The 70,041-nt window shown below is 39.0% G+C and overlaps 1 protein-coding gene across 1 annotated transcript; it reads left to right on the top strand.

The window, feature by feature from the left end:
- The first annotated feature begins 33,607 nt into the window (after nucleotides 1-33,607).
- On the top strand, nucleotides 33,608-68,540 carry KIF5B (kinesin family member 5B). The gene is made up of 26 exons (XM_080339995.1): nucleotides 33,608-33,956; nucleotides 42,549-42,636; nucleotides 44,265-44,338; nucleotides 44,803-44,907; nucleotides 45,320-45,368; nucleotides 45,696-45,751; nucleotides 45,852-45,939; nucleotides 47,403-47,527; nucleotides 49,095-49,199; nucleotides 49,627-49,772; nucleotides 51,291-51,439; nucleotides 52,650-52,843; nucleotides 53,649-53,717; nucleotides 54,799-55,005; nucleotides 56,867-57,010; nucleotides 57,657-57,845; nucleotides 58,736-58,853; nucleotides 59,200-59,261; nucleotides 59,440-59,549; nucleotides 59,739-59,840; nucleotides 60,540-60,600; nucleotides 60,712-60,783; nucleotides 60,957-61,061; nucleotides 61,578-61,794; nucleotides 63,577-63,709; nucleotides 66,061-68,540. Exons 1-26 carry the CDS (start codon nucleotides 33,831-33,833, stop codon nucleotides 66,065-66,067), a joined length of 2,901 nt encoding a protein of 966 aa, XP_080196121.1. The 5' UTR covers nucleotides 33,608-33,830; the 3' UTR covers nucleotides 66,068-68,540.
- Nucleotides 68,541-70,041: the final 1,501 nt, after the last annotated feature.

Genomic DNA, 70,041 nt, shown 5'->3' with positions numbered 1-70,041 from the left:
AATTGGATTGCCACAGAGCAAAAGTTCTACATCCACAAAAAAATGAGCTGCTAATAATGCTGGCTGAAATGTGGAATTTGCATGAAAATGTAACAACTCATAAATGGACTGTCCTAAATTTGGGGAGAATTTTCTGAAGACTTACCTGTGAGCTGCCAGCAGATGCAGGTAAATAAATGGCAGAAATAACAACTGGAGAAGTGGATTCCAGAAATACAGGTTGCCCACAAGGAATGGCTTCATACCCATGGATCAGTACATACAGGAGAAACACAAAATCTCAGCAACAGACAAAGATTGCTGCCTCAGGAACAGGAGTGATGGGAGCAGGCTGGGTGAGCTCACAGCCAGAACCGCAAACGTGCTTGTCCTCTGCTTACGAGATGAGTCCGGACTGGTGAGAATGGTGCAAATTAGAAGTGTGGACTTGGCGATACTGCTGGTTGCATTTTCACTGATCACTCCCTATGGGGATGGTCAGAAGTTTAACTTTGTTTTCCATTAGAGTGTCTTGGGGAGTGAGTGTGCTCAGCTTCTGAGCATTTGAATAGGATTAACAAATCTATTGCTTGTTTTATTAGAGAAGGTAATCTAATCAACAGCACTGATGTTTTGTTTTTTCTCCAAAGGTTCCCAAGAAGTAAATAGAAATATTCCCCATGGGGAAGAGAGAATTAAAATCTTTTTATTAGGGAAGTAATCTACAAGAAACAGCATCTTCACCAGTAATAGGAGAAAGCCAGTACTGAGTGAAGGAGCGCTGACTGCGTTCATCTATGTCAGAAGAGGGAAGAAATGGAAACCTGCAGTTCTTGTTCTGTTTAGATTGCTCTATGAGCTGTGGTAGATAAAGCAAGTAGTAAGCTTCAGTGATCTGCAAGAATGAGGCTCTAGGATGAAAATGTCCAGGGCAATTAGTAAGCTATGTGTGTTAGCCCTGATCCAGCTCATGCAGTCCAATTCTGTAAAAGAAATTAAAAAATAAATAAAATCTATTCCCTCTGCCAGAAGTGCAGCAGAGGTGCAAATGCAGAGCAGCTTGACATGTTGGCCCGCGAGCGAGGTGGAGCTGGCAAGAGAGTTGTTCTGGAGGATCACCGGGATGGGAAAGGAAAGGTTTGGTTCTTGAGAAACCTGCGTATCTGATGGTGCGTTGGGTAATTGGGACTCTGTTACCGAGTGGGCAGCAGCTGTGAAGTGAGAGGAGCAATGAGGGTAACTTAGCTAACAAGCTTGTTCCTCGCCATCAGGTGGCAGTCTGAAACAACACAACGTAATTGCTGGCTGAGATTTTGAGAGCAGTGCTAGAAATTTGGATGCAACTCTTCAATGTAACTGGAGCTATTTTTTTAAAGTAGAGATTAGTGAAAGGTTATATTCTAGCATGTTTTTTTCACATTTGGGGTTAGTGAGATGTGCGTCATCTGCTTAAAACGTGCAACAGCAAAACCACCCACATCCTAAATTGTTTTTAAAACTTTTATCATGTCGTCCTGTTTTAACACATCTGCCGAAGGAATAACACCCTGAAGACACAGAAGGAAAGAGGTATGTACTTTCCCAGTGTAGAGAGCTGCTCTGTCAGCCCTAGAATTATCGCCATGGGCAGGGATGTAGGGAGCAATTTCCATTCCAGTTTATAAATAGTGTGTTAACCTGAATCGGCATTGGCCAGAACTGCCATTTAGGAAGTGACCATAATGGTCAATCTGGGAAGAAGCTAAAAATCATGAAAGTGGGGCTTTGATGCAGCTAACAGAGTGCTGCTTTACTGGTTTAAAACTAGTTTTCTAAATCTTTTCTGTTCCATAGTATAAGCACTTTCAAATGTTAGCATACGTAAGTCATCCATCCCATCCTGGTCATACACTGCTGCTCCTCTGACTTCCTGCTCATGGGAACAGGCGAGCAGTCTCCAATCTTGCTGGAGGCTGATTATACCCATTTTTTAAAAGGCATGTCCTCAAGCTAGCCTAAGTGCAAACAGTAACATGTGTCCTTATTATCTTGGCATGATAGTGCTGTTTACCTCTTTGGAGATGTGACTATGTAGGTATGTGTGGGATGTAATTGCCCTGCCGTGCTTGTGCCTGTGCTGTCAGTAGCTCAGCAGTACTGCTCATGCTGCAGAACTTGTGTGCTGTTTACTGATTTTCCGCTAATAGGATGCAATGACTTCACAGCTGTAAAAAGACATTATTTTTCTCTAGGTTCTGCTGTGATTTCCATTTTCTTAGTGTCTAGTTAAGTGTTTAAACAGCACAGCCCTTATGTATTCAGTGCTAACCAGGCTCCCCGATCACAGTACTGGACGAGAAATGTGAATAAAGTATTTCTGTACCATTCAGCCAGAGATGATGCTTAGTGCGTTAGGTGTTCATTTAAATCCTTACCTGATTTTGCTGCACCCTTGTGCTGTTATAAAAGAGCTCTGGGCTGCAGCGTGATTGGCTGGTTTTGTCCAGCAGAGTTCTCAGTGCCATCAGCAGCATCTCTTGGATTCAGTAGACGACAGGTTTGGTGAGAGCCATGTACAGCAATCCTCTCATCAACACTATCTCAGGTCTCCAGGGATTATAAACCAGAGGCACTGATACAGATAAAATCCTTTTCGCTGAAGTCTGTAGACACTCCGTCCTTTCACATGTAGTTTTCAGTGCATTGCCAGTGTAAATCAATCTGCAGCTGTCGGTAACACTTGCTTAGTCAATGTTTCTTATGATAGCTTCCATTCTTGAGAGATTTTATGAAGCAAGAACTGTAGTGAGGCAGCCAGAACAGTTAATAGGGGCAAACGTCACCCATCCACTCACGCTCTGCCACAGAGCTGCTGTTGACTCGTCTTGCTGCTGGGTGATGGTACTTACTGGGATGTCCCAATAAGGTTTTTATTCTTGAGATACTTGGGTTTTAACAAGCTTTAATTTCCTATGTAGTGTGTTTGTTGTAAAGACACTTGTAAAAAAAAAAAAAGAAGCAAACCCATATTAATGCAAAATTGTATTAAAGTATTAAAACCCCATAAATCCTTTTGGAAGTGCCAGACCCAAAACTAAAAAAGCAGATTTTACATACAGCGGCTCACAGTAAGCAAATAATTAGATTAAAAAATAGAGAGCAAAATACAGAGTTTACAGATTCTTCACAGGTCAGGTACCATTGTACAGAAAATAACGTACCAAGAATTTGATGTCCCTTCTAGCAGTTGCCTGTCACTAACTTGATGCTCAACCACTGTTCCCACAAGTACTTTCTGCTGGCAGGTACCTGCCCAGGGTACCATCACCGTCCTTGAGACAGTGGGTCACCTTCTACGTCAGAGAGATGGTGGAGGGGCAGCAGATGACAGTAAGTACAAATAATACAAAAGAAACTTCCAGTGACTCAAGTCTTTGGTAACGTTTCTATTTTCTTACTGCTTCCCAGAGAGACACAGACTAACCCTGCTCAGGGAGCTGCTCCTCTGGCCGGTTTGCCTGCCAGGCCAGTGGGCAGCCTGCCCTCAGGTTCCTGAAAAGCCCACAGCATGCTCAGTACTGAAGTTCTCCAGAATTTCCCAGTGTGCCCTTGAATAATCCATTTGTTCCCCTCAGCAGTGAAATGCCAGCGTGTGCTGGATTACTCATGGTCAGCTTTAATCGAGGTTTAGGAGAAAGCCATAGCTGCTTAGAATTGTAGGCTTGAAGAATGGAACAGAGTTATAACCAAAGCAAGCAAGAGCGCGCATTGTTAGAAGCCTGTTCACTGCTTCTCGGGGGCTGTTGGTGTCTTGGCTGAGTTGGAATCATGAGCCAGCCCACAGAAACTGTTCCCAGTACAGATTTGGCTGAAATCTTCCTGAACTTGCACCTCTCATGGCTCTATGTCTAAGCCTGCGCGCTGGTGTCCCTCAGAGCAGCCGCTCTGTCCAGGCCAGGCCTCCTGCCTCCTCCTACCCACCCTTGTGCTGAGACATCACCAAGTACGGTGAGGACATCACCAAATGGAGGACTTTGTGTTTTCCCTCCTACCTGTTGCTTTTCTGATCAAGGCATGTTATTTCCTAAAGAGATCTTGCTCTTCAGTTTCACTTGTCATCAGGAGCAGCCCATATACAGCTGTGTAGCTTGACCAGCTGAAATAAATGAGTGCAAAATGGCCGGCCTGGTGTAGGACATGTGTTGTAATGAAGATCTGTGCTGGTTTTCTCTGAGTTTACTCATGTGAGTAAAAGTTTTACTGTGCTTCTCTCACAGGTAGCCCTCAGGGCTCCGCGACAGCATCTGGCACTGGTTTAGCTCCATTCAGTGGGAACAGGGCTGCTCCCTGAGCATTCAGAGAAGGGCTGTGAGAGCATCCAAAACACTGAAACACCTGATGGTGAAAGAGCCACAGAGCTCAGCCCCTTTCATTCAATGTGCTACCTACACCTGAGCACAATCTCCAAGTACCTACAAGGAGAGCAGTGGCAGGACAACAGAAGGCCCTTCAGGCTACCAGAAAAACATATGATTTACCTGGTGTGATCATTTATGCTTAGAATTACCGGAAGTCCGGTGGTCTGTGCATGGATTAAGTTAAAGAAGATTCAGGGACAGTCCAGCAGCGCACACAGCGCAGCAGATTCCTAGTGCCCAACAACAGGACCAGGGGACATGAGCACAAACCAAAACATGGGAGGTTCCCTCTGAACACCAGGAAACACGTTTTCACTGTGAGGGTGACCAAGCACTGGCACAGGTTGCCCAGGGACATTGTGGAGTCTCCATCCTTGGAGATCTGTGTGGTCTTAGGCAACCTGCTCTAAAGGTTGGACTGTATGGCCTCCAGAGATCCCTTCCAATGTTGGTTATTCTGTAATCTTTGTTGGCTTCAGGATCTGCTGACGGAACTCAGAGCAGGCCATCATTTCCTACTCAGTTTCTTTAATGTCTTATTTTTGTGAAATCAGCAGCAGTACTGATTCCCAGCACTGTAACTCGTGTAACAGAGACGAGGATTTCATTCTGAATAGATTCCAGCCCAGCTGCTGATTACCTTCCAAAAATCACAATTCCAGTCACATGCTGCTATTAGTTAAGGCTTGAACGCATCTCGGCAATTGTTGGTGAATCCAGGGCACTTTGGGGACAAGTTAATATTATCTAACTACAATTACCCCACATACACCTTGTGCTGAGCTTTAGCAATCAAAACAGTGGTTTCATTTTCTGTAAACATTCCTTATATAGCTAATGTAGTATGGAATTATTTTATGCCACAAAAATTCTATGTAAGCTATTATAGAAAAGCAGAAGGAAATTGTACCAGGGTGTTGCCTATGTTGACATCATATGTAGATTTTGCTTGCCACATATGAACAATTTCTGTGAAAATTAATTTATACATCTGAAAAATAAACTGCATTACACTGAGTAAATATTAAGGTTAAAAATTACTTACTTTGAAAACAACACTATCAAAACTAGCTTTTTTAGCATATATTATTCAGAAATTTGAAGTCTTAAGATCTTTTATGGGTTCCTGTTGTGTTTGTAAGGTTGATCTTGGCTACAAACGCTCTCCTAACAAACCTGGTTAAAAGTTAAATACGTTTTGAGGCCAGCACAGAATATAAATATACATTTGCTGATATCAATCCGAATTTTGTCTTATTTCAGAAAGTTCTTTACAGCTTAAGGATTCCCCATGTTTAAAATGACATTTTGCTTAACGCTGGGAGAGAGAGGTGGTCCCAGTCCAAGGGCAGCGGGAGCAGAGTCCTGCAGAGGGACAGGAGCAGCTCTTTGCCAAAGGAACAAACCCATGTTCCTGGGGAAAGGATTTTACTGCATTTGAATTCACTAAACTGGAGCCAGGAGGAGCTTTCAGAAGCAAGAGCCCATCTGTGGAAGGCCCAGAGATTCATAGCCTTGGCCTGGGGACTCTCGGCATGTCATGGAGACAAGATGTATCTTCTAAGGAGGGACAAACCTTGCTAGATTATAGCTCCCTGGTAACTCCAGAGCTCACCCTTCAAATCAAATCCAATCAAATAAATCTCATTAAATAGCATCATGTTGGAATATCTCTGCTTACAGAGACCAAGGAACTGTGGTTACCTTTGAAGACCGTGCACACAGACTGGCTCCCAGGGGTTCTTCTGAATGTGTCCTGGCAGCCCATGTCCTTCCCTCTGAGCCATGGAGGCTGCTACGTCCAGTTATGCTGTTTATAAACAAACAAAACAGGCAACGCAATTGTCACCCTGCCTCCACTTTTTAATATTGTGACTTATCTATGCAGAACATACAGGTTGCATAAAATAAAGAACTGGACGGACTGAAGTAAATGAGAGCTGTGAATGGGAGCCAGGGTCTTCTGAGCTTCAGTTGAAGGCATCGTACCATTTCCCTTTACAGTGCTGGGTTAGTTCCTCACCTCTGCTACGTTTCCTCTTTCAGTGAAATGAATGCAGTGGTATTGCTCACGTGAGAAAAAAGACTGATGTTAAAACCTGGAAACTGGTGCTGAAGCTTAGAAAGTGCTCCAGGTTTCACACACTAAGGATCTTATTATTCCCCTGTGTGGGTACACTGCAATTAAGTCAGTTTTGATTTGCAAGAGTTAATTATACTATAAAAGTAGCATAGCAGTGAGATAGAAAATACTTCAACCGCAGCCACACTCCCAGGAACAGCAAACCCTTGGCTGGCCTGGGCAGCTGTCATCCCTCTGTCTCAGTGCACAATCACTGCAAAAGCAACAGAGACAGCTCATTGTTTTGAACTGTGAGATGAAAGCATTCCTTATTTACAGTTACACCCAGTGACTGTTGTGCACAGGAACAGTGTGACTATAAAAATACAGTTAGGACAAGTCTTACAAGTTTTCCCTACCTGACTGTAGCAGGATACATATTGCCCTTGTTGGATTAGCTGAACTGGAGTGATGCAGAGCAGGCCATTCAGAGTAGAGCTGTCACTTCTAGGGGCAGTGTCAGGCTCTTAGGACCTCTGGTGAGACTCTCTGGATTCTTGTAGGACCTGGAGTCTCAGAGGAGAATTCCCCTCTCTGTCAGGGCACTTTCCACCAAAACACAATCAACATGTGCTTTTACACCATATAGTTTTGACAGACCATATCTTATAGGATGAAAATAAAGTTAGTAATCGTCATGCTTTGAGCCACAGGGCTTGGTTTGCTTGACTGAACAGCCCCTCTTGTCCCCTGTGACACTCTCAGGTATTCCCAAGACAATCCACACCAGGCTGACAGGTGTGACACAATCTGTAGGACACCTGTGCTGTTCCAGAGTGGCAGCTGGGGGCCAGGCTGGTAAAACATTTCTCCTGACACTGTACTTACTTACACATTTGCATCTCTTCTGCAGTGCCTGTCTGAACATCCACAACTCCCACCTCCCCTCACCGAGCCCCGCGGGTGCTGCCGGGGCAGTGGGCGCTCAGGTGTCACTCCAGCCTGTGTGGCCCCGAGAAGCACAGGTTCCGAGTGTGCCGACAGTGCAAGGTGAGGGCCAACAGTGGCCTGACAGTCTGTGATATCTGCAGCTCACACGGATGTTCATCTACAGCCTGAGTATACCTATGGATGATACACCCCACAAGTAACAGCTATGGGGAAGGGACATTTCTTTGCTCCACTCACCAGAGTCTGTCTCTGCAGTAACAAGCTCTTAGTCCAGATTCAAACCCCTCAGTTTTGAAGCCCTGAGGCAACACTGCAGCAGACAGCTCTAAGTTCAGAGCAAAATCACTTCTTTTGTATCAACATGTACCTACAGGCAGCAAAAGGACAGTTCCAGATAAGATGAAAGTAGAAGCAACTTGGTAGGCAGGACAGTATTTAATCGTGAAAACTAGAGCAGACAACATAATCTCACAGTTTTTCAAACAATTTGAGACACGCATTAAAGGAAATGGCTGCAGTGAATCCCCCCACTTCTGGACAGCACTTGCATTGGCATTTGGATTTTTCTAGTCCCTTCTCCAAAGCCAACATATAGTTCTGCAATATTTTTAAGTAGCATCAAGGACACAATGTTCCAGTTCCACATCCCTGATGTATCAATTAACTTGAGTGACTTGGAGAGCTTACCTTGAAGTTGTGCACGTAATACTGACATTAAAAAAGAAAACACTGCCAACATGTGTTGAAGTGCCAAAATGAAAGTGCTCTGCTGGGGCTCACCCCAGCCACCCCATTGTTCCCATCCTATCTCACAGAATAATCAGAAAGTGTCTGGGCGACTCTCCACCCTTTCCTTATTTTCTCTGCAGGAAAGTATGAGATCAGCAGCTTTCTCCTTTTGTTCATTTTTGTCCTTTCCATGGCTACTATTTATTTGATTTATTAGAATTTATTTTCTTAAATAGAAAAAAAAAAAGACATATAATGCAAGGATAGCTACAGCATAGGGAAGCTCTCTCTGGAGACACCTTATAGCCAGATCTACTCTACAGAATCATTTAGAGCACTTAAATTTTAAGTTTCTGCTCTGAATCGTATTATAGAAATTTCCTTCTGACTGTAGAGGCAGCACAGGGAGATTAACCTTGCTGAGCTGAAGAAAGCCTTTGTGAATACTACTGTAGTGATTAGCAGCTTTATAATTGCTAATTTGGTATTCCAGTATTTAGTGATGTCTCTGGAAGTAGGAGGTGTTAGTGGTATAGAAATGTTTACATATAGCTCACAGCTAGCTAGTAAACATTCAAAGAGACAAGTCTGTTAGTGCCAGCAAATAAATTCCCTGCTTGTAACATATAAGAAATCAAAAGCAATAATTCTGCGTCTGCAAGATTTAAGAGATATTTTAACAAAATACAAAGCACAGTCAGGATAACTACATCTTTAGCTGCTCACTGTAACTAGTGGGACCATAGCTCAACTCTTTTAGAGAGTTTGGTCACCATTCCAAGTCAACTCTTGTAATCTTTAAAGGTTTTGGCAACATCAGATGACAAACCACATACACCTTATATTTATTTCCTCATGTAAAATCAGGAATTCTATCTTTACCTATCAAAACCCCAAGTACTAGCCATAAAAACCCCATCCTTGGTGCAAATTCCTTTTGGTAAAACTTCTTATGCTTTATTCACAGAATTCTGATGCCTCCATTACCAATCCCTTGCTTTCCCAGCTGTATAGCAAACAGGCTAATGACATAAACTGAACAGCATACGAGCTTCTGGCCACAAGCTGATTCACACTGTTCACGGCAACAGAAAAGTGCCTGAAGTGCGGCGTGGGAAACTGCTGCTCAGGTAGCACAGTGTGTAATTTAACTACTGACAGAATAACAAAATGAATATCTTGAGGTCAAACTAATCCCCAGCTGTAAATAACAGGCATTGACTTTACCGGCACTTCTTTGGTACATCTAACGGCAGAATGACATAAAGGGTGATATTTCCATTAGGATTCATTTTTTCAGCCGCAGAGGTACCTGTCATTGCTACCCTGTATTGCCTTGTTTCATGGATTCTCATTATTTTTTATCTTATTTCCAGCCATTTTCTAGAGAGTAATTTTTATTATTCTCTCAAAACTGCTAAGGAGTACAGCCCACATATGCGGAGCAGTCAGAAAAGATGAGCAGAAATGACAGATTTCCAACTGTTAAACTGCCCTGTGTCCATCATTTCATCTGTACCTGGTTCTACCCTAACAGCTGGCTTCCATCCTCCCCAGTTTATACTCCATCCTGTCTTTCTCCCTGATAAAGCAGCCACCCTCTCCGCGGGGATTTATGCAGAAAGGGGAGCAAGTCAAGCTTCCCACCCCTGTTGCACCGAGGATTCCTGTGACAAGCAGGGAAGTTGTGTCTCCGCAGCAGCACCTGGGACTCTCTTTGTGGGTTTAGTGGATTTCAGCTGCACGCCATGAGGAATTACCCTAATCTGCAGGTACATGTAGCAGAGGTAATTCACCTTTTAATCCATATTTAGCAAAAGCCTTTCAACACACCTCTGTGGTGCGGCTGAATACCTTTAGCATTTTAGTACTGTAGTGGGTAAAGAACAGAAGTACACTGGAGTGCAGAGCCCAAGCGTTCTGCCTGGTACCCATTTCTGTCTGTATGTTACTGCCCTGAACTGTCAGTGGGTAACAGAGAGGAACTGTAAGCAAAATGGTCAACAATAAGGAATAAAATAGTTGCCTCTAGATAAAAGTTAATTTAGCCTACCACAATTGTTCAAAACAACCTCATCATAGAAAATAAGCCTTACTAGAGAAAATAATAAGAGATGTACTTTACTTTTGTGAAAATACTCCCCATCATATACCTGAAGGAGGCAAGGGAACATGCTAAAGAACAGGAGCAGCTGGGATACAAAAAGAACAACAAAAAAAACCAAAACCAAAGCATCAACATCTATTGCTATATGACTTCTACTGAATTCACTGTGTGCTCTGCACGAGTTTCTGATGAATCTTCAAGTTTCTTTAGACATTTACATGATCTATTCTGAAACGAGTAGATTAGGAGCTCTGTAACCCTTCTGGGCCATCTTTCTTCCTTTGATTATTTTCCCACATAAACGTTCATCGAATACAATGTGGCTGTAAGATTTAGGGAACATCCCTCAGAGGCAGAGTACTCCATCAGGTTAGATATTCATAAAATAGTAACTGTGTCAAATTAGGGCTACATTTTCAAAATCTAGATCCAGTTTATATGTGATTTGTATGTGATTATCCAGCAAAGCAAATCAGGCCTTTATTTGTTTAAGCATCTAATTTGCATGTGTAATCAAATGTGTAAATATTCATGGCCTCAAATGCATTTTCTTTCTCATTCTGATGATATATGGGAGACTAAATTGTTCCTAGTTGAAAATTTCTCTCTTCATTTGGGCCATTTAAACACATCTAAGGCAGTTGTACCAGATGTGATACTGCAGCTTGATATTAACCTGTTGTATTTTAACCTTACCCAGCAATTTCATGATACAGGTTCTCTGTTCAGCTCCCTGCCACTTCAGCCATTCAGACCAACATTTCTCCTGGTAACGATCCATCATGGACATCTTTTAGTTGTTCGGGAGCATAAAAGAGCACAGTTGGTCTCAAGCCAGGTCCTGACAGACATGGATCATCATTATCACGAAACCAACCACCACAACTGCAATTAATTTGGACCCCTGTAAGCGGACATATGAGGTTGGTTAAGTGATACAATCTCAGTCCTGAAAAAACTCATAAAACTCAATGCTCTGCATTGAAGATGAGGTTTTTAACAGAGCCAATATAAGATATAACAGCTCCCTTTCAATGGGAATCTGCATTTTCATTTCCCACCTCACATTTAGTGGTGCTAAAGTGATCTCACACCTTTGCATCAAGCAGGTATAGGAAAAAAATGTGTTTTACAGAAGGCACCAAAAAGATGGGTTCAATGATACAATGAATGCAGTTATGTAATTACCTCTTTGCTGATGGTCTCAAAAAAACTTCCCGCAGAATAAATCAAGTGACGACAAACATCTATCGGGGATAAAATGTCTTATTTCATTCCTTCTAAATCAGAGCAAGAAGAGAATTAGATGGAATTCTCCACATAGAAGTAGTTGTGGTCTCAGCAGAGACCCACAGAAAGAAGCAAGCAACAAAACTAAGCAGGAAGGGAAATAACATGCATAAAAACTCTACCTGATATTGAAGTACCAGAAAACAAAATAATCTAATTTGGATTAGGACCCACTTTGCGTATGACATTCCATGCTTATTTGTAATGAGAAAGAGAGAAATCTTTCTAACGCCTGGGCACCTGACGCTGCTGCTGCTGCGGATGCCTTGAAGCCCATCCTGGAGGAACATGGGTGCCTGTGTCACACACATTGTCCACAGGGTCGTGTCTCAGCAGCAACAACACTGCAGTTGGAGGTGCTGAATGTTTTCAGATCCTGCCTTTTCTAACAAGACTTCTACGTGTAACCTGGAAGTTTCAGGCAGACATTCCATAATCTCTACTTCCTATAATACATCCAGCCCTGCCAGATCAGATGAACAACAGACCTTCCATGATTAGGTTATTGCTATAAAAACTACACTAAAATTGTACTCCTTAGTGAATGGAAACCTGACAAGGCTTCGTGCCTTATTAGAAATAGACCGTTTCAATATAAATATGACACAATATATGGCCTCTTTCTCAATTGCTACAAAGCTTTGTGGGTACTAGGAAAATTTACCTTTCAGTTAGGCTTGGTCTAATAGACATATTTGACTTGGATTAGGTGCAGAAGAGAACCCATCTGGTAACTTTCCATCTTGTCAGGAACATTAAGCCCATTCCTTGAAATAAACTGTTTGTTCAGTTTCCTATGTCTGCCAGGGCTAAACACCCTGATACAGTAGGATGGAAAAAGACAGATTCACCAGCAACCACAGAGACCAGGCCCAAAATAATTTGGCAGAGATTAGGCCTTGAGTTGGCACAGAGCCTGAGAGTGAATCACATCCATGCCATTGGACTTAGTGGCCTTTCTCATATGGTCCTTACTATATTTTCCTACAGTGATTTCGTATTTAGCTCTGTTTATTTACATTTTCCTCATATAATTTCAACATACCAATACAATAACTTAGAAGATTTCTAGTGGTGACATGTTTGGCACTCAGAAGCCTCATCTCTCTTAGTTTGGCTCTGATGCTTCTCTTTGCTGGTCATTTTGGATTTATTTTGCTGCTCTTTGTCCTTCCCACTCCATTTCTTGGTAGAAATTTCTATCAATTCACTGTGAACGTGGCTGCTTGGCCAGCTCCCAGGCTTAAGAAAACTTCAGTGAAAGTACAGGAAAGGGAATTCTACTCAGCAAAGTACAAAGACTGTAAGAAAATAATATTTAGAACAGAACTATGACTTTCTGCCAGAAGATTGACTTTACACTGGTGAGCAAGGGAGCTCCACCATTTGATAGCAGCTCTCGCTCCACGGAAAGAAAAGGACTGCTCATCATCAGGGATGTTGAGCAGCCTTTATGGGTTGTCAGACACAAGGGACATCAGGACACTTCAAATGGAGGAGCTATTGCACGGGGTAGCAGCACTGGACTCGGTAACTTAGTATTTGTTCAGAAAGCACAGCTGTCTTTCTTACTAGTAACAGTCAGCACTAAACTAGGTTGTTTTCAGCATTGGTGAAGTATCTTGTTAGGTTTGTTGTTTTGTTTTGGTTTTTTTTTTCAGCATGAAGGCTTTTATTCAGGATACAGCAAATGGGATCATTGCGACCTCAGCTCAGCTCCATCTGCTGACAGAGACATTATTTTTGGCCTTAATGTCCCTATTGCTTTAAATAATTTAGACTGAAAACCTTCAGGATTAATTTCACAAAGAGATGCCTGCAATGGAAATGATAATGTTTCCTGTTGCATTCTGCTCTGGGACAGTGTCGAGAAGAAAGAAGAAACTCTGAGCTCAGCTCTCCCTCCCTCCAACAGGTCGGGAAAGGCTGCGCTGAGGTACTCAGCTCCAGTCCGCAGTGCAGAACAGGTTTCTGACCCCACTGGAAATCCAGCTTTGGTGCATGGGTCTCAGGAGGGAGGTTCGTCCTGTCACAGCGGCTGCTCTGCTGCTCTGATGTGAGACACTAAGTGGTTTCAAGCTGCTGAGGGCACATGTTCAGGGGAGAGAAAAGCAGAGAAAGGAGACAGGACAGCATAGAGATGCAAAGTATACAAGAACTGGACCAGAGGTCTTTAAATCTGCTTCCTTTTGCATTAACTGATTTTGCTTGCAATAACCCACTTGCATTTGAAGAGTAGATCTTACCATACACTTCTACTGGTTTAGTCCTTAGGCTGAACTCAAGCAACCAAAAAAATCATGACAGGCTGAAAACAAACAAAAACCTCACAGACTGTGCCCTTTGGCTCTGGGCCAGCCAAGTGTGCACTCAGCAAGGAAATCCCTGAAAGTGACAATTCCCACATAACTGCCAGACTCCAAGAATCATGACTTGGAGAAATACAAAATAATGTTGCAAGCTTGCAACAAGCTGGGGGCAGTTGATAACATTCACATTGTGGGAAGCCAGGAGCCTGTTGGTCCTGGACTTTTCTGCTTATTCATGCTATGGACAACCACCATTACAGCCAATGTCAAGCCCGTCACCATCCATTCAAAATATAACATGACTGCTGTTATAAATCAGTAACAGTGGGTTTCTGTGTCAGTTTACAGATAGGTCTCTTGAAAGACAGCTGCTTTTAGCTTTTGGAGAACAGCCAGCACTCACGGAAAGCACCGTACAAGCAGTTTCTTGTGAAATAGCTTAGGAGGTTGTCCATCCTTGTTCTCAGTGCACACTGCCCTCATCACCTGAACGCACAACCTCATTGGCAGTATCACTAAGTTTCAACAAAAAAGATCGAAAGCTGATGGACATCAAATTTACATCCCACTCTTGGAAATTATTTCTGCCTAGCAAAGCTGGAAATAAGAGTTGTGAAGTACATTGATGAAGAGGGCTGCACAGCTGCTACCTATGTTAAACATTACAGTGAAGGAAACTTCAGCCTATAAAAGCCATTCCTGCCCTAAGCAGCTTTTGCAATGGGAAACTCTCACTGTAGTTGCTGGAGAGGAAAAAACACCCTTGGTTAAGGCACAGGATATATGATTATTGGAAGTAATCCTAGACTCACAGAAATTACTTGCAAAATTCCATTGATTTCAATAGGATGGGATCTTGGCCACTTTTGATGGAGAGGAGATGAACTTCACAGGATGGCAGATCATTTAGTTTTTCTTATGGTTTAGTGCAAGAATTAGAAGAAAGGCATCCTTCCTAACATGCATGTAGTGAATCACAGTCACTGTTCTACATTCCCAGCCTCTTCATAGCCTAGAAATTAGGCAGAAATCTCAGCTGCTTTCTGATCTCACATGTTGCCTTTGATGCCCAAGTTGTTTTACATGACTGAAGAATTCAAACTCATTAACAATTATAAATGAATTAAGACAGATACAATTCAACATAAATCAATTGGGGTATATGTGAGTCTACAAACACTTTACTGTTAAGTTTCAAAAATCCCAACTGGCTGTCTACTGTAACATGTCTGGAAAGCTCGGGTTTTGCTCTCCCCAGTGACAGCTGACAGAGCTGGATCCCAATCTGGGCCTGGTCACTCTTCCCAAGCAGATGTCCTCACCTACCCCTTGCCTTTCCGAAGCCAGCAGGACTCCATGCGTGCATCAGCAACTGTCTGCTTGGCCTCAACTGCAAAACTGAGCCCAAAGAAAGAAAGAAGGAAAGAAAACACTTCATTGCTTGATAAATCAAATTGCCTCATCAAATATAGTGAGGAAAGGCCCTGCAGAAATGTGTTTCTAACACACAGGATGTTACAACAAACAAATCAGTGATAGAGGCAGAATGACTTGAGCAAGTTAAGTGTCCAAATAATGCATCAGGCTTTGAGTTGGCAAGAACACCACAGAACCAGATGCAGGCTGTGAATCAGCAGCTCTGGAACGCCAGCACAGAAAGAATGGTGGTAATGATCCAAGGGGACACAGAGGCATGCTGACACTGTTCCAAGACCCTTTTAGCAATAGCACATGTTTCTAATATATATATTCCTGTGATGGTAATGCCTCAAACACTTATTAGCTTAGCTCCTCAAAGCATTAATTGAGGTCAAAAAGAGTTCCTGATGAACAAATGAAACGTTCTGATAACGAGACTCTAAGACAAAGCTAAAAATTAAAAAAAAAAAAAAGAGCCTTAGAAAGACCTATTTGCTGGAGGGTGGAGACAAAATGCTGAATTTATGCTGCTTAGTTTCCAAAATCTGACTTCTGCTCCGGCTGGCACTGCAGTGGGCTGAGGAGCGAGCTGAGGGGAGCGATCCTGTGCTCCTGCAGCCGGTGCCAGGCGCAGGATTCCTTTCAGTGGGTGGGGACACGAGCCGCTGTGGGCAGGGGCAGCATCTGTCCCCAGCTAACTTTGGCTGTTGCTGAATAGCCTTAGGGCAGCAGCAGGCCCAGCGGGACGGCCCGGCATGTGCCCCAGCCACACCTGGCCCACTGAGCTCTCTCCCTGGCTGGGGGTGCAGGATTATTGCAGTGCCCGGACTCCATTAATAAAGATCTTTTGGACTCTGAAAAGACACTTGTACAGATCAGTGAGAGTCCTTATACCCTTTTCTTTTGGGCAGCGTTAATCATTTGTTCACATCAATGAGAGGTGAGGGATATCAAAACACTGTTTGGCCTCACTGGTCCTTTTAAATTCATAGTCCCCATGCGCTCCTAGAGAAAAGTTTGATTGGGTTCACTGGAGAAGGCAAATGAAGTTTCTGTTTTTGGAAAGTGGAGAAGCACATGATGCTGTTGGAAGAATTATCTTTCTTTTCATGAACCAAGCCACACTTCAGGAAATTTTCGGCACTTAGAATATATCTGCTGAACTTCAAATGTCACTTACTGGTTTTAGGACTTATTTTCCTTTCCTTTCCTTTTTTATATTGAACAGGAAAAACAAAACAAAACAAAAAATGAACACCAAACAAACAAAAACAACACCACCTCCCTCCCTTCCCCCCATTTATTTATAAAATTCTAACAACAACCTTTCCTCTAACTTCCAACCCAGAAAAAACTTCAAAATAATTTCTCTTGGTTACCCCTATCAGCTGACTGACTGGGAGTATACCCTGCTCAGCTCAGCACACAAAGAGACCATTGTCAATATTCAGAAAACACCTCAACACTTCATACAGAAATCACATGAGAGGAGACTCACAATGACCAGATGGGTCATTTGGCAAGAGAAGGGCTGATAGCGATGAGAAGCCTACTCTGTGTGTTTATAATTACCACACAGGCTGCTCAGGATATTTTTACTTCTTTTTTTATTCTTGGGGCTCTGCTACCAGCAAAGTCAAATATCTATACAGCTTTCATAGTCTACCTGTACATGCATTTTCCTTGAAAACCATTTCAGCATTATGATGGAGGAATAATCCTATCACCAAAGAAGCAGTAATTGTTTTCTTCTCACATTAAAAATTAGTGCTGGCTTTGACTAGTTCCACAAATTACTTTGGTCTAGTTTAGAATAGCAATACTGAGTCCTTTTCAGAGAGCAAGACAGCAACTCTGCTGCTTTTCTCTGTGCTAGCAAAATCCCTGGATGTAATTTGGATGAAGACGAGACAGGAAAATAAATAAAAATAAAATAAAATAAAATAAAATAAAATAAAATAAAATAAAATAAAATAAAATAAAATAAAATAAAATAAAATAAAAAGTATATGTATATATATGTATATATATAATGTCTAGTATTTCATTCTGGTTTTCATCTGAAAAATCCCGTACAAGTTGCTGATGTACTTTACCATGGTCTGCAGTCAGGAGAACATTGTTTCAGGGGACAATTGCAAAAGCCCCATTCCCTAGCCTGGCGCGCTGTACGCTGCTCTGGGGAACACAGTTAAATTCCATTCTTTGCAGCCCCACTATGCCCAAACTAAGACTTAGGGGAAATTTCATAATAGTCTGTGTGTGTCCCCTGCACCCCCTGCAGTTACAGCTGCCACTGCATGACTGAAGGGAGCAGCAGCACGAGTTTTCTTCCACCACTAAGGAATCTCAGTCCTACCTTGAAAAGACCAGTGGTGGGATGACACAGTCACGTCACTCTTTGGTTTGTTCATCACTCGCTGCTGTCCAGATTGCTTGTGTGTGTCACAAAAATGTTAGTTCGGGCACTAAGGACACATCTGTGCTGGGAACTGGCTTATTGCTCTTTGCAGAACACCAGGCAGATGCCTGGCAGTGATGTGCTGCTGCTGAGAGCTGAACTGAGCTGCTGGAAGCACAAGGTTATGGTTCTCATTGCAAAGCATCTGGGCAGTTTAGAATTTCAGAAGGTTTTTTTGGTACTGTTTGAGCATGAAAGGAAACTGCTCAAACCTCTGACTATTTTTTGTTCCAGTTACTGAACGAGGAGCCTAATCTTGGCTTTAAAATGTAAAAACAAAAACTGGTTCCCATTCAACACCTCTCCTCTGATAAAAAAATTGAAATACTTCACATGCATATTTCATGTGTAGTTGACCTGTTATACCCTCCAAATACATATAGACAGGGTGGGATCTTTCAGTTCATTGCTTGTTTAGGTAATACAGATGTTTTACTCTCCAAATTAAAAGCCAGAAAAGAAAATATAAAACAAAATGTAAAAAACCACCAATGAACTCTATGCCTAATGGCTTTTATTTCCAGATCAATAAAAGCAGAACTGTTTGCAACTGTTTCTGTAAAGCTTACAGGGCTGGATATTATCTCACTGAGCAGAAAATCACCAAGAAATGGAAAAACAAAGAAAAAACTCAATTTGTGGAAGACCTCAATAAATGGATTAAAATAAGATGGTCTGTGTCTTGTACTAGAGATCAGCATTATGGTTCTGTGTTTGATTTTTTTGCCATCAGCACCACTGGGACTTTGTCCTTGCACTTGTAACCCAGGCAGAGAAATGACATGCAAGGGAGAAAAGTGCTGGAGAGGCTCATTAATGCCAATACAAATATCAGTTCTGGCCTTGTGTGGGCACCAGGAATGCTTTTTTTTACAGAGATTCGGTGAATACCCAAGCAGCCTCAACACTGAAGGACCCTATACTGCTTTGCAAACTTCATACAGGCATACAAGGTAAGATTAAAATGCATCTGCAAAATAGCTCAGACTGATCTGCAGCTAGAATTCCCCTATTAATTAACATTTTGATATTGAAAGGGGTTTTTAACATGCAACCCAAGCTGAATGCTAGCTGTAAAAAGCCAATTCTTGTTGTCTGTTGGTGCAAAATATAGTGGGTGCAGAGCAAACAGAATGGTTATGAGTTTGGCTGAGTCTACATATTCTTTCCACAATTTTACCTGGTTACATTCCCAGCCTGAACTGCAAGATGATAGATGACAATGATAACTTCACACTCAGAAAACAGTTTGTACTTTTCAAAATGAATGAAAAAGTTTCCTGCACAGACTTGTAGTAGTTTATGCAGAATTGTTCATGGTAGATTGTCAGACAGCAGGCGATCAGCATATTGTGAAAACAAAATAATACAGTCAGTTGTACAGACCTGATGTTTGTGATTTAAAATTATGTAGCTTGGTAGGGCAAATGCTTCAAATTTCATCAATGATATTTTTTTTTCCTCTGACAAAATAATTAGCATCCTGTTGAAAAGGATATCTTATTGTGGCAACCTCAGAAACGTCAAAACATTTATGACAGACATTCATTGCTTTCATTCGCACAGTTGAAAGGCAAATCATCTGTTATCTGATTGATTATCTCTGTGACAGCCCTGAAGCTGTCACTCTATACTCTATTAACAGTATTTGAAAATATAAGCAAGTGCAATCCAGTCAGAGAGTTTGAATTTTGGGAGTATGTCATCATATGCATTTAATGTTAAGAGATGATACTTTTCAGTCATCAGTTTGACTCATCTAAAAGAACAATATGGCAAAGCAGAAAAAAAAAGAAAAGAAAAATTCAATCAAAATAATTCTTTCATATTTTGATTTCAGGAAATAAAACTTCCATAGTCTTACTCATCAACTTTCTCTAATTCTTTAGGAAATCATAAGCATTGCTGTAGGGTTAAAAATGGACAAAAAAACATAGAGATTGTTTGAATGAGGATTATTGCATATAGATGAATCAATCTGTGAGCACTTGCTTCAGGAGTCTGGTATTAGAATACCAAACGGTTTCCTGTGTTCAAATCCTACGTCTTGAACGATGTGGAATTCATTGTTTTCACTTATAGCTCAATTGCAACAGTGAAGACCTTCTGTTTCTTGGAAAAATGAACTTGAAAAGATTGCAGAAATTTTCAAAACATTGATACTGCTCTTCTATTTAAATGAAATTATGATTGGATATGCTGAGTTTCATGTTTCTATTCTAAACTATTGAAATACATTAAATTATAACAAGGACCATTTCATAAGGTTTCATAAGCTGGAACTTATGAAAATGAACTTTGCATTTAGAAACAAAAAGAAAACAGCAAAAATATCCCCTAACATATGTCAGTTTATTTTTCATGTGATTGTCTTTATTGCTTCTTCCAAAAAAAGATGATCCCTCTGATACCCACATAAAAAATACATAATTTTTATTTTTAAATCCTATGCTTCGCTCTGCCAGTGGAATGTCTGATTTCCATCATTGCAAAGTGTCAATTAAATGTATGTAATACATCAGAAGATCAAATTTTTTAACCCTGTGTGGGTAGATAACTTCACTACACAATTCGGTACTTAGGGTTTGCTTTCATTCAATTTGACATGCATTCATCGATAATGATGTTTGTGTTCCCACCTGGTGGGAGAAGCGCATGGCAGTCCATCACCAGCAGGCTGTTTGGTCAATCTGTAAAGGATTCTATTTGCAATGTGGTTGTTCCTTACTTTTCTTTCAAACATACCACAGGCATTTGCGAAATTTGTGCTATTGGCATAAAGGTTAAATGTTGCTTTAAAACATTTTAAAAGCCAGTTTCAGTTTGGGATGTTTTTAACAGAGAAAGTGCAATCACAGGGCAGACAGAGCAATTGAGAATTCATGGTGCAGGGGGAAGTGGGGAGGGATGTATGTACGTGTCACAAGTGCGGTTATCACAGGATCACAGAACAGCTCAGCCTGGACGCAAGCTCTGGAGATCATCCTGTCCTACCCTTGCTGGTGTCCAATGCCTTGCACTATGTGCCCTAACATGGTTTGGTAGCTGCACCTTCTATACGTTCATAACTCCTGTCAGTCTAATCGACCCTTCCAGAGGGTTAATGACAGCTCTTAGGGAGAGTTCTTCAGCACAAAGTTGGAATCAATAACATTTTGATGGATTCTATTTGATCTTTTTCAAAGTACATACAGAGAAACAATCTGATTCTATGTCATCTGAACACTTTACTTCAAATGAGTGCCAAATACAGCCTCTACTTTGGAAAAACTGTTCTAACTAATGTTCTAAGTATTTGCAGCACATCTGAGACTATCATGTAATTAAAAAAAGATGTTCTGAGACTGATGCATTGATGCTATAGGCAGTTTTCTGGAAATCCCCTTAAGGTGGATCCAAATTTACATTTAAGAGCTCCATGAGTAAATTTAAGCATCTGAATAAAATTGCCCTACTTAGGAGTCCAACTCAGTACCCATCCTACCTAAGTTTTAGGCACCTAGGACTTGGCTGGCCAAAGCAAAGTTATTTTACTCGGGCTCTTTTAGAGTCCAAAGAAGGTACACAGTCCTCTCCAAATGACAACTTAACTGACCTGTCTTATAATGACATGAATCACTTTTGGGGGTATTTAAATTTGTCCATAGACTATAAGAGGAGACTAGGAAGACTACACTAGATGCTAGACTAGATTCTAGATGCTTATGATAGGTTAGGTGAGATCTGCTCTAGGTTTTAACTGTTCTGTTTTTTAACATTGTAAGAAGCCTCCTGCCTCGGGCAAGGTCAGAAAAAAAGAACACAACACCTCTCTGTCAGACCAAAGTCAGCTTTCCCCAGTCAAACCGCTGAAGAGACTCTCCTGGACAGCAGCCAGACTACAGAACACAAATACCAAGGTTCCTCTACACTATGGTATATGATGTTCCTTTAGACAATCTGTTTACTCTTGATACTCTTGAATTTCTCAAAAAAAAAGTTATTAGAAGAACAGTGTTCCCACAGATAAAAGATGACTATTTTGGCTGGTTTTATTTTGTGGGAGCAAAGTTATCTGGAAAAAAACAATACTCAGTTAACCAGCTGACATCAATTTTAAAGTCTTATTTATATGATTTTGTTTATTTTAATGTTTAACCTTGAGGAGAGATCAGAGCCATGAACACTAGTAATCTCATGGGAAGCCTGTCTGAATCAAACCAAAGCTTTGCCCCTTTTCCAGTGTTCTCATTAAGTTACATAAATATATTTGCTGGCAATGCAGTATATTCTGTTGGCCATGTATAGAAAGGAACAAAATTCAGCTTATTACCTAAAACATCATTACCATGTCTAACAGGAATAAAAAACCAAAGCAAAATTACCTTTGTCACTTGTGTGTGGAGCTAAAGTTCTTACAAAGAAATGGATTTGCTAAGTAAAAATCTGTCACGTTCATATATTTTTTTCCTCAGAACAGAAATGCTACTTAAAGTGAAACAGTTTATACATCAGAACACACTGGTGTGAGGACTCTGCTGTACTTTAATTAAGACATACGAGATTTTCTGAAAGGGTTTCCTCTACAGTCTTGTATCTCTCATAAAGCCTTCAGTGATCTTAATAAACATTTATACTGCACTGGGTTTTTTAGTTAATTCTAAAGTGATGCAACCAGCATGCCGGTACTTGTCTTGTTTAAAGACCAAGTCGTGATGTTGAGCTGTGCAATACAGGAAAGAAAGGCAATGCCTGCCTCCCAGGGAAAGAGCTGTGACACTTCCCACATCTACATGCAAACAGGAAACAGAAATATACTTCATACTTGGAGCAAAACCAAGCTCTTGTTACACATTCAACATCCAGAAGATGCTCAGTTGAGATTTTGTTAAAGGAATCTTTTATTTGGCCAAGAAACAAGAGTCCTAAGCAATTCAGAGATACAAATGGCCAGACTTCCAAGCTTATGAGCACTGCTTCTCATTCTCTGGATTCAGAGCTTAGCACAGTCTAGAACAGAGCAGCAGAGGACTGAAAAGACTACTTGTTACTGAATGATGCCCTAGGCAATCCAAGAACCACTGCAACAGATATTTAGTCTTAAAAGAGCCATACAATTACTCCATGAAGAAGCCCACACCTCAGGGTGCACATGGTTCCTCACAGTCTGTGGACCTGAGACACAGAGAAAAAGGACAAAAGCTACAGAAACCAGGAGTGATCATTTCCCAGCACCATGACAGTAGTAAGAACTGGAAGTAAATTGACCAAAAGATTCCCAGATGTTCCAAGAACTGCTGACACCAGAAACAAGAGCAGCGCATCTCACCGAGCACTAAACCCACCATCCCCTACCCAACTCCCAACTAAGCAACCCAAGTCCTGTAATGGGAGACCAAAACATTGCAAACACACAAAATCTCCTCCCAAACAGGCATTTGGGTACCAGCCCGAATAATAAATTGGATACAAAAGAACTGTTATCTCAACCTTTAATTCTAACTTCAAAGTTGTTCTTGTTTTGTGATCCCCATCCATAAACTTGTCAATCTTCATCTTAAAACACTTTGAGTTTTTTAGAACAATGTACCATTGTTGTCTATCTTTTCCCAGGGAAATCTAGTCGTGGGGAATCTAACAGGAATTTAATGCATTTTTTCTATTAAAACAACACAAACTTGTGTGTTAACCCTTGCATTATTCTGTTAAATGTTATGTCTAAAATAACAGCAGCAGTGCTGCTTCGTGTAGACCAGATTGTACCTTTCAGCAACGGAAGGAGGACCAATGTGTCTGTAATCAGGGTAATCTGTAATCCTTACACAGAAAGGACTGCTGCTCCAAATAGTCAATTAGTGCATAAAAGAGTGATACAATTAACGTAGCAAATTGTAGATTAAATGCAAAATACATATATGCCTGATTTTTTCAAAGCATACAGGTCTGGTACTCACCTATGCGACTGTGAACCATAAGATGCTGATAATGTTAGAGAGGGAAGATTTTCAGAAACTTTGACTGAATTAAAGAAATATGATTTCTTCTCTTGTTTTTAAATGAGTTTGGGGAATAATATGTGTTCTGGATAGTCAATTATCAGTATTTAATTTTATTAATAGTGAGAGATATATGTATAATTTTAATATCATATACAAAGTATTGATCTTGTATTTGCAAAGTAAAAAAATACAAATTATGTATTCAATTATGATTATTCAATAATGATAAATGTGCATAACAATAGAAGTGTAAATTTTCTGCACTAAAATTACTTCAACACATTGTTAGTTATGTTGGTATCTCTGAAAATAGGGAAATTAAACTATTGAAAATGAAAAACACCAATACTATTGACTTGGAAGTAAAAAGAAAGATTATGCTGAGAAGGCTTAGAATTAACAGGTAAACAAAGATGTAATTTTATAACAGAAACATAGAAGGGCCTGTTGTTCCTTGAAAAAGGACCCTGATACCCATACAGATGTCTGTTACAAGGCTGCTAACTCTGACCAGTGCTAAGAACAGTGTAAACTGAGCCTACAGCATACAGGGACTGTTGATGTCTCAGACTAGAAGTTTGACATCAGCTCAACTAATTTCAAATACATCTTAACTTTAGAAAATATTCTGAAGACCTTTAAAGTCTACCTATAAAACTATTTTACAAGATATCTAAAAGTATTTCACTGATTATGATGAAAGTATTTCCTGTCAAAGTTTCATTTAAGTTATTTCCAGATGTTTTAAATTTGCCTGTATAAAGACACTCCTCCATCCCTTTGGGAGCTAATATCAACAAAAGATATCAGTAGTGGAAGGAAAAAAAAAACATGATAGTCCTCATGCAAATGAAGTTCTCACTGTAAGAATTCCATTTCTGAACAGGCTACAAAACCAGTGCTCATCTGTGCTCCACTCCATATTTTGAGTACGCATATATATCTATACCTAAAGTGAACAACAGCTGACATGGATAGCCCTAGTGATCTCAGTGTGGCCACACGAGGTTCATGCAGATGAACCTGCTGAGCCACCACCAAGTAGAGGTCTGGTGGACAACATAAGAGGAACTAAAGGCCACGCAAGGCTTCAAATCTACAGTGACGGTAGATTTGATCTACAGGCTGATCTGCCAAGTCTCAATGGCCAGTGAATCATGTGCTTCAGCTGCCTTCCTCTCAGCCCCCAGGCCTCTTCTCCTCTCCTAAACCTCACCCACTCTCCAAGCCAAACCTTTAACCCTACGTTATTGAACCATATTCAGCGGAACAAAGAGATCTATCACCCATGTGTGCTCCCCGTTCAATGCTTGGCCAGACCAAGGGGCATATAGAAAATTCTAAGTTTGCTCACAATATGCTATGTAAGCTCAAGCTACTGCAAGGGGCACTGTTTTCCATTTTAAAAGGCATAAAGCTTATAGAAAACTTTATTATGTTTTCTTCCCTTTTAGTTGGTGGCAAGTCTAATGCTTTTGAGGATTCCAACAATAGAGACTATACCAACTGAGCAATCAATTTCCTTATTTTTCCATTTAAGTACAAACCTTGTCTTCACAGCTGTAACCAAGGAAGGAAGCATTCTTTGCCAGGAATGATGATACTATGGTTTCTGAAAGAGGTACATACGGACAAATCAGAAAACAGTTATTTACAAGGTGTGTGAATCACAATGGCACTTTCAGTTCCACTATTCCATTTTTTCTCTTTATTTCTGGCAATGCTCTATAATGTTCTCCAAATAATAGGAAAACAACAAGGTCATTGAGTGAAGGAGAACTTAGAAGTACCACCGTCAAAAGGATTAATAGCTTCGAGGATGAATCTATGCCTCTCAGTATCAGAAATAAAAGGGTTTTCAGAAATTATTCTCACCGTTCTTTTGTCTTTGCCCATATTATTCAACAATTTAGTAGACATCAGGACAGAAGTGATTCTTCCAGACGATTTGATATCTGGAGTGATGCCATAGAAAGCATTGTGACAACTCCGAGAGAAAATCTGTGTCCTGCCATCACTACCAGAAAAGAGGACAGGAAAGCTATGAGCAGAGGCAAGGACAGATAAACAAACAGTGGTAAAGTCACGCAAACCACAGAACACAAAACTGATGATCTTTCATGCTGTGAAGTTACTTAAGGAAGAGAGAATTCAATATAATTAAAGCAAGGGACAAGAAAGATTATATTAGTAGCTATACTCTTTTTTGAACTATTTGAGATGACTGCTGGACATCAGGAAAGCAACAAATAAGTCAGGGAAAACCATTACAGGGCTGAATAGACAGGGTAGGGCTATATAAAAGCTGAAAACTGACAGCCTACATGAATGAAATTTGGATGTGATGGAACTTTACTTATGATGACAAAAGCTCTGTAGATGTTGCCAGAAAGTGATTAGTACTTGTCTCATCCCTTACCTGATTTTCTTTCCTTTACTCAGCCACTCCTTAGTGTGCTAGATCAGCACTTCAGCACCAAAGCTGCTGAATAACTACTAACAACCGCTGCTTTCCCACATAGGAGCTCCATGTTGTAAGATCTCACAAGCATCCAAAAAAAACCCAAAACAAGACAGACTTCTACTTAACATCTTGAAAAGCTGATGAAACCTCTCTACTGTATCCTGTGGACAGCACAGTAAATGAGCTTGATGAAAATATGACTCCGAAGAGAGGGAGAAAACTCTATGAATTGCACTGTGACAATTACATGTGCACACATGCACACACACCCCGCACCCTTCCCTTAGGGCAGCTCTCCAACTCATGAAGACTCTTTAAATTTTCTGCGTGCAAGGTACACATCCATTTATGGGAAGATTAGAAGTCAGGATGGTGACTTTGTGTGAGATCAGCAGGAACATAGTACAAAACGCTGATTTTGAAGCACAGTTGTCCCACTCTCTCACCCTGTGAATGGTTTGTTTACCACTGCCAGAGAAATTTCTTCAGCATACAACTTGAAAAAAGGCTTTCAGTCCAGCATTTTCAAACTGGACTCTGAAAGTCAGCTCTGTTCTGCATATCTCATGTGCTGTCACCAACAATAAATGTCAGAATCAAGATAATTCTGTTGTTAAAAGAACTGGGAAAAGGTTTGGATTCCTCTTCTTCAACATTATTTCTGCAGAGCTTATAGAGCACAGATTCATAAAATATATTTTTGCCAATAGATTTCAGACATTATTTTTTTGGAGTATAAAAGCATGTTTCAAATTTGCTGAGTAAAAGCTGTGCATGGTCACATTTGAAACAGAATGACACTTAAATAGCAAATATGGATTTTACAATCACTTTGTGACTTTGTGTAGTGACTGTGAAAAACACTGTTCCCTTTAACAGTCATAGACACTGATTTTTTTGATGCATGAACTGAACAAAAAGATCTAGCCAGGTATAATTTTTTGGAACAATATCACTGGGAGGGTAACCCCATACATCTTAAACTAATTCTGTCTTTGATGTTCATTGGCTGATTGAAGCATCACAAGCTTGATCTGTTGGCCATCAGAATTAACAAATAAGAAGGAAGGCAAGATGCTAGCTCTGCTCAAGCAAGCTTTTTAGGTCCTTCCCTGAGAAATCAAGTAGACCTTCCCAAGTGCTAAAATCTTTCAAGCTTTAAATTTTGAAGAAACATATGAAAAGATGGGGATCAAACTGCTACATTTAGGGTTTTTTTTATTCTTTTGATACCTGTAAGTTAAAATTCAGAAAAACACATGAATTTAGACTTTTTTTTTTTTTTTTTGCAAGTACCTGATAAAATACTTCATCACTGTGGAGAGAAAAGTGTCAAGGAATACTCTATAAGCCCCATAAATTTTCTTTTTGAATCACTGAACATGGGACCTTGCTGAATCACCTGCACAATCTCAAGACAGACAGAAGCTCCCCCTCAAAAAAACAAAAAGACCCAGGGATTTGCTCCTTCACACTGAAGATGGGACATTGCATACGATTTCTGACAGCCTTACAGCCAGCAGTGTGAGACCACTGGAGATGCTGTAATGTGCTTTGAAGTACACAAGCTATATGACACTAATGTATTTTTATAGATGAAACGTATCATATAGATATATGATCATAATACATAGTTTGACATTCCTTTGTCATTCAACCTGCTTTCCATTCCTTCCTTTCTCCGAGTCTGGGGCCTGAAGGAAGACAAATTAGTTATGACCTAACCTGGATTATATTAGACTGATGGGTTTTGGCACATAAAGGCACTTAGATTAATAAAGCAAGGCAATCTATACACCATATCAATACGGAGTTGTGACTGACACTTCAAAGGAGGCACAATCTTTGGATCTATTGTTGCTTGTTGAATTCATAATGTAACTTGTGTCCCCTAAATTTTTGCATTTAGAAGTGAACAAACAAGAAGGCCTGTATTTTCAAATGCAAATCTTTTATCCACACTTTTGCCACTTCCAGGCAAAGTTGCTGGGATATGCTCCTTCAGAAGAGCAATCCTGCAGTGAAGAGAAAAACAAAATTGAAGCCAAACAGGAAGAAAACAACCCAAACAAAACAAAAACCTCTAAAATAGGGACAAAGAAAAATGTTGCATTCTGAATACACTGGTGTGACAGAGTTAGGGCTGACTTCCATTTTGCACCTCAGGTAAGGATCTTGTCTCTGCTTCCTACGAAATGTTGGTTTCACCACCAGCTAAGTATGTGGCAGAATGATTATCTCAGTGGGATTTCTTGTTATTTTTGGATGCAAACTGAGATGCAAAGTAATAATGTTCAGAACCATCAGTGGTTTGAAATCAGGCTGTTGTAGGACCATCGTTCCCGTCAATACCATATCTTTATGGGTGGATCAGCCAAGAACAATTTTGTGTCCTTTTTAAACATTTGGATGCCAATTTTTGCAAAGCTTGTGCAGGGCATAATTTGTCTTTTAAAAAGCCTGGAGATTTCTCTATATTACACCATACCTACATCAATTTTGTTCTGCAGAACCCAAGCCAACTCTTTCCTGGAGTACCTCAGTTACCACACAGACACTCCCACAATTGTACTTGATGTTAATTGCCCCTGGCCCTTCCACTCACAAAGCACACGGTAGCTATAGCGTGGTTTCCCTCTGCATAGGTACTGTCTGAGCTTCACCTGCTTTGCTGAAGCATTCCACATTTGCAAACAGGAGAAACTGGGGGATCGTAGATCCTATTCTTGATGTTGAAGCTGCTCCTGCAGCAAACAAGCTTGTCTGCCTGTTACTCATGTCCCCAAACTTGGCTCTTCCACTTTGCCTTTTCTATCCCAACTACTTTGCCCCATTCCTTCTGTGAATAAAACATCTTCCTTCCTCTTGACTTCAAGAAAATTATGTTTCTTGCCTTCAGCTCCAGCTCCCAAGTCCAACATGAGGAATGCAAAAGGAAAGCCTGCTAAACCCCTGTTGCCTAGACATGGAGCATGTTTGTGCGTTCAGCAATTCGTACATACACATTAGTCACAGACAGTAGCTGTGATGGGATGGAGGTCTCATCTCTAGTAAAAGCTTCAGCAGGACTCCAAAGAACATGTTCATATGAGGTGTTTTCCACCAAAGTCAGTCTTGAGTAGTTTTAGATAATCAAAAGCAGAGCCTGCCATGGGTTTCCCTAACAAATTTTGATCCTTATGTTCTCTGCTATAACTCCCACATGAAATGGTTACAAGAGTTTTCCTTTAGCAACAATGGCAAACAATGCATGTCTGATCTCACTCTTTGAAACATGTAAACCATTTTTGCCACAGCTATAAAAAAATTGCTTCAGACAGGCACCCAGCAAGCTAAAACACAATCCAGTGGTGAGGTTAGTAAGGGTTATAAACAATGAAAAGCAACTGAGAATAGGGGTTTATGATGTGATGTTTCAGACAACAGATGCCAGCTGTTTTTAATGGCTAAAAATATAAACAAGGTTCAAAAGTGTGTTCCTTCTTCAAAGAGAATTCAGAGTCAATGCTTTAGGTAGCGAGCTGACAAGATGTTTGCATGAATTTGCACAAATTAACCAAAATAAACATCTAAGATGTGATACTATTCCCAGAGCTTGCTTTTGCTTTTAATTAGTCTAACACTATTAGAAATAATTAAATATGATTTTCATGATTGGGAAAAAATAGGGGTTTATGCATTTCCAGTTAAAAAGTAAAAATAAATCTGATTTTTAGAATTATTCATCTTTTTGTCAAGAAGAAGTTAATGTGTATCAGCAGATGCATCTCCAAAGTATATTTCATCCTCCCAGTTCACAAAAAAGCCTAAACTTAATTGGAACAGGGGATACAGTCTACATGATATTGTTTGCTGGAGTGAAAAGAAGCTTCATAATTTTGTAACTGAATGAGAGCTGCAGATAATCTAGTTGAACTCCAACAGTATCTTAGGCTGCTAAACTCCATCTGCCAACCTGCTGAGTTGACCAGACACAGTCTGTTGGTGAATAGACTTTAAAATGTATTTGAATAAGCTATCTGAACCATAAAATTTTGTTACTTTTAATTATGCTTTTCCAGTGTCAGGTAATGACGTTAGACTTCATAAATCATCTTAATAGCCTTTATTTACAGAGTGTGTTACAAGAAACAAAAAATTTTGTTTGAGGTACACCATATCTGGTAGATTAATAATTCTTTTGTCCTAAAAATTGACTTGCAAATTTGGAATAAATTTGACTTGGAATGCACCTTAAATTCTCAGAAGTCATGTGCTGTATTTTCCTAGCACATTGCAAATTAAAATGAGAAGAGCACTTGTGTTTGCATTAGGAACACTGAATGTCAACAAGTACTGTCAACTGATGAATCTCAGAATTTTTAACTGGCAGGAGAAAGCAGCTTTAATTTGCTTCTCCACAAACACCTGGTTTAAAGACTTATTTGAATATGTAGTATGCTTTTAAGACCAAATCAAGATCACTTTTACTCTGCTGGAACAATTTTGGTGGTTAATTACATCATTATCCAGATATAGCTTCACTCTAAGGCCCAGGTTTGCCAGTTCCCTTTGCTTAACATGTTTCTATTGCTGAGAAAGACGGGAGAACTACAGGAGCTGTAAAAAAAAAGTATTAATTAATTTGACTTATGTGGTCATGCTAGGCTTAAAAAACAGATTCACTTTTTATGACAACTTATTACAATAGATTACTTTTTAAAAGAGTATTTTATCCTAACTGACCAAAAAAGCATGCTACAGACATTCTATAACAATACAGAAGACAGTAAAATACCTCCAGTTGTTGAAGAAGGAATATTTTGTAACTGTGACTAAAAGGGAAACTCACCACGATATTTGGTCTCTGTTCTATTGTTCAAGAAGGTGACACTGCATCTTTAAACCCCAGTCCTCCAGACTGCTGTTTAGGCACATGTCAGCACCAGTGGAGATAACACACTGCCCTCTGAGCACTGCACCGCTGTGTCACACCTCAAGTAGGTCATGTGAAGGGTTGGTTGCTGAGTATTCTGAACAGCAGATCAGAGAAGGGAAACTTCATGGCAGAAAACCTGAAACAGATATGGGAGCACACATGTTCAGTTCAGCAGGGCTCATTTAGCAAGGGCTCCTACAGCCAGCATGAGGCATCGTCAGTCACCTCTCTTGTTTGCACAGAACCATCAGCTTAGAAGTGGGCAGTTTCTTCTCCATAGTTCACACATGCTGACATTTTTTGTTTCAACATCAGTAAAATGAGTAATTACCTATTCATCTGTCTATGTTGTCTTTGTGGACTGTATGCTGTAATTGAAAAGGTAAGCAAGCCCAAGCATCTATTTTTTTGAGAACCATGTCAATACGAGGTTTCTTCCTTTACTGCAATGTTCTTTCATTGGGTACTGTATGTCAGCAAGTGTAACTAATGATACACCTCCTTCGCTTGTGGACAGTGAGAACTCATAGTTTCTTAAATAGATGGGATAAAGGACATAGCAGCAGCCAAAACATTTACTTCTGGGAGTAATAATCAAGTTGTTCATTTTGCAGCTAGCATTTCTTTTTCCTCATATATGAAAGCAAACTAACTGAAAAAAATAGTAAATAATTTACACACCTTTCATAAAAGAGATAACCTCCTAAAAATCTGTGAGAATCCAAATCCAGCAGGTGCATAAGAACATCACTTGCCATACACATGTGAATAAGCCCAGAAATAGTTGAGTTAGATGCATTAAAATATCTTGCTGATTGCAATATAAATTCATAATTTCTGAAATGGCAAACAACAAAAATAGGCTTTCTGATACTTCAAGGGTAATAACGATGCTTAAAACATTTTATTGAAAACAAAACAGAACTGTAGACAGATGTCTATACATATCATACACTAGATGTTGTGGAGCAGCACCGCACCTTCTAAAGACTGAGTATATATCTCGGCTTTCCCAGACAACTATTTCCACAAGTACTGATAGGTAGGGAAGTGCAATTGTTTCTGCCCTGGATACAACAGCACAGTCCTGCAGAATTTTTAACCACAGTGGAAAAATGAACTTGTTACAACATGAACTCAATTCAGAAGACTTAGCTTACCTCATGAGATAAACTAGGCACAAAAATAGTTTTGTATTACTGTGTGAAAAGAAGCTATAGGTGAAACTAGATTATTAGGTAAATCTTCTGTCGTGTAGTTTTGAAGTAGCATTCACCTTGCACACCTATCCTAAGTGAAAACACACCATTGAAATTCCTAAACCAAGAAGGGTCTTGAAAATGGAGGATGCCTGATTTCAGATGGTTCGTTAAAATTCACAGTATTTTCTCTTGTTTAATGAAAATGAGAGTACTTTAAGGGAAGGATATTGCTGTTCTAAGTCATTCTGGCCTATCAAAATTTACCAATTTAAGAGAAAGGCTCTTTTTTTTTCATTAACCTCAAGGATATTTGAAACATTTCCAGTACAAATAATGATTTCTGTCAGGAAGCAGACTTAACTTAGCAAGCTGTGCGTTTGTACCTTGTCCCAGTTGCAAAGTTCATATCTGGATGTTAAGAGGTATAGTTGTAAACTCATAAGACACTTGAGAATCTCTGGTCAGGGCGGTTTACCTGACGTTTTTGTACAAATGCAACTACTCCTACATTTATACAGTCCTAAAATTACATTCGGCCCTTTGAAGGCAACTGTGAGGCTGATGTGGCCACCTGTGAAAATGAGTTTGAAAACCCCTGGTCTAGACAGTCCATAAGTTTTGATTGACTATAATTAGGGCCACCCATAATAGATAAACTTGCAAAAAACTAAGCTAAATATAGATATATATGCCGGGGATTTTTGCCTCAACCGTCTGCTTTAAGCCTTCACTTCTCACCCTGTCTTCAGGTGCACTTAGAGAACTCAGCTCTAACCAGACCTGCCCCGGGTGGCGCCCCCCTCACAGCCCCCAGGCCGGCAGCTCAGCCCGCTGCGGAGAACGCTGCCGGTGCTGCTGCCGCCCCGCGCAAAGCGGGGCTCGAGCGCTCCCCACAAAGCCGGCTTGGCAGGGGTTCCCCCCCGCAGCACCTCGGCCGAGGTTAACCCCGGCCGTGTTGCCGCAAACCCGCTCCCTGAGGAGGTGGAGCGCCTCCAACACGCTCCCCACCACACCTTCCTCCCACCTCTGAGGTGGAGCCCCGCCCTCTCGCAAGCCCCGCCCCGTCTGGCCCCACCCCTCCCACAGCCCCGCCCCCTCGACCAACGGCAGCCCTATGGGCGCCCAGGCCGCGGGCGGCAGCTGTCCCGCCAGCCCAGCAACGGCTTCGCGCCTGCGCCGTAAAGCGACGGTGGAGCCGGGCCGGGCCGCCCGCGCACCTCCGCGCCTGCGCAGCAGGTCCCGGCTGAGGGGGCGGGGCTGGGCGCTGCAGAGGGTGACGTCACCCTCCCTGCCCTGCCGCTGGCACCGCCTCTGCCCGGCGCGGGGGGGCCGGGACTTGCCGGCTGCAGGCGCCGCCATGGCTGCCATATTGGGGAGGAAGTGAGAGCGGGAGGTGGCGGCGGCGGCCAGGAAGGAGCCTTTCCCTGTTCCCTTCTGCTCGGGCGGGCGCAGGCTTCTCGGCAGCGGCGGTAACGGCGGCTTGGGAGACCGCTGGAGCGGGCGGCGTCGAGGCAGCAGCGGGTGGCGGCGGAGCTGAGCGCCCCGGAGGCGGCGGTGGCCTAAGATGGCGGACCCGGCGGAGTGTAACATCAAAGTGATGTGTCGCTTCAGGCCCCTCAACGAGTCCGAAGTGGCCCGTGGCGACAAGTACGTCGCCAAGTTTCAGGGCGAAGACACCGTCGTCATCGCGGTGAGGGGCCGCCCCGGACGGGAAGGGCGAGGGGAGCGCCGGGGGGAGGGGGTGTCGGCGGGGTCAGGTACCGCGGGGTGAGGCGGGACGGCAGGGCCGGGCGGGCAGGGGCGCCTCGGGAAGGGGGGCGGCCTTTTTTTGGCGGGGGGAGGAGAACGGGAGGAGGGGAGGCAGAGCTGTGGAGGGGCCGGCTGGTCTGGGTGCGGGCACGGCCGGGCAAAGAGCAGGAGCCGGTGGGGCCAGAGGTCCCCGAGCAGTGGGCGCTGGGCTGGCGGGACACGTCGGTGGCGGCAGCTCAGGGAACCTGTGACAAAGGGCCGCGGGGCGCGCTCCGGTGTGTCCGCGGGAAATGCGCGGGTTACCGAGCGGAGAGCGGCGGGCGAGCCCTGCAGTGTGTCCCGGCTGGGATGGGCCTGCCCTGGGTACTGTGAGGGGTTTGACCGCTAAATACGTGCTTGGGAGCTACCTGCGAATTGTATACAGAGAGTTTTCTGGGAGGAAGAAAATGCAGAACTGCAGGCTCCAGTTCATTGGTGCTTGTGATCTGTAAATCAGGCTGTGCCTGGTAACTTTTTTTTTTTTAAATCGAAATAAACATTCAGTTTGGCTTATTACATGTTTGTAAATGTATTTTAACTGAAGTCACCTTCCATAATATGAAACATGTTATAAAGCAACCTAGATGTTACAGGGGAAAAGAATAAAGTACAGTAGTTTATTGTCTGGTTGATATTGTACAAACACACTTTATTCCCAATGTTTGGGGTTTTTTTGCTAACTTTTAGTATGTGTTGTCGCATAAATACTTTTCTCTCTAGATGCAGTGCTCATTCTGCATTGCTAAAAGTAACTTGGATGCCACTTATTATCTGTCTTCAAGTTTTGGTTTTTATATTGTTTCTTCAGGCTACAGATAATACCATTTTCACACAGAATCTGAAGGTGAGGGAGGTCAGTTAATAAAATACTTTTTTTTTTTAGTATGATTTACTAAATACCAGTGCTCTAGTCTGTTAGTACTCAACTGAACTTGTCAATAAAATATGGAATTTCATTAGTCTGGATCTACAAGAATGATAGCGTGCTTGTGAAATGAGGTAATTTGGGGTTATTTCAGCTGTTGAGTTTGTATCTTGGAGTACATCTGTTCTTCCTGTGGTTGTACAGGTAAACTCCTCAGATTAAGGAACCAAGCCTGGAAAATGGAAAATTTGACTAGAACAAATGATCTCACTTCCATCAGTGAATACTCATTCATTGTGACACTGTAAATTCTGTTTAAAATCCACAATTAAGTTTGGGAACTTTGATGTTTTCTGACTTCTCAAAAATAATTTTTCCACATACTCTTTCAGTAGTTCTGGTCTAAAGAGATCAAAAAACTTACGTTGTTTAAATGCTCTTTAAGCATGCTTTAAAAATATCTAAAATGTATATTGGTCCGGGATGGTGCTGTATCTGAGTAGAACAGTCTGATGGCATGTTCCTGAGGGAACATGTGCAGCTTTCTGCCCAGGGTTATTATTCAATGTTACAGCTGTACTTTAGTGTTTTCCGCACTGGTAAAAATCACAAGAAAAAAATCCTTCAGTGGTCCTAGGTCCAGGACTTGCTGTGCCTGACTTTGAGAAAAATGCACCCCAAAATTATTAGACTGGGTAACAGTGACAATATTTGAGTTCTTTTTCATAAAATCTTAATCCTGTGATTTTGTTTTTATAATGGTGGATGTATGACAGAATTGGTATTCTCCAGGTTATGACTTGATTCTCTAAAACTTCTGAAACAGTTACTTTAACTTACAGTTTATTTATTTACATATTTAACAAGCTGAGTTTTTACAAAGTTATGAACCTTCCAAGTTGAGGCTGCAGCCAGCCACCTCTTGTTTGTGTTGCTGAAAGCCCAAGGGAGGACAGGTAGCAACAGTCTTTCTCATGAAGCAGTTTCTAAAAACATTCCGCAGTAAGCTGTTTGGTTACCTTCAGCTGTTTTATTCCTGTCTTTGTTGCTACATTTTGTATTGGCTGCCTGTTGAACAGTAATAGAGCCACTTTTTATAGCTCCTTTCCCAGCTGTGTGAAGGACTTAAATCTGTGTGCACCTGGGTCTGTGCTGGAACAACTTCTTTAATAATGCCTGGGAGTTCCCTGTGCTGAGACATGGGAGGTGAAGACTGGGAGCAGAGCTTATAACAGACCACAGCTTTGACTCTGCTGCGGATAAGGGTGGGGAGGGAAATCAGTGACTATCACCAAACGCTCCTCCTTCCCTGACTCCCCTGTCATCTCTGAGCTATCTATCCTCCCTTCTCTTCGTAGCTCATGTGTAATTATTGGCACGGTTGCCTTTCTGGACAAGCCGGTCGTTTGGATTTGTGTTAGGTAAAATAGTTGTTTTAATTGTAGCTAATGCGTAACAGCAGTTTGAGGGGACGTACGGTATTGGTCTGTTTTAAAGAGCAAACTGTGGAAAAAGTATTGCCCTTCCGCAGGACAAAACTTTTTTGACTAGTGGAGAGCTTTTAAGTTATGAATTAAAGTTATGAATTAAAGTCTTCTTTCCACTTTAATATTAAATATTTTGTTTTAATGGCTCTTCCTGTTAATTAAATGTAAGGGTTTTGTTAAAACAAATAATAAGGTGACTCATTATAAGTATATGACTTTGTTAAATATCAGAAATGTACCTATGTACAAAAATTTGTAGCAATTTGCTCATCAATTTCAGGCTTTTGAGTAAGATGAAACAAGGAGGAATAGCAGGCTTATGTGATTATGTCCTTTATGTTTTCAAATGCAAAACTGCTTGCAACTGAGTAGCTTTATAGTTCTGCATAACATATCTATACTTCTTACTTAAATGCATTTCTATGCCTAGTACTGCTCATCTCACAACTGTCCGAAAGATAAGATAGGTTACTGAATACAGTGACATTTGGTGATTTCAGACTGAAGCCTAAACTGAAAACAGTTCTGTCAAATGACTTAAGTGGCAAGGTGTTATGAGCATTCACACAAATGGACAATATGCCTCTGTTGTCCAGATGTTTCTAGTAATAATCACATTGTATGCCTTATTTCTATGACTTTTAAGAAACAATTGTGGCTACCTGCCTGTATTTTCTTATTTGTTTAGAGTACTATTTTTTAAATGTGTAAACTGTAACTCCTGTGATCCTGAGAAAAGCTTGAGACACTTTTCTTTTTCATTATCTTTTAAACTAATATTGGATAGTAAATGAGAACAAGGCTGGGTGTAAGTTATGTTAGAATCAGATTAATGAAGATCACTTGCTATTACTGCACCTTTTGGCAGCAGGTTATTCAAAAGGAAAACTTAATCCATGTGTGCTGCTGAATGAAAGGCTGTGCCAGACGGTATAAAAGCAAGAAACATGGTGCATTCTTAAAACAACCTTTTTTAAAAATTATTTTGCAAGTGTGAAGGAAAGTACCATTTAATTAGAAACACACAAATAAAAGTGCTTAATGTCTACAGTGCAACTTAAACATGAATCAGAAACTGCAATTTGTAGCTGAAACATTAGTATTCTTTCAGTGTTACTCTTTGAATTTTTTTTTTTCATTCCATGAAATGTTGAATAATATAGAAGTTTTTCAGATGATACTGGTATGATGATTTAACAGAAAGCAAATATCTAGCTTATAGTAATATGTGAAGGGAAAGCTGTCCTCCATGGCTGCTGTACCCCTTCCTTAGAAACACCTCACTCATATTTGGTGGTGGTTCCTCCATCCCTGGGAAACTGATAGAATGACTTATCCTTGGTGCCATCTCAAGGCATATCAGGGATAAGAGGGTCATTAGGGGCAGTCAGCATGGCTTCACCAAGGGGAAGTCGTGCTTGACCAACCTCGTTGACTTTTATGAGGACATAACAGAATGGATGGATGATGGCAGAGGGGTGGATGTGGTCTACCTTGACTTCAGTAAGGCATTTGACACAGTCTCCCACAGCGTCCTTACAGCTAAACTGAGGGAGTGTGGTCTGGATGACCGGGTAGTGAGGTGGACTGTGAACTGGCTGAAGGGAAGAAGCCAGAGAGTTGTGGTCAATGGGGCAGAGTCTAGTTGGAGGCCTGTATCTAGTGGAGTGCCTCAAGGGTCCGTACTGGGGCCTGTATTATTCAATATATTCATCAATGATTTGGATGAGGGAATAGAGTGTACTATCAGCAGGTTTGCTGACGACACCAAGCTGGGAGGAGTGGCTGACTTCCCACATGGCTGTGCTGCCATCCAGAGACCTGGACAGGCTGGAAAGTTGGGCAGGGAAAAATTTAATGAAATATAACAAGGGAAAGTGTAGAGTATTGCATCTGGGTAGGAACAGCCCCAGGTTCCAGTATAAGTTGGGGAATGACCTATTAGAGAGCAGCATAGGGGAAAGGGACCTGGGGGTCCTGGTGGACAGCAGGATGACAGTGAGCCAGCACTGTGCCCTTGTGGCCAGGAAGGCCAATGGTATCTGGGGTGTATTAGAAGGGGGGGTGGTTAGTAGGTCCAGAGAGATCCTCCTTCCCCTCTACTCTGCCCTGGTGAGACCACACCTGGAATATTGTGTCCAGTTCTGGGCTCCTCAGTTCCAGAAGGACAGGGAACTGCTGGAGAGAGTCCAGCACAGGGCAACAAAGATGATTAAGGGAGTGGAGCATCTCCCTTATGAGGAAAGGCTGAGGGAGCTGGGTCTCTTTAGCTTGGAGAAGAAGAGACTGAATGGTAACCTCATTAATGTTTACAAATATATGAAGGGTGAGTGTCATGAGGATGGAGCCAGGCTCTTCTTGGTGACAACCAATGATAGGACAAGGGGTAATGGGTTCAAACTGGAACACAATTCCACTTGAATTTGAGAAGAAACTTCTTCTCAATAAGGGTAACAGAACACTGGAACAGGCTGCCCAGGGAGGTTGTGGAGTCTCCTACTCTGGAGACATTCAAAACCCGCCTGGACACGTTCCTGTGTAACGTCATCTGGGTGTTCCTGCTTCAGCAGGGGGATTGGACTAGATGATCTTTCGAGGTCCCTTCCAATCCCTGACATTCTGTGATTCTGTGATACTATGATTTAGTTTAACTACCACTAAATTGTCTTGGCAGATGTACTCTCTTGAGGGCTGAGGGCGCTGGCAGCGTTTTTGCTGTGGGACCACAGCCCTTCAGTACAAACACCTACGGGAGCTGAGGTTTCCTGTACTTGATCACTGGTGGAACAAACACTCGACAAGGAGTGAATGCACATGTTGAATTCTCTGTTTGGAGAGAGGAAGTTCTCTGCTTGTTTGGTTGATATTTCGTGTTGCTTGTAGGTGGTATGTATCAATTTTTTCTTAGGATTTGAGTAGCATTTGCTGAAATTTTCTAGAGTATGTCAACGCAGCATTGTGTCACCGATACTGTTGCTTCCACTTGCAAACAGCATGTGGTAACGATGCTTGGACCTTTTGTGTTTTCAGTTCCATCATAATATCTGCTTGTTTACTACTTGAGGAAGAAAAGGCATCTGGTATAGAAAAAATATCTGACACTTTAATCTTTCTTGATTAATCTCTTAAAGGTAATGAGGAGGCTTTCTAGGGCAGGGTAATCTGTAATACTGTTTTAGCTTTGTTTACAGCAGAAAGTAGACTGTAAAGAGATGTGATAAGATGTAACATTGCAGATGTCAAAGATGGGAAACCATACTGAGTGGGAGTAACTTGTATTCTTAAAAGATAATTATCATGCAACCTACTTGGCTAAACCTACTTGGTTAGATATTGATTCAGTGGTCATGGAGCAGGGACATGCCTCTAAAGTGGGTTTTCATAGGTGTGATAAATGCATTGCAACCCGGGAGGGGAGTGAAGTTATGTGATTGGATTTTTGAGTGCTTTGAAGTTGCATTGTGGTTTCATCTAGGAAATTTTAATACTGGAGACATGTAAATAAATATTCCACTTTCCACCTGCAAGGGAGAGTGAAGTGACAGGTGATGTCAACAGGATGCCCCTTGTGAGGATTCTTTTGTTCAGAATTATTAAATTTTGTATGCTGGTAGCAGTTGTTAACTTGAGGGGAGTTGGAATTTGTCATGTGCCTAGCAGCTTTCACTGTATAAACAAACAAGGTCAATTAAAGGCATTACTGCCCAAGTGAAGTCCTTGTAACTTGGTTTTCTGTTCTTACTAATCCATGGCATTCATCATACATGCTATTTTGTAGACTAACATTTTGTAAAACAAAAGAAACTAATTTGTCTGTGTTCTTTTATGAAGGCATTTGAATGGCAATTAGAGAGTAGAGTCTAAAAGTATTCTTTGTCTACGGATTACTCTCAAATTAGTAAACATGACTTTCCTTTTACACAGATAATGAAGAAGAGTTCAATTCAGTCAGCTTTTGCTTGGCAGAAGTTTTTTTTACACCCAAACCAAAGCAACAACAAATAGAAAACAAACAAACACAAACAAACAAAACACACACACATACACAAAACCACCAAAAAAACCCCTAAAAATGTTTTTTAAAAATTTAGAAAAGGAAAGCTTTTTCAGAACTTGGTCCATATACTTATGAATTGCAGAATGGTTGCAGACTAGTGCAAGTTGTTAAAGTTTGATTTCTTTGAAGTAGATACATCTTTTATTTGGCATGAAAAATATTCTGTAGTAATATATAAATACACAATGTATACATTCAAACGCATATACTATGCAAAATAGCATTTGCATTTTAAGGTACTTTTCTCACATTGGTCATGCTCTATTGGAAATAGCAAAGATCAGATCTGTTGGGATCTGTGAGAACTAGTGAGTATCGTTAACAGTTGCTGCACAGACTGTCAGAAGACTGTAGCTAAGAACTTTCCCAAATGCTTCTAAAATCAATATATTTTCTGGAGCGATAATTTGGAGGAGAGTTGAAATCTTACAACCAGAAACGCACTAATTGCTAATGCAGCACGTATTGTTTGCAGTGATGTTGGACACTGCCACTTCTCTCACTGTATTTTTCCAATGTGTAGTAGTAAATTTGATCCTCCAAAATTGTGTTATTTCAGTGCATGCACATATGCAGAACTTGAGCTTGAAACAGATCTGGTTCATGTTTTGTGATGTAGGTGACTTGCAGTGTATAGTGTAGCTAATTGATATTTGTGAAGTTGGAGGCTTTTTGAAACTACAGCTGCTAGTGGGAAAGAAAGCATATAGCTAGTGTTATCTTTGCTACAGCAACTTACCTTTTTATGTAACATGTTCTCAGTCTTCATTTTCTTACCTCAGGGTTACTTGAACTTGTTAGTTGTTTTATGGTGTATGTAATGGCTTCCATTCTACCTGTAGAATATATGAAATTGAGCTGCATTTGAAGCTAAAATGACTAATTGAGGAAGTGTGTGGTTTTCCCAGCTGTGAAACAAGTGTTCTGGCAAACTGTAGCACCTTAGGGATAGTTTCTGTCTACTGAGTCTTGTGGTTTCTTCAGTGTATTTACACAGTGAATGCTGTATTATTTTTTTTTCTTTTTTTGAGAGGGAGCTCATCCACCTGAATAAGCCCTCTCAGCAGATAGATGTGTGTTGAATCTAGAAAGCTTTGTTTGATGTCATGCTAGATGGGAGGTCAGGCTGGGAAAAGGGAATGTGGTGGGTGGGTGAAAAGTGGAAGCTACACTTGTTTTTTTTGCCAGGGACACATCCTTCCAGAAGGATGATAGTGAATTAAATGTAGACAAAAAGGAGCACTTAACAGTGGCAGTGAGTTTAGCAATGGGAACTGACCCTGATCCCGTGTAAACCTTGCCTGTCTGCTTGGCTACCTGCCGAATCAAGCTCTGAAAATGAAAAAATAATTAGAACTTTGTAAAATGAGCATAATAGTTCATAGCCTAATGGAGTGTCAGCTTCTTAGAAATGTGTCATGAAAATCTCTTTAAAACAAAGCAAAATCCAACATTGCTTTCAAAAAGATACATTGGAGCGGCTTCTTATAGTGTCTTCCAAAATGAGTCTTCAGTGAACAGTTCCCGTCCTCCCAAGCAGCCTTTTTTTTCTGCTTATGGAGCTTTATTTTAAGGATATCATATATGGGGAAATAGTTCATGTGCTGACTGTAAGTGGTCTGAATGTTTCTTTTTGGTTTGAGGTTTTTAACAAATATTACCAAGGTGTATATTCTGTGTGATGTGGTATAAGCTGTTTTTAATGATTTGGGTTTACCAAAGCAAACCTGCTACCAGAGTACAAGAGAATAAGGGATTTTCAGATGTACAGACTAGGCATTGGTTTACTTTGTAAGTTGAGTAAATTGATGTTATGTGACAGAATAGTTTTGGAGAACTATTTAGGTTGCACTTCAAAACCAAATAATATGTAATTCAAGGCCTTACTTGTAGGCCAGCAAGTGAAGATTTAAGCAACACTATATAAGCCAATTTCCTTGAGACAGTCTTCAAGTGCTAAAAAAAACCAAACAAACTAGCAGAAGATTGGGCTGAGACAGTATTGGCTATTTCTAAACTATATGACCAAACACCTTCCACTATCTGTTTTTTTAATGGCTCTTCTGTGTCTTTTTTTTTTTCCAGTCCAAGCCATATATATTTGACCGTGTATTCCAGTCAAATACATCACAGGAACAAGTATACAATGATTGTGCTAAAAAGATTGTCAAAGGTAAGGCAACTTTAATGATAAGGAAAGGTCTCGTATTTGTGTGGATTTCAGTGTTGAAAACTGATGCTACTATTGCTTCCTTTTACCTTTTGCATCTTTAATAAGAGCCAACATGAAACGTAGCAGTATGAAATCAAGCTGTAGTTGAGCTGATAAATTATGTCAATGCTTAACCTGCTGTTTCACTCACTTGCAACATTTGATAACACATGTTTTGAGGTTTTTTGCAGTTCTCTGCAAAAATTGTTTAAAACAATTTATCAGTATTTAATCAAAGTAACTCCTATGGCCAGATTCGGGGTTGTTTTGTTTTGTTTTTCTCCCTCAAATTTATTGTTGAAAACATTCTACATTAGTTTCTTTGGAGGAAACTTGTGAAATCATGTGTATGCTACAGATATTTTCGAAGCTTCTTAATACACAATTTAAGGAGAGTTTTGGGTTTTTTTTAATGTCATTTCTAGCTTTGTAATTAAGAGTTTAAATGTGATTTATCACTGTGCACATCAGGGTGTACAGTTTCTCCAAACTTGAACTGTCAGAATTGGCCTAGTAACTTCAGGAAATCAAGTTTTATCACAAGGAAGGTTATGCCACAGTAAGTTGTTGTAAGCAATTGTTAATTTCCTGAGAATGAAGTTGATTAATTTCTTCAGGAGATCAGTGATAAGTTCTAATCGAAATAACTTTCAAAACAACTTTAAAAAAACCTTGTGAGAAACCCCTGAAATAACAACTATTATTGACAAGAGAAGATTAGGTAAATGTAGGATTTTTATGATCATTAGGAAAGTGAATTGCTGTGGAAAATCCATGCTGCTTCAAGTATTTAACCCTTTAATGAACTAAATAGTAATCAGGATAGATCAGAAGTTTGTTCCTTAAAAACTGGAGTTAATTAAGAATTATAGTGATGCCCCTTTCCTCAATCAATAAATCTGATTGGTGTTTCTCTGTGTGGCATTTCTAGGCTGTGCTATATCCTGTGGCAAGTGAGCTCTAGTGGTGGTACAAATGGATTATGGGTATGATGAGGTGGCACAGACTTTGCCATTTGGAGTATCTCATGCTTGCTTTTGAAAATAAGTTTGCTTGCAGGATATGATTCTGCAGTAACTGACTTGGGAACAAACCAGCCCATAACCCTTCAATCTAAAACTTTGGGTTGATTCATTCATAATTTTAAACATAAGCTTACGACCAAGAAGTAAGATGGTTGAAATGGCATAGCCCGTTGTCTTCACAATTGGACAATTAAACTTTCCTAAAGGAAGACTATATTATGACATTCTTCTGTATGTTTTTTTTCTTCTGAATTATAATAAGACTGTCTGTTCAGCCTGGCAGTTGTATCAGTTTCCTTTTTGTTCCTGACTCTGAAGTCCCAATTTTTCTGGTTGAAGGATCAGATGCTTCTACTATGGTAAACATCTAAAACGCGGTCATTGATGATGTAACGCATAAAAGGGGTGTGGAATAACACCTACTTTCCCCTCAGCTCTAGCACACAAGCATTGAGTGATTTAACTTGCTGAATACTTCAGGAACTGCCTGCTTGCATTCTATTTCATTTGACTTTCCTTTAGAAGGAGGAATTGAGCCCTAATGAAAATACTCTTTCCCTTTAGATGTACTTGAGGGATACAATGGTACAATATTTGCTTATGGGCAAACATCATCCGGAAAGACACACACTATGGAAGTAAGAAATCTTAAAATAATTTTCCTTTTAATGTCACTGTTACCTCTTTTCATTATAGTAATCTTTTATTTCTAGAAATAACATGCCTGCTTGTTTTCATATTGCAATTTTAATTTTCTTTCTGTTGCAACAATTTGATACCCAAAATGTTTTTTTACGACTTAGAATGGCAATTATTGTATTTTTTCAGCCCTCAGTAAGAGGATGAGAAACATAAGAGTAATGTTAATAATACATTTTCACTTGTCCTTTGAGAGATTTCTGAGGCTGTTCTTTTCACTCCTTGCAAATTCTGAACGTAAATAGATGGTCAAGATTTTCCTTTATAGATAAAGTAAGTGCATCATACCCGTCAGCATTTTAAAAGCAATTTGTCTGTTAACTGTTTGGTTTGCCTCAGGATACTGTTTGTGATGTTCAATTCAGTACAAATGTTTCAACTTACTATATCTTTTTCTAACAAGGGGAAGCTTCACGACCCGGATGGAATGGGTATTATTCCAAGAATAGTGCAAGATATTTTTAATTATATTTACTCAATGGATGAGAATCTTGAGTTTCATATTAAGGTAAACCTTTCTTCATTGTTATTTGTTTTATCTATATGAAAACTGGAAGTAGTCTATGGTTAAATGGATGTTCTATATCTGTTTCAAATACCTGTAACTTGGAAAATAGAAATGTGAGTTATTTCTGAAGTAACTCACTCTTCTTAAAGAAGAATTACGTTAACACTTTAATCTTGTTTCCATTAAACATTGATGGTAGCTATCCTGATAACCTGTGGCAGCACTGATAGTGCTTGAAGCTTTTGATCAGAATAGTTTCTTCTTAAAGGTGTATTTTAGTTCAGCCTTAAGGACTTGAGCTAGATGTGGTGCTATGTGGGAGGTCATAATAATCGTGCTGGATCTTTCTGATCAAAGGGCAAAGTATTTTTGGTTTATAATGCTGGTTTTTTGTTCCCCTTTTCACTTTTAGGTGTCATATTTTGAAATATACTTGGATAAAATAAGGGACCTTTTGGATGGTAAGGCTTTTATTTATATTGAACATAGAAAATAAATTGTTCTGGAGAGAGATATTTAAAAAAAAAGCTTATCATGGTGTAGGTATGCAGTATGCTAATAACCTATACATAAGGGTACATCAAAATGAGAAAGCATGGAGCTAATCTATGTGACTAAAGCTTCAGTAGTGGTTGTTTCATGTATATTAAATTTTTATAAAGTGTTGCTGAGAAATAACATCTATGACTCTGTATGTTGGACAAAGCTCATTCATTTTGCAAAGAATCATATGTACCTTAGCATTAGAAATCATATATACCTTAGCTTTAGAACTTTTTCTCTTCCAGTTTCAAAGACCAATCTTTCTGTTCATGAGGACAAAAATAGAGTTCCCTATGTAAAGGTGAGCATCAATCTGATTTGTTTTTGTCTTAGTGTGTAGTCTACATCATCTACTTCTTTTTGGTGTGGTGGTTTTTTACCTTTTTCATTTATTTTTAAAGGGTTGCACAGAACGTTTTGTATGTAGTCCAGAAGAAGTTATGGATACTATAGATGAAGGAAAATCAAACCGACATGTAGCAGTTACAAGTAAGTATTATTTTTTTGTTTCCTTTTAGTGCTTTATCAGTTTGTTTCTGGTATGCCATAAAAAGTAGATAAGACAAAAGTAGTGAGCTAAATCATTCAGGTTTTTGAAAGGATCTAGCATAAACAGTTTCAGCGTGTCTTTCAGAAATAAGTATTTCAGTTCTTGTTAGATGCTGTCACTTACACTTGGATTTAAAGGAGAAAGTAAGAGATCAGTGAGGAACTCGGAATCATGGGAGAAAAAGGTGTAGTTCTGCACTAGAAATAGTCCAAAATCCCAGTTTGTGGAATTTGTTTCGATTAACCTGTGAATCTGTAAGTGAGGCACTGTGGCTTGTCTCCAGTTTGGCCATTGTGTTGCATATTCTAAGAAAAGCTGGTCAGAATATTTATTCAGACATGCTACAGATTGAAGCAGAATTCCAGTGTCCCAAGCTTCTTGGCCTGTGGCATGCAGCTGGTTTGCAAGGAGCCATGGCATAGGTTCCCAAATTCCCACAAGAAGCAGGATTAGGAAGTCACAGAGGGGTTTAAAAAATATAAGAAGTCAAGGAAAGCTGAGGTGCATGCAAAATAATACTTCAGTTTTTTAGCAACTGAAGTGACTGTCTGAAATCTTTGAGAGCCCGTTTGAAGAGTGAGTTTCACAATCTTCCTGTGTCTAGTTCTTTATTCAGAAAAAGGAAGAATAGATAATCATTGAGGAAACAAAATATTTTTCTTCTTGTTTTTCTTTAAGGATCAAACATGAAAATATGATGTCCCTTTTAGGGAAGAACTCAGTCCTGCACTTCCACTTTGTTGCTCCTAGGTGATAAGGTTCTAAAGTGGGGTCCAGACGAAGTAGTGGAGAAATAACAGAAATTTTAATAGAAGGATACTATTCTATGTTGAGCTGCTTCTGTGGCATCAATGAGCTGGTCCTTTTAGGCCTGTGAGGAATTTATGGTTAAAAGGAAGAAGCAGGCAGACATTCTCATTCAGATTGAAGTCAGCTTTAATTTCGTTAAGGCATTAAAATAATTCTTCAATAAGTCTTGCTTACTCTGCGTTTTTCACAGCAGAAGAGGCAGCAGGTATTTAAATCAGAAAGGGGTGAGAGGTTATGGCCGTCTAGTTTGAATTTGCACAAAAGGATAAAATATGATACATTGTAAATCTACAAAAAAAAGAAGAGTTCTGATACCAGAATGCAAATGTGCTTTATGTTTTAATAGAGTAAACTAAATGTGTGACAGCTAGTTGACAGGCTAGCAAATCTTATCAGTGGGCTTATGTGGTATTAATAGAAGCCCAAGGGAGACTGTATCTTTGTTACTCAATTAGACAATACTATTAGTTTTATTGTCGTTGAGAGACTACTCTGTACAGTTTCATTAGCTTTAGATTTGTTGCTTTACTGTGGGAAGATACTGTTTTGGTTGTACAAATATTTTTGACAATTTATATATTTTGCATTATAGACATGAATGAACACAGCTCCCGAAGTCATAGTATTTTTCTTATTAATGTAAAACAAGAGAATACTCAAACAGAACAGAAACTAAGTGGAAAACTTTACCTTGTGGACTTGGCGGGTAGTGAAAAGGTAATTCTATGTTTATTTTTCTGCTCTGAAAATCTCTGGTTATTCTTTACAGTATTTTATGTTAATGTAATACTGATTGTTCAGTTGTCATCTCTGAAGCGTTTTAATTTTGACTTTGAAAAGTGGTTTCTGAATCCTAGTCTGGGTTGGCTATTCGATGCTACCTCTTTGAGCTGATCTGCATTTCTGCAGTGAGGGTTTGTAAACATGGAATGGGGTGGGGAAATAGGCTGGAGTTCAGTCTCGGTATCTGCGAGAGCACAAAAAGTGTGCAGGTATGTTGGCTAGCCAGGTGCTGAAATAAATAGTTTTATGGATGTGGAATATCCGAATTTTCTTATCCAGTGGTACCAAGTTTCTGTATCTGAAATTCTGATCATCATTATTTAAAATGACAGCTTGCTTTCCTGTGTCAGTGGCTTAAAGCAGAGAAGGAAATATCTACCATTTTGAGTGTATCACTTCTTACAGACTGTGATTAGCCTTTTAAGAACTGAATTTTTGATGTTCTTTTCCTCTTTGCTTCTAGGTTTATCCCAATCTTTGTCTCCAGCTTTTTTCAGTCATTTCTGCTTGCTGTTGTCTTTCCTCATGTCATTGTTCTATGGCCTTATTGTTGTCTCTGATACTGTGTTTATTCTGAAATGTGTTTCTTAGTAATGGTCTTTTTTTCTTTTTTGAATGCTTCCAGTTTCGTTCTCATTAAAGTGAGAACAAAGTTAAAAGGGCTGGGCTTCAGGTCTCCTTTCCCTGTAGCTTCGTTCCTTTCACAGTTGATTTCGAATTTTGCTTTTGTGCTTCTCCCAGTCCTTTTGAAATACATGAGGTTTTCTGATCCCTTGTCTTGGGTTAGTTTAAACACAAGCAAAAAGAATTGCTTAGTTATGGTTGTGATCACAGCTTGGTGAAAAAAAGCAGTAAAGGAAGGGTTACAGAACTGTAAGTCAAATTCAACTCTTGAGGCAAAAGAGCTGATGTAAATAGAATGGTGTCAGGGTAGATTTCCTTCACATTTCTGCTGATATCTACTTAAGTTCCTAGAGCACTTGAATAGGTCATATTCAGCCTCTAAAATTTGTTCTCCCAAATTTTGCTAAAATAGACTCTGTTTATATTTCCCAGGGGGCTGGTGGTGTCTGGTGTGGTTGGTTTGTCTGTTTGTTAAGGATGACCTCTGGACAAACTATTTGTAACACTTATTTCCTTCTACTTTATGGAATTAAAACTTTTTGACAAATGTCAAACAACTTTTGAAGTTGTTTATTTGATACATGTATAGCTAAAAACTTCTGTCTTCTATGAAAAGGTGTACTTTGCAAGGAAGATACTCACTTCAGTTTAAAAAACTCAGAAATATCTTCAAACGCTGAGTTCTGAATGAAAGGTTGATGGTGAATCAGGGAAAGATGGAGGAGGAGTTTGCTTATTCTAATCCACCTTGCTTATGAGTAGTTCACAAAGTCAAGGAGACTGACTTTAGAAGTGAAAAAATTACTCAAGTCTTATATTAAACATGGAAGGTGTTTTTTTGAAGATACATTTAGTAATTTACCGAAATATTGTATAGGTTAGTAAAACTGGAGCAGAAGGTGCTGTGCTGGATGAGGCCAAGAACATCAACAAGTCTTTGTCTGCTCTTGGAAACGTCATCTCAGCTTTGGCTGAAAGCAGTGTAAGTGTTCTCTTTTGTGTTTTTATACTTCAAGGTTAAAGATTTGCATCTCTGAAGATATTACACAGAAATTCTTTCCTGATCTCAGGGATATGCATTAAGTCTCTTAAGCTAATCCAATTGCACTTTACAAATAACTGTTATTCTTGTACTGTGTTGATGCTGATGATTAATAAAGTTCCATTTAATGTTGAGGCGCCTAAGCATCATGGTGAAAGTTTTCTTGTACTCTAGAAGTTACCAAACATGGAAGGAGAATTTTATGCCAACCTGTGTGTGTTCAGTCTTATGATTTATGAATTAAAGTAGAATTTAATGTCTTTCTAATTAAATTATACCTAGCAAAAGTATAGCTCTTGTTTCAATGAATTAAATAGTGTGTCTGAAAAAAACATGACTGACTGATTTTTAACCATTTTCTTGGTAGACTTATGTTCCATATCGTGATAGCAAAATGACCAGAATCCTTCAAGATTCACTAGGGGGTAATTGCAGAACCACTATAGTTATTTGCTGTTCTCCATCTTCATACAATGAATCTGAAACTAAATCTACTCTTCTGTTTGGCCAAAGGTGAGCAAATGGCTTGATATTTTGTTCTTACTATGTTCATAAATAAACCCAGAATGAGAAATAAGTTACTATGTAAACATTCCTGAACCAAATCAATTAGAATGTTTACTTTCTTTCTGGCATTCTTCAGTGCATGCATAGCTAAGTATTGAGATCTTTCTTATATAAAAATCTTTAAACTCGGCCAGATCCTGAAGACTGTATTTTCAGGAGGACAGCATATAGTTTGGTTCAAAATGCAGTTTAATGTATAGCCTCGGACAGGAATTAATACTCTTTTTTTAAAAAAAAAATTGTTTTGTTTTGTTTTTTTTTTTAAAATTTTTTCCTGAAGTGGAAGGAGAGAGGGAGGAGTTCTCCCCCCTTAAGTTTAATCCTTTATTTACCAGGGAGCCCGTCCCCTGCAACCCTTTGTTTGATAGCCTGCTGAATTATGTCTTCTGATCTGTTTCCTTATCTAGCATTCCAGTAACATTTGAATTACTACTTCTAAATTCCTCTGTCATTTGTAATTGTATTTTTTAAGTACCCATTTCAAATTTGGTATTTTGTTAGATATCTCTTCTGTTATTAATGCTTCATCATAATACTCCAGTTCCTGACCACTGGATTTAATCACTTAGTTTATTGGAGCACATGAGAGAAGCTGTCAGCATTTTAGTTAGTTCATCTAGTCTTCTGTGTTAGGGTACCTCTTCCACTTTAGTTCGACAAGATAGTTCACCACTGTTCTTTTCAGAGAAGTGTTTTGTTATAGAAAGCAGACTAGATGACTGCAAAAATTCTTAAAAATATGGTGGAATATCTTTGCAGAAAGATGCTTAAAGGAGTTGTAATATGGGAGGTGGAATTTCTAACTACCATTAAGCTTTTTTCCTGTTTTGGTCTTGGGAAAGCAGGTATTTGGTAGTAGGAGACTATACAGAAAAATTACTGAAGTGAGACATGGCACTAAAGTGAAAACTGTATGTTAGCTTCATGAAGATATATTGTTAGTGCTGTAGTTTCATCTCCAAAGTCTTTGGATGAGATTTGCTTCACTGAACTTAGGTAACCACATCTGAACTTTATAGCTTGTACACCTTGTTGGTTAATGGAGATCTAGTAACTGGATTTTTAGGTTGAAATGAGCTGTTTCTTGAATACGCTAGATTGTTTACACCTTAAAGGTGTTATGTTCTCCACTGGAGAAATGTTTGCTACATGTGGTAAAGGATGCCCTTTGTTCAAAGCTGTGCAATACTGTCCTGACAAGAATTCTTTCAGGTGAAAGTCTGCAGCTGAATTTTTCCAGCTCAACCAGCTTGAGATTTTTCAGCCTTCCCAAAGTGTATTGTATTGCCCCATCCATTCACAGTTGTACCAATGCAATGAAAAGAATAGTCAACTGTCAGGGAGTGGAAATAATCTTTTGGAAGAGGTGGGAATGTTTGCGCTTTCACCAGTGATATGCAGAAATTTTATTTAATTCCTTTCTTTAAAAATGAAGTTTCAGAGCTTTTTGCTCTTTCTCTGTAGAGCAAAGACCATTAAGAACACAGTCTGTGTCAACGTGGAGCTCACTGCAGAACAATGGAAGAAAAAGTATGAGAAGGAAAAGGAGAAAAACAAGACTCTGCGTAACACTATACAGTGGCTAGAAAATGAACTCAACAGATGGCGGAACGGTGAGAAGCAATTGTATTTTTGTTCTATAAACTTTAGGAGAGACAATAGGCACTGCCTTGGTCTTCAGGATACCAGGAATAATTAAGAGCACTATGCAAGACAGTAATAAAAATATTAAAGCTAAGATATTAAGTTGATGGTGGAACTTCATGTCTTCCACTGTATTGCAGCTGGAACAACTTCTAAATACCATAATGGCAAAAATGTCTGAAAGTATATTGGTGTTAGGTTCTTTAACACTTGCTTTACTAGCAAAGCTAGAGTTACATCTAAAAATCTTGTTTTGGGGGAGAAAAAATGATATTGTAAATGCGGAAACTGAGGCTAATAGTTTGAATTAGAAAACTAAACAAAATGATATCACAAGATCTTATCCTTGTTTAAAACTCAAACACATTAATAGACTAAAAACCCCACCCAAAATGCCGAATCTATGACAGTGCAGAATGTGTGCACATTCTTTCTTCGTAAGTAATTAACTTCTTATCAATTGAAGTGTCTGACAAAACACAAGTTAAATATGAAGCCTTAAATTGAGGAGAACAGAGGTCATACTTACAGATCTGTGCTGGAGTTTGGCAGCTATAGAAGATGATTTTGTAATCTTGTAGACAACTGCACCATATCCTGATGTAAATCTGAGAAAAATGGGTTCACTTAAATAAGCTCAGTAGAATGTAGAAAGAGCCCATACCTTCAAAGGTCTGAACGAAATGTTTTGTAGTAAGGTGCTAAGGAATTTAGTTTACTGGAGAAGTGTCTTGATTAGCATGTGGCATTTTTTTCTGTGTGAAGTTAGGAAAGTCTTCTCATCAGAAAAGGCTTAATGAACATAAGAGGATAAAAGTGTAACTGAAAAAAAATTTTAAACTGGAAGCAAAGCAGTGTAAATTTAATATGGCTACCTAGGAAAACAAACTACCAAGGGAAAAAGAAAGGACAAGTTTGGTGCTTTTCTAGAAGATACAGTTCGATGTGATGTTTGGAGCTTATAGCAGTAACTGAGTGAAATATAATGTTCTGTGGTGAGCAGGAAATAGTTTGGGTGATCTAGTGGTAATTTTTTTTCATCATGTAACCATGTGAACTTAATTGCTTATTAACTGTGGAGCAGTACTATTAGTAAGGAGTACGTAACACTTCTCAAGGCTAAATTTGTGGAAGATACTTCATGGCTGACTGTACTAAAACTATATTCTTTTCTTTAAGGGGAGACTGTACCAGTTGATGAACAGTTTGATAAGGAGAAGGCCAACTTAGAAGCTTTTGCAGTGGACAAGGATATTACTGTTATTAATGATACACCAGCTACCACAATTGGAGTAACTGGCAACTTCACTGATGCTGAGAGAAGAAAATGTGAGGAAGAAATTGCCAAACTGTACAAACAACTGGATGACAAGGTATGCCATTCTTACATTATAGCTCAAGATAGATTTGCTACATATTGTGCAATATTTAATTTGCCAGTCTTCATTTGTTAGTACAGCTTGGTTAAGTATTTACTGGGAGTCCCTACTCTAGTTCTGAAGCTCTGATTAAGAGAAATCAAAATTGCCGTATCTGGTGCTGAGATATTTGTAATTGCTCTTCTCCTTTGCTGAAACTACTAAAAATGTCCTGAAAACTAAAGTATCAGTACATAGGAAAAAAAAAAAAAAAAGGATAAAAATTAAAGTTAAGAAGCTAAAGTTAATGAGAATCTTGAATGCTGTTTCTGCTTTCTGGGTGTAGAACATTCCCAGCTGGTTGTTTGGAATATTACTGCACCCGAAAAAGGAAAATAATGAGAAAGCAGGAGAATGAGTAGTTTGAGGGCGGCAGTTTTTTCCTGCCATGTTATGCATATTTTATTTGAATGTAATTTTAAATTTAAGCAGTAGTACTAAATTTGGAGAGGAAAAAATCTTGTAATTATATCTTAATTGTTTCTTAGAAGTTAGAACAACTAGGAGAGGACTTGCAAAAGCACAGGTATAAGAGTTTTGTCTTCGAAACATGGTATTTTACATGTACATGCCAGGTTAAGCAGCTAATGGATCAGTCAGTGAAATCGAAAGGATTATTTTTTTTTTACTTTTATTGCTTTCAGTTGTGTAATTGTCTCAGAATGTCAACAAGTTAGATGTCTAACATCTGTTCTCTCTTAGTTTATCTTTTCTGAGTGGTATTTGTCAGTTTATTAACAGTGTCTTACTTCAACTGCAGGATGAAGAAATTAATCAGCAGAGCCAACTAGTAGAAAAACTGAAAACACAGATGTTGGATCAGGAAGAGGTGAGTTTCACTCTTGCATCTTTATTCTCTTTGTCTTTCCTTTAAATAAATTGGAGATGTTCTGAATAGGTTGCAAGTTTATGACCAGGTAGTAGAATGACGACTTACTGCTGTACAGTAGCTGTTTTATTCCTTATCTAAATGTTGTGCATATTCATTCCCACCACCTACACTGTGCTAATGGTTAAACTTAAGCCAGTTTACTGGAACCTTAAGTATCCATGAAGAGAAACAGAATTGAGATATTTTATGCAAAACATCAGCAGTTGCATTCCCGATGCAAAGTTAGCAGTTTGTCAAAACTGAAGATACCTCCATTTACTGTAAGAAATCTGTTTTAAGGTTTACTTTTGGTCAGTTGCTGTGCAGAGAGAGAAGGGGGAGGAGGGAAATGTAATGGCCCATAAAGGAAAAGGCAACTGTTTCTTCAGACCATACCTGCTAAAATATTCAAATTATTTGTATGCATGTTACCAATTATGTAACTTAATTACATGGTGAAAGTACCTATTAGTAATTTCTAATTTCATTTAGCCAAGATACTAGAAAACATAGTTCTATATAGAACAAAGATTAAAAAAAATAATCTTTGTGTATGTGGCGAGAAGGAAATGGGTTGAGGACTCAGGAAGCTGGAGCTACTGTTTAGTTTTGTTTAAATAAACAAATCTTCCTTTTTAACAACCATTCACATTGTCTAGTAATTCTTCAGCAGCTAACAGAGCTAAAATGCTGGAACTTTAGTCCCTAGCTTGTTGACAGTTTCAGACTCATTACTAGTATCCAATAACTTTGTTTTGAACTTGAAATATTTAATTTGTGTGTCCAGTTGTAGTCCTAATGTGTCTCAATTAGTAATCATTTCCACTTTGAAAATACTTTTAAAAGCTAAAGAACTATGGATATAGGTAAATTTAATTGTTTGTTGTACTCTTACTGTACCTGTAATGCTAGACACCAAAAATGTAGATATGAGCTATTGTAGTGGCCAAAAGCACTGATAAGATTCAGCTTTTACATGGAATTTTCTTGATGATTATTTGTTTTTGCAATTTAAAATAAATCTCTGTCAACGTTGCAGCTCTTAGCATCGACCAGGCGGGACCAAGACAACCTGCAAGCAGAGCTGAATCGCCTTCAGGCTGAAAACGATGCCTCTAAAGAGGAAGTGAAAGAGGTGTTACAAGCCCTTGAAGAACTCGCTGTCAACTATGATCAGAAGTCTCAGGAAGTAGAAGATAAAGCAAAAGAATATGAACTACTTAGTGATGAACTCAATCAAAAATCGGTATGAAATTTGGATAAGAAATTACTGACAGTTTTTAAGTAACTTTTCTTGCCTTACCTGTATTGAAGTCATTTAAAGGGAGCCTAAGTCTAAAACTTTAGTTTTTGCAAAGAATGATTTTCTAAAACCAGTAAGCTTCAGAAAAATGAGGAGTGGATACTGACCTTGATAGCCCTCATCTTTCTAGTACATATGGCATTTTACTACCTGAAGAATATTCAGAACAATGTCAGAAGTTAACACTTCCATTACATGCTGATGATCTGATTCAGTTTTGTTTGCCTCTCTGGTGCAGTTGGGTTAATCCTCACTTAAGAGTCTGCTCATTCCAGTCTTGAGGTTGCAGCGAGAACATGGCAGCTTTTCATGAAAGGAATGTGTATTTGCTTGCTGTATTTATGGCATGTAAAATAACTTACCTTGATGCCTTCAAAAATAAGCAATTTATTTTACTTTCTGCAAGGAGTAATCCGGAATGCTGAGCACATACTCCTATAGATCAGCCTGGTTAAAGTACAGATGCAGCATCAGTCGCACAGGATTAATACAATATACCTCCTTACACACCTGCATAGTTTCTGAATTGACTAACAGTTTTGGAAGCCAATCATTTGGCAGACTTCAATGAGTTTTCAACAGTTAATATTCTACCTATTATCATAAATTTTTAAGTAATGGAAAGAATCAGTGTGGCATTCGCTGGCATTGTGGACACATTCTTGAATGTGAAAATTGCATGGGTCTGGGTCTTCTACTGAACGTGGCTTTTAATTTTTAGTTAGAAAGATTTGACTAGACAGAACACTGGCATTAAAACTGATGTTCATAAGATCATGAAACTTCTTTTTAAATTTCTAAGTATGCTGATTTGAATAATCTTTATTGGTAACTTACATCACTTGCAGGTCAACCAAAAGTCATATCAGCTCTGGTCTTCCTATTAAGAGCAACATTTAAAATTTGGTAGAATAGACTAGCTGTGTATGTATATGATTCTGAAGTGTGTGGCTTGTTTTTTTCTGTGTTGGGTTTTTTAATTATTATTTGTTTGCATTGTTCATTTTGATTAGTTTATAGACAGTCAAGTGATTCTAGATAATATAGATAATGTCCATTGAGTATCATGAATAACTCAGTCCACAAGAAAGCAACAACTGTTCTGAGATGCAGTAAAATGAAAACATTCAAGGTTCTAGCTAGCCCGTGCACTAACCACCCTTTGGTATCACTGGCTGAAACTTTTCTGCTGTAAACCTTAGGTCTTTTTTTTCAACTGGACAACGAAGAACAGACAACTTTTGAGTATGCCAGCTGCTGAGCTGCAGCTGTTCTAACCACTGCAGCTCAAACTTGCTGAAAAACTGCTCTAGAGTAAGTGTAGTGCTTATGAACTCTCGGAATTGGGTGCCGTTTTTTGATTTGCAGGTAGGAAAGAGTTAACAGCTCTGCAGGCAAAGCTCAAATTACTTTCCTGTACCAAAATATGGTGAAAAGTGTTAGGCCTGCTGTCCATGTACCTTCTTTCTATAAAAGCAGTTCTCTGTAATATTTAACTGTATATAATTCTGAATACTGTTTAACAGCGTTGAATTTTGTTGCAGAGTTGTAAGATTTTATTTTGTAAGCTGAGGGCCTCTGTCCGCAGTACTTTACATTTCTTTCAGAAGAAATACTGTCACTCTGAGACGTCTTAATTTTTACTGTATGGTATGTTCACCTAGGTTGATACTAATCTGATTTTAGCCATAAAAATGGGATGTTTCAGTAGGCAACCATATTTTACTGTATTTAAATAGTTTGAAACTAGTTCTAAAAACGAGAGTATGTTTTGTTTATCAAAGTGTAACTTCTTTTACTGTAGGTCACTCTAGCCAGTATAGATGCCGAACTTCAGAAACTTAAAGAAATGACCAACCACCAGAAGAAACGAGCAACAGAAATGATGGCCTCCTTACTAAAAGATCTTGCAGAGATAGGAATTGCAGTAGGAAATAATGATGTCAAGGTAAGGATTAGTCACTGCAAGTTTTATTGCCTTATAGTACACACATACATTGTGGCCAGATGGGGTCAGTTTTCTTAGTATAATAAAAATAATCACCATAGAAAGCCTCATATATATTAATAATTTGAGCATAAGCTTATCCATTGCTTATACTGTGACTTAATTAGGTCCTGAACAAAATTTGATTATGCAAAGAAAAGAAAGAGCAGGTATGACTTTAATTTTTTTTTTTTTTTCTGAAGTAGTGTTTTTCATTCGTACCGTTAAACTGCTCTATGGTCAGAATCAACAGCATTGTCTTGGAAATCTAATGCTGACCTACAGTGGCAATCAGGATTTTGATATAAGTGTTATTATGTTGTATTGAAAATGGAATGAAGAACTGAAATAAAAGATAACTCTAGAAGATCAATGTAGGACAAGAATGCAGGCAGTGTTAGAAATATGTAGTAAACTATTTCCTGCTTCAGGTGACTCATTACAAACTTCTAAATAATCAGAAAACTTAACGTTTCATTTTGATCTTTAAATGTTCTGATGATTAGTAAAGGCAGGGGATATGTCCTGGGCACTAAGTTGCTCCAGCACTTCTTTAATTCTGTTTTGTTATCTGAGCTTTCTAAACCTGTCAATCCATGCTTTTCAGCAGCCTGAGGGAACCGGCATGATAGATGAAGAATTCACAGTTGCGAGACTGTACATTAGTAAAATGAAATCAGAAGTAAAAACAATGGTAAAACGTTGCAAACAGTTAGAAGGCACGCAAGCTGAAAGCAATAAGAAAATGGAAGAAAATGAAAAGGAGTTGGCTGCCTGCCAGCTCCGAATCTCACAGGTAAATGTTTCTTTACCGTGTAATTCCTAAATGTTCTTTTGAATTTATTAACCTGCTAGAGGGTGGGGAAGTTGTAATTTCTTTTTGTCACCTAACAAAGTACATTGTGATCAAGCAGTCACAAAGCTCAACTGTATCGTCAATACTCTGTTTGGTTTAGATGCTTCAGAGTAATTGTGTGACAGGATGTCAGAGTTTCTGCAATATATCTGTAGCCTGGTAACATTTTTGTAGCACTTGTATTAAATACTAGTGTCCATACATTCTCCATTACAGGATCATTGACAAATACAAGTGTTGCAGAAGCAGTGGCTCATGAGCACTCTGCCTACTTAGTGCAGCAAGTTGGAAGTGGGAGAGGAAGTAATAGCACAGTAAAATTGTAGTAGGTTTGCATAGCAGATTGAATTGACTTCTAATGTGAGAATTAAATTTACTTCTAATGTGAGAAAGGCCATTTTAATGTGATTGTTAGAAAAGATCAGTAATATGACTTTTACGACTTCTGAAAATTGTGATCTACACATGCAATTTTATTTTTCTATATTTTGATATACATACAGATGGTCATCTTTTTTTAAATCAGGAGATGCATATTTCAGTGCAGTCTTCTAAATAAAGTGGGCCTCTCTTGCCTCTGACAGTGTTTAACATTCAAAATGTCTCTTCTCCCAGCCAAAATGTATTTCATTCCAATCCAGGATAATGACATTTTCTTACAGAATACACTACAGATCTACTTGAATAGTCATATTTGTCTTAAGAGTTTAGCTGGCATCATTTTTGTTTTGAGATCAAATTACTTGTTTAAAAATAAGTATGAACTGTTTATGCAAATGCAATTCTGTCATACCCGGTTCCAAAGTAAATTAATCTTTCCATTCTACAAGCATGAAGCCAAGATCAAGTCATTGACTGAGTATCTTCAGAATGTGGAACAGAAAAAGAGACAACTGGAAGAGTCTGTGGATTCCCTTAATGAAGAATTAGTTCAACTCCGAGCACAGGGTAGGAATTGCCTCCCTACACCGCAGGCAGCACCACCACCGTTTTAAGTATATAGTGATAAACAGAGTTGTTCTGTTCCATTTACGTTGAAAGCCAGAGCTGTAGAATAGCTTTTTGCTACTGAATATGTAGAATTAATCAATGGGAAAGCATGTTTGCTGTTTGAAAGAACTGCTATGGATAGGATTAAATTAGAGATGCTACTGATTTAATGGATCTCTGTGGAGAGAGGGGACTACTTCCAAATTTTAAGGTGTTGGGAAGGGAAGGTGGCATTAACTACATCCTCCCTGTGATGGCCTAGTTACCTGGCTGAAATGTGTTTTCTCTCTTCCATCCCTACTAGAAAAAGTCCATGAGATGGAGAAAGAGCACTTAAATAAAGTTCAAACTGCAAATGAAGTCAAGGTAAGTTAATTTCATCATTTAAAACAAAACAAACAAAACCACCACAAACAAAAAAGCAAACACCCCCCCCACACACACCACCCACAAACAACCAACCAAAAAACCACCACCAACAAACCTACAAGGTGAAGTATGTCAAGTTCTAAAATCATATAATACATACTGTTTTATCCTACAGCAAGCTGTGGAACAGCAAATTCAGAGCCATCGTGAGACGCATCAGAAACAAATCAGTAGCCTAAGAGATGAAGTTGATGCAAAAGAGAAACTTATCACTGAACTTCAAGAGTAAGTAATGGTTATTTTAGTAGTGCCAAATGTCTCCAGACTCTGTGAATACAGAAGCACAGTATAGTGGGAAGTATGTGACAAGGATTTCCTTCAGCAGTCTCTTTCAAACTTGTGTTGCTTTACTGAATGTCATGTCTGGAGGATTTAGTTTAAATAATGGATATAATATTTACTTTCTGTATTCAGCCAAAACCAGAAGATGATGCTTGAACAGGAACGTCTTAGAGTTGAGCATGAGAAGTTGAAAGCGACTGATCAGGAAAAAAGTAGAAAGCTACATGAACTTACGTAAGTGATTACGGTGCATAAAACAAATGTGTGTGGGAACACTTAGATTTTTAAATTGTAGTGACCTAATATGATGAAGTGGCTCTCACTGTATGATGCATCTACTAGAGAGGCTCCAGAGCCTTTTTGAACTTAACTTTAAAACCTTTGCACTGCCTTAATATTTTAAATTGGAAGTAAAGTTAAGAAAGATATGAAGGCCACAACTTTTTCTTTGTTAATATGCTGTGTGTTTGAGTAAGTAACTTCTCAATGTACATCTAAGTATTGCATGCTTTAAGACTGGAATGGGCTTGTAACAGTTCCCTTACGCTTTTTTTAATTCTTGTGTTCCGATGCTGGCTTTGGCAAAGGTGTTAGTGGTGAGGTGGGAGAACAAAACAAAGAAAAATCCTTTATCTCTCATGTGATGCTTACAATCCCAGCTGGTCAGAGCAAAGATCATTTGTAGGATAAGATTGCCAAGTCTTCACCCTTGACCTAATTTTAAGTCTGTCTTTACCTATTCTAGAAACTTAGAATTTATTTATCTGAATACACTTGTTTGTATTCCTTCAATATGGTTACATCTTTAATGGAGGTCTTCAACTGAAAGACATGTTTCATTTTTACCATATAGTGTTTATCACTGTAGTCTCCTAAAACATTAACATTTCCAGTTTTGCTCAGATGTTTCAGGATAATTTTATTCTCTTTTAGGGTTATGCAGGACAGACGGGAACAAGCAAGACAAGATTTAAAGGGTTTGGAAGAGACTGTGGTAAGATAGTCAGAATATATTCTAAAGCAAATATCAGTACTTGTGTGGGGTTTTTTTTCCCTTCAGAGCTATTTTAAATATTTTGAAATTGTTTCTTGTCCTTAACTGTAGGCAAAAGAACTTCAGACTCTACACAATCTTCGGAAGTTGTTTGTTCAAGATCTGGCTACTAGGGTGAAAAAGGTAATGTGGTGCTGTAGTGAAACATGGTGTTTCTGAGAATGCTGTGTAGATTTCAGTTTAGAACTAAATTAGGAATTGGTCTTTATGCAGTGTATTCTTTTATTTGTTTAATTTTAATATGCAAGTTCAGATTTGTACTCAGCCTCTTCCTCCCCATGCCTTTGTTACTGCAGAGTGCTGAGATTGACTCGGATGATACAGGAGGCAGTGCTGCACAAAAACAGAAGATTTCCTTCCTTGAGAATAATCTTGAACAGCTTACAAAGGTTCACAAGCAGGTACAATGAGGCTTAATTTCAAGTTTTAATTAAAAACAAACTACTTTAGATCCATGGTTATGGAAATGATTGAATGCATATTGGTCATAAAGTAACTGTTTTATAATTAAATACTACTACATCTTTAGTCTATTTTATATCCAGAGACACACTCAGGGTTTCCTGTAAAGTACACTAATAGCTATTTTAAGTACATGTGGGTATGTAACAAAATAGCTGCATTTAAACTGAAGAAGATCCAAGTTGGTGTTTTAGAGTTAATATGTCAGCCTAGGGGTTGCTTGCCTGTCTCTGAAGAAGAATGTAGACTTTAAGTGCCGATGCTGGGTAGCATGTTCTTCCACAGTAACTGATTTTCAAATGACAATCTTACTGATGAGCTATTAGATTTACTAAAAGCTCTAGCAAAGACAGTATAGTAGTCCTACTGCTTCACCTTTGTAGGGGCTAGAGGCCATTTGATCGGCTCTCCCTGTAAGAGTGATATCAAGAAAATAATCAATTTTTATTTTGTAGCTGGTACGTGATAATGCAGATCTTCGCTGTGAGCTTCCTAAACTGGAGAAGCGACTTAGAGCTACAGCTGAAAGAGTTAAAGCTTTGGAGTCTGCACTGAAGGAAGCCAAAGAGAATGCTTCTCGTGATCGCAAACGGTATCAGCAAGAAGTAGATCGTATAAAGGAAGCTGTAAGATCCAAGAATATGGCCAGAAGAGGACATTCTGCACAAATTGGTTAGTTAAGAATCCCTTGCCCTGTAAAACTTCATCTGTCTCCTGATTTTTGTGATCTTTGTGCACATGTGCACCTTTCAACCTTAGTTGGAACTGCATGCATGAACATGATGTATTTTCTACCATGGGTTATGTTTTTGTTAATAGACTGTGTGTTGGGTGGTGGTGTATGCTTGGTTGTATGTTTTTCTGTATTTGAAATAGGTCTTTTCCTGGTAGCTGGATGTTCTGGTAGCTGGTTTGCTGGTAGCATGTTCTAGCCTGAACATGTGTTCCATTCCCTAGAACAAAACAATACACTGAATGTGAGTCTCAAGTCTGTAACATCATGCCAGTTCCCTTCCAGTTTCTAAGATTAAGTAGATATTCCAAAGCAAGGAGAGAGATTAAGCCATCACCTTAAATAACAAAAAAGTGTCTTTCTGTCTCTTGATCTTGTGGGTTTGTCTGTCCCTCCACCCCCAGGTATCATCCTAAATCCCTAGTTATGTTTTTGGTTCTTTGTTCCAAAACATGCAATACTCTGTAGTACTCTCTATGGGAAAAGGATGGAAAAAAAGATTTGTAGTAGCTAGTAATGTTTCTTACTGTGTGGTGTGAAAACAGTCACATTCCCATGGTCTTCCAGCTGCCATTACACTGTCAAGCAATGAGGGCCAAAAGGGTGTGCGATCTGTGGAGGGCTCCACTGTGCCTATTAGGTTATTGTTGTAGATGTAACGATGTGTTCCAGCCTTTTTGTTGTCCTGTGTCAGGACTTCTGTCATCAGTGTATTTCCCTTAAATGCAACTGAGATAAGTGTTGCAGTTAAACTCTGCTCCTATTCTGTAGGTCTGCAAAGAGCTGTTGCAGGATAAACTTAGTGTTTTTCTTGTTCACTTCAAGTGTTGGCTGGGTGGCAGGTGCTTTCTTGTCTTATCTTTCTCTCAAGTGATCTCCAAGAAGACAAACAGAATTCTCTAGTGAGCTTACCACAGGTATAAAGCCTCTTGTTACTTATATCTAGATGAACTAGTCATGTCTTACTGGAGATCAATTGCTATGAGGCAGAAACTGGAAAGTGTTTCTCTGATACAGTTGCTGCCTGTAGGTACTTTATATCCACTCTTACCTACTGAAACTTTAAATGCTTCTGTTTGCTGTTACAGAATTTTGTAAAGTCATACTGTTGTGTGTGTCCTGTTAAGAGCTTGTGCAAAACTGATTGAAAACATAATTTTTCAAAGTGTATACAGCTTGTGCATTACCCGTCAAAACTACTATTTTTGAATTCAGTAGTAGAGTAAGTTGTATTTTTGTATGGTGGTAAGAAGTTGATGAAACAGTATTGTCTGTGGAGCGATCAGTATGCTGAACCATTTGCAGAGCAGAGGAACTAGTGGCTTATTAATCAAGTAGATGTGGGAAATACAGCAGGATATAATGACTCCTTACAGGAACATAACACTCATGTAACTTTGTCTAGTGATGTGTCTTATTGCATTCTTATTGCCAAGAAATGCCTCTCATACAGGGAAATGCATTAGGTGGGGCAGAGAATCATTAGCAAAAGCTTTGCTAGCTTTAATAGAGACAATAAAAGCGAAACTTTGTCTGTTTTTCAAGGTTTTTTATAGTTGCTACTAATCTTTTAGGTTCTCAGAAAACCATCTCCTAAACTTGTTTTCTTATTCAAAGTGCATTCAATTTTGATTATTACATTTGAGATGCTCTAAAATAAAGCATTAGTAATTGCAGTTAATCAAAGATTAAGTTTGTAAGTTGTGTTGCTTTTCATGCAGCTAAGCCTATCCGTCCTGGCCAACATCCAGCAGCTTCTCCAACCCATCCAAGTGCAATTCGTGGTGGAGGTGCATTCACTCAGAACAGCCAGCCAGTTGCACTGCGTGGAGGTGGAGGACGGCAAGACAAAGTGTAAGTTTGTCATATAGGGTTTTTTAAAAATATGTGATTATGCTATTTTGTGTTAGTTTTTGCTACAGGTCACTGTGCAGCATAAAATGACTTGATTAATCAGATTAACTTTTTATTTTTTACAGAAATTTATGGTTAGAGGAACAGTATACATGTACATCTGATTAATGCTGCCGCTGCTTTTGTTATTAAACTGGTGTTTGTTGTAAAAAAGTAGTTCTGGAGTTGTTCTGCTGAAGTAGAACAAAATGTGAAAACAGTTGGAGACAGTTACCAGTCACAGCCAATAGCTACTGTTTGGAAAAGGACTGGACAGTTTAAATTATTTTGGTTTGCCAATATCTTTTTAAATATGGTTTTCTTCAGAAAACATTCAGTGATGAAATTTAAAAATGACGCTATTCTTATATGTTGTTTACTTGCTGTTCTTACTATGTTTGCACGCTACTTTGTGTGTCAGTAATTTGGAAGTATTTGACAGAAAAATTAATGTGTTAATCCAGTAAAATTAAAATGTTAGCCTAGCTAAAATACAGTTACAGTAACTGAAATTAATATGTGCACTTAAATGAAAATGTCTCTAATTTCTTAAGTAATTACAAATTGTCTGGTACTTAATATGCTTAAATTGCTCACAGAATCATGTCTCTTAACATCTGCATTATAGATGGTCTGTTGGTCACCTAACAGTAATGCTTTGCTGCACTCTGTCATCTTCACTTTGGAACATTTGTATAAATGTCTTCAAGGCATTGCCTTAGTTTAGGTTATCTGTGTCTTCGGATTGAAAATACTCCTGAAATGTGTGCTGCTTGAACACTGGGTGCTTTTCTTTTCAAGGGCCCCAGAGTGGCTTATGTTAATCTTGTTTACATTTGTTACTTTTTATTAGGTGACTGATTTTTTCAAAGTTTTCTCTCCGATTTAGAGGCAACCAGGCCGTAGTACTAGTTAGGGTACCTGGTTCTGCTCAGTAGTGTCTCCTAGTAAACATTTACCTTGAATGACCAAGGAACTGGCAATTTGTGGAGTCTTGATTATGTTAGTATGATGAAATTCATGTTCAGGTAGCTACTCTGACTATAAAGGCAATCTAGCTCAGCTGTCCAATATAGAGACACTTCATGGTACGATTGACACAATTGATTTTAGATGCCTACTTTAGCCAGAGTTTGCGCATGCTCTGATGTTGCCAGGAATTCTAACTGAAGAGGGCCTGTTTAGTCTCATGCTTCTTTAAGAGTACTTAGAGTAGTTGATATAATGAGCCATAAATAACTAAATTTAGAGCTTGTCTCTTGCTTTGGAGAAGAGCTTTCACTGTTGGTCCTGGGGAATTTATCTGGGAGACTTAGCACTTTGACTTTTGGACTATGTGTAGATAAATAGTGAAGGAGATGAAGATTGCTAAGTATTGACTAGAACACCTTTTTAATAAACAAATAAAAAACCACCTACATAATATGCTTACAGAATCCCTTAAGCAGTTGTCAAGTTGTCATATAATTCTTCTAATGTCAGCATGTTGCCTCTCTCTGTAGAACCATGCAGAGTTTAGCACTTAAAGACGGGAGAGTGGACATAATTTACTCCAGCTTTCCTATCTTATTTTTGGAAGAACCTGTCCCTTACAGAAGTAAAGGAACAAAACTTTTTTGAACTTTATTTTACCATTCAATAGAATGCTCTGAGCTTGTGAATAGTCAGGTAGCCAGTATCATTTTTCTCCATAGTATTGTCATCATATACTTTTGGGGGGGTTAATACAGATACTAAACATCTGAATGTCTGGTTAGAGAAGAACTTTTGGTACAGTAGGAACATGATGTACCGCTTTACATTCAGAGACCACCGTTTAACAAATTATTCTGGAAATACTAAAGAAATACAGAGATGCTAAATTGTGATTTGCCCATGAAAATTAAACTTTTTTAGGATGATTGATGCCAAATGATCTCTTCATTCCTATTTCATCTTCACAAAACAGTAAAGTGAAAACTCTGCAGCAGCTGGTCAGTGGTTTCCAGACAGTTCTCGCTGGCCTGGAAAAGTAGCAACATATAATTGGTTTATGTTTGTAATGTTTACTCTGTTAACGGCAATCAGAATTGGATGCTCAGTCAGTTTATCGTACTGTAAATTTGTTGGTAAGAGACAGTATTGCTTAAATGCTTTGCATTGTGGCATTTCTTAGTATAAAGTAGATGTTTTATTGGCAATTGTCTGAGTGGTCTAAGAATTGGACTCTTAAATGCTATTTAAATAGTGTCGTCTACAGTAAATGTAAATAACTCTGCTTTTTTGGCTTGTGAGGTACAAGCACTTAACTCTGTTATTTTTCTCATTTGCAGTTGCTGAAAAGTAGATGCAATGCGAAAAGGATCGGATATCGTTTAGAGGGAGTCATTCCATGACAATAATCTCTCCCTTTGGGGACTGTAGGATTATTTTTTGAAAATGTATAAATTATACCTGGCCTGTACAGCTCTTCCCCCTTCTACAAATTCTGCTAACTGATTCTCAAAAAAAACCTAGAGTGCAATTTTGGCGTCTTGAAAACGACATGTTACTTAAAGTGTAGCTCTGCTCATCACACAGTTTGTCTTTCATGTCTTAAATTTAGCCTGCACTGTGCCAAGCTGAATGTACGTTGAGAAAAATCTTAGTTGAAATTTTTTAGCTTACTTTGTGTACATCTTACCGTCTTAGGGAATGTGCAACAGTGTTCAAGTATACTTTCATTTTTTTCACTTCATATAACACTACATGTCCCACTGAATTAGAACGGCACTCTACATTGCAGTTTTCTTTTGGAATGCTACGTGGAGCATTGCAACTAAATTTATTTGTACAGTGTAAGAATACTGAAGTGTGCTTACGACAGCTGCCGTGAGGCACTGCCATCGCTACACCACAGAGCTGAAGAGTTCAATATGAACAAGGCTGTTTAACTGTTATCTGATTAAATGCCCATTTATTGGGTAATTTAGAATTAAATATTGTACAGTAATAAGAGTAAACCTAAGTTTACAAAAAAAATACTTTGGCAATGGATGATCCCATCTGTCCTGTTCCTGATTCTGCACACAGTACAGTCTGGTGGAGTGAAAACATTCTGCTTCATTCTGATGAACCTGTCTATCCATTTGTCTGTATCTGTGGTAGTTCACTGTCACTATTTTATAATAGTGAAATAAGTGCAATCTAAAATTTAACTTGATATTCCACTGCATACACAATACTGGAATTTTTGGCTAAAATTTTAACTTAGAATTTAAAAAAAATTCAGCAACTGCCCAATGAATTCTGATACATCAGTTTTAAAAAGCTGTATCCTTTATTAGTGTATCTGGAAATCCCAGAGATGTGTTTAAAAAAAAAATAAAGTGCTACCCTGAATTGTATTTGTAATCCATTTCTAAGTAGGTATATGAAATGTCCAAAGTAGTCATTGTTGAATATTTTTCTTCTCTTTGCAATAAAGTCCTATAAACTGGTTAACAAAATGAAACATGGAGTTTTTTTGGTTTTGAGCTCCAGTACTCCCACTGAGCTGCATCTGGGTTTTAAAGTTTTATAGTATAATTTGCCTAACTTATTCATAGGGTTTAGCCACTGTAAGTTTTAGAACAGTTGAATTCTGGATAGAAATGAGTCACTAGGTCTTTGAGAACGATGGAACTTTATGTTACTGAAAGAATTCAATAAGCCTCCCAGACCCAGGTGGTGCCACCTTGTGTGCTGATTTTTTTGCTGAGTACTCATCAGTTATTGTGGAAACAGTAGAGACTCTGTCACTGTTCAGGCAGCAAATCACTTTCAACTTTTATAAATAGACAAAATATTTATATTATGATGGAGTGTAGTCAGATTTTAGACCTTGAACCACCTTTTTCTATATCTACAGTAGTCTGGATTTTTAATAGTTTGGTTTTTAAAGGTTGAGTGCATCCGTCAGAAATGTCACTATTTTGGAGTTTTCAGCTGATAAGACTGTTTTGCTCATTAAGGCTGTCGGGCACTCCGAACTTGCAGTTTTCAAGCACGATTAAAGACAGCAGCATACTGAGGACAAAAATAAAGGAACCGCAAACTATATTGAAATTTCTCATTATGCAAACAGCACTCTGTTACCTTTCTCAATGTTAATTACAGGTTTTCAGACCTTAACTTGTTAATACACAATCATAAGAACAAACAAACCCACCTTCTTTAAAATACATTTAAATGAAGCAGGATTTTTTTCCTCATGCTTGTGAATGGGGGTTTCATTCCTGTAGGTAATTATAATAGGTTTTGGTGCTGAAAATTGCTGTTTAAAAATATAAATTAAATGGTAACTAGCCTGTAGCTCAGTGTACATCACCTTTTTATATTTAAACTTTTTATTTTAAACCTTTTATGAAGTTTATGGAGAACTGCCTCTCAAAATGTAAAAAAGAAAAAGAAAACACAACTTTTTTTTTCTGGTTTGGCTGTCCTAAGTCAGCTGGACAGGACAATTACTGGGTTTTGTAAATGAAAATATTCAGTCTATATGAGGAATGTTCAACACCACTCTTTCAACTTGCAGTCTTTGAATGGTTCTTATTTTTCTGTTCCTCTAGATCATATTTTTTAAAAGATGGTTTAGGATAGGAATTTGGTGAAATAATATTTATTTCTGGTGAACAACTAAATTATTTACATAACTTAAATGCTGACTCACTACTGCGTGTAACTCTAAATTTGACATGAGGACAAGTCTACCTGTGGAATATGATTTAACTTCAGTACACTTAAGATGCATTAAAACCATTGGTTTGGGGAAGACGCCATATAGTTTTAACTTACCTGCATGCTGTAAATGTATTTGTGTTTAAATAAAAAGAAGAAAAATCTTTAACTTTGTGCATTTATTGAATGTCTACACCTGTTTGTTAAATTGTCTCTATAGAATATTTTCCACTTGATAAGTTTAATGACTAGTTATTTCTATGTTAATCAGGATCCCTTGCTCTTAGCCTTGTATTCCAGTGTTTGTTAATACAAGTAAGCTTTACCACACAAATACATAAATATATATATAAGTCTTTAGTCTTCACAAGACTGTTCATGACAGAAGAACAAACACAAAACCCTCAAAGCAAGGCAAAGAACAAAACCAACAAAACCCCAAAATGTTGACTACTGTGGAAATGTTCAGAAATTGCTTACAGCCATGGTAAATCAGACTGGGCTTACTTTGACCTCTCCTGAAGGCACATATTATATGGTTCATAAATATGCCAACTTAATTGCCATTTTTAATGACTTCTCTTGGTTGTGTATGTTTCGCTTTGTGTTTGGTTGGGTTTTTTTAAACATCAACTTCCACCCTATCTATTTTGGTACAGTAAGTGACACACTTGAAAGAATTGTCCCTTGGCACAGGGTGCAGATGCAAGCGTTCTTTCTCCCGAAGGAGAGATTGCCTCTTTTGCTCCAAACAGCTGGTTTGTTTGCAGAGCACTGATCTCTGCTGCTTTACAGAAAACAACAACCACCAAACACAACCAAAACATAACAACAACTTGAAAAACAAACCTCCAAACCCTCAGCAACAAACCCAAGCCTCCTCTCCTCCAGCTATGTCTACATGTAGTTATTTATTAGCTGTAACTGGAAGTGATGTATGTAAGGTTATTGCTATGTCCCATTTATCAAAGGGGTTTTTGATTTGTGGGGTTTTTTGTTGGTGTTTGGTTTGGTTATTTAAAAAAAACCAAAAATAAATCCTAGAGTAAGGTCAGGCTAGAGACAGTTACACTTTCCAGGAGCAGAAGGAAATTTAAGAACTAGAGGAGATTGCCTTAATTCAGACCTACTGACACTTGAGGAAGCATGGATACACTTACATTCCATGTTTATTCTTTAAAATGAAACAGTGTAGAAGCTGATCGAGGATTTGGGCACACAATGTGCATTTGGTTTAGTTTCTGAGCAACGTAAAGTCCAATTTTAAGACTTTATAAAGATAAGAGCATTTATCCAGGTTGGGATGCATGAAGAATGGGTGTCTGCTAGCAGTGGTTCAGCCTGCAGATTGGAGTTCTGACACCTGCCTGTTCACCTGGAGCTGCATCTTCAGCCTGAGCTGTAGCTGCTTGTACTTTAGGTGCTCCTGATTGGCCACTGAAGGAGGGAAGTGAAATGGAGCCCTTCTGTTCCATCACTCTGACCAAGAGCTCATCTTGCTAAATCTGTTCTCAGAGGTGCCAGATCTATGGGTTGCTCAGAAAATCAGTCAAACACAATGATTCCTCTCAACAGTCTGCTCTAGATGTGTCACCTTGGGGTTTATCTGACGTGCT

Source organism: Nesoenas mayeri, assembly GCF_963082525.1.
Source record: "Nesoenas mayeri genome assembly, chromosome: 2".
NCBI classification, from domain to species: domain Eukaryota; kingdom Metazoa; phylum Chordata; class Aves; order Columbiformes; family Columbidae; genus Nesoenas; species Nesoenas mayeri.
This window is presented reverse-complemented; position numbering and strand designations above follow the sequence as displayed.

Bases quoted from the DNA above. Each gene is read 5' to 3' on its own strand.
- KIF5B (XM_080339995.1), top strand. From the start codon at position 33,831: ATGGCGGACCCGGCGGAGTGTAACATCAAAGTGATGTGTCGCTTCAGG. The intron at 49,200-49,626 runs GTAAGTGTTCTC...TTTTCTTGGTAG, and splicing joins CAGCTTTGGCTGAAAGCAGT to ACTTATGTTCCATATCGTGA. The intron at 58,854-59,199 runs GTAGGAATTGCC...CATCCCTACTAG, and splicing joins AGTTCAACTCCGAGCACAGG to AAAAAGTCCATGAGATGGAG.